The sequence below is a fragment of the Hyla sarda genome, chromosome 2 (assembly GCF_029499605.1).
Source record: "Hyla sarda isolate aHylSar1 chromosome 2, aHylSar1.hap1, whole genome shotgun sequence".
NCBI classification, from domain to species: Eukaryota; Metazoa; Chordata; class Amphibia; order Anura; family Hylidae; genus Hyla; species Hyla sarda.
In genome coordinates this window covers 494,793,881-494,865,969 of record NC_079190.1, presented here as the reverse complement: position 1 = coordinate 494,865,969, position 72,089 = coordinate 494,793,881, and positions in this window count along the sequence as shown.

The following is a 72,089-nucleotide window of genomic DNA, read 5'->3' as shown; positions in this document are numbered from 1 at the left end:
CCCAATTATTACATGCCGTTCCACCTACCAAATATTACATGCCTGTCCACCTACCAATTATTACATGCCGGTCAGCAGCTAATTATTACATACTGGTCCAGTCACCAATTATTACATACTGGTCCAGTCACCAATTATTACATACTGGTCCAGTCACCAATTATTACATGCCGGTCCAGTCACCAATTATTACATGCCAGTCAGCAACTAATTATCACATGCCGGTCCAGTCACCAATTATTACATGCCGGTCCAATCACCAATTATTACATACTGGTCCAGCCACCAATTATTACATGCCAGTCAGCAACTAATTATCACATGCCGGTCCAGTCACCAATTATTACATGCCGGTCCAGTCACCAATTATTACATACTGGTCCAGTCACCAATTATTACATACCGGTCCAGTCACCAATTATTACATACCGACCCAGTCACCAATTATTACATGCCGGTCCAATCACCAATTATTACATGCCGGTCCAGTCCCCAATTATTACATGCCGGTCCAGTCCCCAATTATTACATGCCGGTCCAGCCACCAATTATTACATGCCAGTCCAGTCACCAATTATTACATGCCAGTCAGCAACTAATTATCACATGCCGGTCCAGTCACCAATTATTACATGCCAGTCAGCAACTATTTATCACATGCCGGTCCAGTCACCAATTATTACATGCCGGTCAGCAGCTAATTATTACATGCTGGTCCAATCACCAATTATTACATGCCGGTCAGCAACTAATTATTACATGCCGGTCAGCAACCAATTATTACATGCCGCTCCAGCCACCAATTATTACATACTGGTCCAGTCCCCAATTATTACATGCCGGTCAGCAACTAATTATTACATGACGGTCAGCAACCAATTATTACATGCCGTTCCAACCACCAATTATTACATACTGGTCCAGTCCCCAATTATTACATGCCGGTCCAATCACCAATTATTACATGCCGTTCCAGCCACTAATTATTACATACTGGTCCAGTCCCCAATTATTACATGCCGGTCCAATCACCAATTATTACATGCCAGTCCAGTCACCAATTATTACATACTGGTCCAGTCCCCAATTATTACATGCCGGTCCAATCACCAATTATTACATGCCGGTCTAGTCACCAATTATTACATGCTGGTTCAGTCACCAATTATTACATACTGGTCCAGTAACCATTTATTACATGCCGGTCCAGTCACCAATTTTTATATGCTGGTCCAGTCCCCAATTATTACATGCCGTTCCACCTACCAATTATTAAATGCCGGTCCAGCCACCAATTATTACATGCCGGTCCAGTCAACAATTATTACATACTGGTCCAGTCACTAATTATTACATGCCGGTCCAGCCACCAATTATTACATGCCGGTCCAGTCACCAATTATTACATGCCGGTCCAATCACCAATTATTACATACTGGTCCAGTCACCAATTATTACATACTGGTCCAGCCACCAATTATTACATGCCAGTCAGCAACTAATTATCACATGCCGGTCCAGTCACCAATTATTACATGCCGGTCCAGTCCCCAATTATTACATGCCGGTCCAGCCACCAATTATTACATGCCAGTCCAGTCACCAATTATTACATGCCAGTCAGCAACTAATTATCACATGCCGGTCCAGTCACCAATTATTACATGCCGGTCAGCAGCTAATTATTACATGCCGGTCCAATCACCAATTATTACATGCCGGTCAGCAACTAATTATTACATGCCGGTCAGCAACCAATTATTACATACTGGTCCAGTCCCCAATTATTACATGCCTGTCAGCAACCAATTATTACATGCCGTTCCAACCAACAATTATTACATACTGGTCCAGTCCCCAATTATTACATGCCGGTCCAATCACCAATTATTACATGCCAGTCCAGTCACCAATTATTACATACTGGTCCAGTCCCCAATTATTACATGCCGGTCTAGTCACCAATTATTACATGCTGGTTCAGTCACCAATTATTACATACTGGTCCAGTCACCATTTATTACATGCCGGTCCAGTCACCAATTTTTATATGCTGGTCCAGTCCCCAATTATTACATGCCGTTCCACCTACCAATTATTAAATGCCGGTCCAGCCACCAATTATTACATGCCGGTCCAGTCAACAATTATTACATACTGGTCCAGTCACCAATTATTACATGCCGGTCCAGCCACCAATTATTACATGCCGGTCCAGTCACCAATTATTACATACTGGTCGCGTCACCAATTATTACATGCCAGTCAGCAGCTAATTATTACATACTGGTCCAATCATCAATGATTACATACTGGTCCAGCCACCAATTATTACATGCCAGTCAGCAACTAATTATCACATGCCGGTCCAGTCACCAATTATTGCATGCCGGTCCACCTACCAATTATTACATTCCAGTCCAGTCCCCAATAATTTAATGCCGGTTCAGCCCCCAATTATTACTGTCTCTATAAACACTGTCAGTAGATTTCCTCTATAAACAGTACCAGTAAAGTCAGTGGCTTATTCAATTATTCAACAAGGCCCAGGCCTAGGGCAGCAGTTTAAGTGGGGCATCCCTCTTTGCTCTCTCCAAAATTTGGGATGTATGACCACGGCCCGCCTTGGTGGGTGCACTACCTGTATGGGAAGGGTGAGGGGACTGGGGGTATGAGGGGTTTGCAGGCTGGGGAGCAGTGAAGCCGCCTTCTACTGGGCTGTGTATGTGGCTGCCAGGGCTACTTCATACACCTCATTGTCACTACTGACATGGAGGCTCCATCCTCACTGCCATACTGGGGGCCGTATATACACGTCAGTCATACATTTATTATACATAGGTATAATGTACATAATTTATCATGCATAGTTATACTGTGCATGACTGATGTACAGTATATGGGTGTATGGTGGATGTGTATATGACTGGTGGACAATACATGTGTGTATGTATGATTGATGTGTGTGTCATACAGGGATGTAAAGCACCCCAATAAACAGTATCAGTAGATTGTCCCTATAAACAATATCAGCAGTGTGTCCCTATAAACAGTACCAGTAAATTGTCCCTGTAAGCAGTACCAGTAGAGTGCCCCTATAAACAGTACCAGTAGAGTGCCCCTATAAACAGTACCTGTAGATTCCCCCTATAAACAGTCCCAGTAGAGTGCCCCTATAAACAGTACCTGTAGATTCCCCCTATAAACAGTCCCAGTAGAGTGTCCCTATAAACAGTCCCAGTAGAGTGTCCCTATATACAGTCCCAGTAGAGTGCCCCTATAAACAGTCCCAGTAGAGTGCCCCTATAAACAGTCCCAGTAGAGTGCCCCTATATAGAGTCCCAGTAGAGTGCCCTTTTATAGAGTCCCAGTAGAGTGCCCCTATATAGAGTCCCAGTAGAGTGCCCCTATATAGAGTCCCAGTGAAGTGCCCCTATATAGAGTCCCAGTAGAGTGCCCCTATATAGAGTCCCAGTAGAGTGCCCCTATATAGAGTCCCAATAGAGTGCCCCTATATAGAGTCCCAGTAGGGAGCCCCTATATAGAGTCCCAGTAGAGTTCCCCTATAAACAGTCCCAGTAGAGTGCCCCTATATAGAATCCCAGTAGGGTGCCCCTATATAGAGTCCCAGTAGAGTGCCCCTATAAACAGTCCCAGTAAAGTGCTCCTATATAGAGTCACAGTAGAGTGCCCCTATATAGAGTCCCAGTAGAGTACCCCTATATAGAGTCCCAGTAGAGTGCCCCTATATAGAGGCCCAGTAGAGTACCCCTTTATAGATTCCCAGTAGAGTGCCCCTATATAGAGTCCCAGTAGAGTGCCCCTATATAGAGTCCCAGTAAAGTGCCCCAATATAAAGCCTCAATAGAGTGCCCCTATATAGAGTCCCAGTAGAGTGCCCCTATGTAGAGTCCAAGTAGAGTGCCCCTATGTAGAATCCCAGTAGACTGCCCCAATATAAAGTCTCAGTAAAGTGCCCCTATATAGAGTCCCAGTAGAGTGCCCCTATATAGAGTCCCAGTAGAGTGCCCCTATATAGAGTCCCAGTAGAGTGCCCCTATGTAGAGTCCCAGTAGAGTGCCCCTATGTAGAGTCCCAGTAGAGTGCCTCTATGTAGAATCCCAGTAGACTGCCCCAATATAAAGTCTCAGTAGAGTGCCCCTATATAGAGTCCCAGTAGAGTGCTCCTATATAGAATCCCAGTAGAGTGCCCCTATATAGAGTCCCAGTAGAGTGCCCCTATATAGAGTCCCAGTAGCGTGCCCCTATATAGAGTCCCAGTAGCGTGCCCCTATATAGAGTCCCAGTAGAGTGCCCCTATGTAGAGTGCCCCTATATAGAGTCTCAGTAGAGTGCCCCTATATAGAGTCCCAGTAGAGTGCCCCTATATAGAGTCCCAGTATAGTGCCCCTATATAGAGTCCCAGTAGAGTGCCCCTATATAGAGTCCCAGTAGAGTGCCCCTATATAGTGTCTCAGTAGAGTGCCCCTATATAGAGTCCCAGTAGAGTGCCCCTATATAGAGTCCCAGTAGAGTGCCCCTATATAGTGTCTCAGTAGAGTGCCCCTATATAGAGTCCCAGTAGAGTGCCCCTGTGTCACGTGTATAAGGATGATAGTAACTGGATATTTTGTAGGTAGAGTAATAGTAGCCCCCATGTCTAAAATCACTCATCTCGCCGCCCCCCCCCCCCCCCCCCCCCCCACCTGTTTTCCATTTCCGTCATCCCAGGTCAGTGAAATCTGTTTTTGACATTTGTGTGATCTTTAGAAACATGAATGGGTCCTCCGGTAACTAGGCAACTGAGAACAGCGCATACATGTTATTAGAGCAATAACCCCCGCACCATTATAACCTAATCTAGTGCCTGGCTCAGCACCAGAGGAGGCCTGGGGGACATCATCATCATCATCATCATCTGGAGGACATCATCATCATCATCATCACCTGGAGGACATCATCATCATCACCTGGGGAACAACATCATCATCATCACCTGGAGGACATCATCATCATCATCATCCTCATCTGGGGAACAACATCAACATCATCACCTGGAGGACAACAACATCATCATCATCATCTGGGGAACAACATCAACATCATCACCTGGAGGACAACAACATCATCATCATCATCTGGGGAACAACATCAACATCATCACCTGGAGGACAACAACATCATCATCATCATCTGGGGAACAACATCAACATCATCACCTGGAGGATAACAACATCATCATCATCATCTGGAGGACATCATCATCATCATCATCACCTGGAGGACATCATCATCATCATCTGGGGAACAACATCAACATCATCACCTGGAGGACATCATCATCATCATCATCATCATCACCTGGAGGACATCATCATCATCATCATCATCACCTGGGGAACAACATCATCATCATCTGGGGAACAACATCATCATCATCACCTGGAGGACATCATCATCATCATCATCACCTGGAGGACAACATCATCATCATCATCATCACCTGGAGGACATCATCATCATCATCACCTGGGGAACAACATCATCATCATCTGGGGAACATCATCATCATCATCACCTGGAGGACATCATCATCATCAACAGGGGAAAACATCATCATCATCACCTGGAGGACAACATCATCATCATCACCTGGGGAACATCATCATCATCATCACCTGGAGGACAACATCATCATCATCACCTGGAGGACATCATCATCATCATCACCTGGAGGACAACAACATCATCATCATCTGGAGGACATCATCATCATCATCATCATCACCTGGAGGACAACATCATCATCATCACCTGGGGGACAACATCATCATCATCATCACCTGGGGAACATCATCATCACCTGGGGAACATCATCATCATCATTATCATCATCACCTGGGGAACATCATCATCATCATCATCACCTGGAGGACAACATCATCATCATCACCTGGAGGACATCATCATCATCACCTGGAGGACATCATCATCATCATCACCTGGGGAACATCATCATCATCATCACCTGGGGAACATAATCATCATCATCACCTGGGGGACAACATCATCATCATCACCTGGAGGGCAACATCCTCATCATCACCTGGAGGACAACAACATCATCATCATCATCATCACCTAAAGGACAACATCATCATCATCACCTGGGGAACAACATCATCATCATCACCTGGGGGACAACAACATCATCATCAACAGGGGAAAACATCATCATCATCACCTGGGGGACAACAACATCATCATCATCATCACCTGGGGAACAACATCATCATCATCACCTGGAGGACAACATCATCATCATCACCTGGAGGACATCATCATCATCATCATCATCATCATCACCTGGAGGACATCATCATCATCATCATCATCACCTGGGGAACAACATCATCATCATCATCTGGGGAACAACATCATCATCATCACCTGGAGGACATCATCATCATCATCATCACCTGGAGGACAACATCATCATCATCATCATCACCTGGAGGACATCATCATCATCATCACCTGGGGAACAACATCATCATCATCTGGGGAACATCATCATCATCATCACCTGGAGGACATCATCATCATCAACAGGGGAAAACATCATCATCATCACCTGGAGGACAACATCATCATCATCACCTGGGGAACATCATCATCATCATCACCTGGAGGACATCATCATCATCACCTGGAGGACAACATCATCATCATCACATGGGGAACATCATCATCACCTGGGGAACATCATCATCATCATCACCTGGAGGACAACATCATCATCATCACCTGGAGGACATCATCATCATCATCATCATCACCTGGAGGACAACATCATCATCATCACCTGGGGGACAACATCATCATCATCATCACCTGGGGAACATCATCATCACCTGGGGAACATCATCATCATCATTATCATCATCACCTGGGGAACATCATCATCATCATCACCTGGAGGACAACATCATCATCATCACCTGGAGGACATCATCATCATCACCTGGAGGACATCATCATCATCATCACCTGGGGAACATCATCATCATCATCACCTGGGGAACATAATCATCATCATCACCTGGGGGACAACATCATCATCATCACCTGGAGGGCAACATCCTCATCATCACCTGGAGGACAACAACATCATCATCATCATCATCACCTAAAGGACAACATCATCATCATCACCTGGGGAACAACATCATCATCATCACCTGGGGGACAACAACATCATCATCAACAGGGGAAAACATCATCATCATCACCTGGGGGACAACAACATCATCATCATCATCACCTGGGGAACAACATCATCATCATCACCTGGAGGACAACATCATCATCATCACCTGGAGGACAACATCATCATCATCACCTGGAGGACAACATCATCATCATCATCACCTGAAGGACAACATCATCATCATCACCTGGAGGACAACATCATCATCATCATCACCTGGAGGACATCATCATCATCATCATCACCTGGAGGACATCATCATCATCACCTGGAGGACAACATCATCATCATCACCTGGAGGACATCATCATCATCATCACCTGGAGGACATCATCATCATCACCTGGAGGACAACATCATCATCATCACCTGGAGGACATCATCATCATGATCATCATCTGGGGAACAACATCATCATCACCTGGGGACATCATCATCATCACCTGGAGGACATCATCATCATCATCATCACCTGGGGAACAACATCATCATCATCATCTGGGGAACAACATCATCATCATCACCTGGAGGACATCATCATCATCATCATCACCTGGAGGACAACATCATCATCATCATCATCACCTGGAGGACATCATCATCATCATCACCTGGGGAACAACATCATCATCATCTGGGGAACATCATCATCATCATCACCTGGAGGACATCATCATCATCAACAGGGGAAAACATCATCATCATCACCTGGAGGACATCATCATCATCACCTGGAGGACAACATCATCATCATCACCTGGGGAACATCATCATCACCTGGGGAACATCATCATCATCATCACCTGGAGGACAACATCATCATCATCACCTGGAGGACATCATCATCATCATCACCTGGAGGACAACATCATCATCATCACCTGGGGGACAACATCATCATCATCATCACCTGGGGAACATCATCATCACCTGGGGAACATCATCATCATCATTATCATCATCACCTGGGGAACATCATCATCATCATCATCACCTGGAGGACAACATCATCATCATCACCTGGAGGACATCATCATCATCACCTGGAGGACATCATCATCATCATCACCTGGGGAACATCATCATCATCATCACCTGGGGAACATAATCATCATCATCACCTGGGGGACAACATCATCATCATCACCTGGAGGGCAACATCCTCATCATCACCTGGAGGACAACAACATCATCATCATCATCATCACCTAAAGGACAACATCATCATCATCACCTGGGGAACAACATCATCATCATCACCTGGGGGACAACAACATCATCATCAACAGGGGAAAACATCATCATCATCACCTGGGGGACAACAACATCATCATCATCATCACCTGGGGAACAACATCATCATCATCACCTGGAGGACAACATCATCATCATCACCTGGAGGACAACATCATCATCATCATCACCTGGAGGACATCATCATCATCATCATCATCATCACCTGGAGGACATCATCATCATCACCTGGAGGACAACATCATCATCATCACCTGGAGGACATCATCATCATGATCATCATCTGGGGAACAACATCATCATCACCTGGAGGACAACATGGACATCATCATCATCACCTGGAGGACAACATGGACATCATCATCATCACCTGGAGGACAACAACATCATCATCATCATCATCATCTGGGGGACAACATAATCATCATCATCATCTGGGGAACAACAACATCATCATCATCAACAGGGGAAAACATCATCATCACCTGGAGGACAACATCATCATCATCATCATCATCTCCTGGGGGACAACATCATCATCATCATCATCATCATCATCATCATCTACTACTTATTAACCTATTCCCTATTCGCAGGGGTTGCGTCCTCTGGGGCCCCATCTCTATGCGTTCTCTATGGGAGCGCCGGAGATACAAGAGCTGTACCCCATAGTGCAGTGGTCTCCAACCTGCGGACATCCAGATGTTGCAAAACTACAACTCCCAGCATGCCCGGACAGCCAACGGCTGTCCGGGCATGCTGGGAGTTGTAGTTTTGCAACATCTGGAGGTCCGCAAGTTGAAGACCACCGCCATAGTGCATGGGGCACGTACCATTTAAGGCAACTAGACTCCATCTTTCTCTCCTCTCCTGACTGAAATCACTTGCATGTTTGGCCCAGTGTGCATGTGTATGGAGGATTTTGGACAAAGGGCGTAGTCCCCTTTAACCATGGTCATGGAATGTGATGATCGAAGGGTTAAAGGGGTACTCCACTGCCCCAGCGTTCTGAACATTTGTTCCAAACGCTGAGTTTGGGCTGCGAGGATTGTGACGTCACGCCACGCCCCCTCAATGCAAGTCTATAGGAGGGGGCGTGGCATCTGCCACTCCCCCTCCTATAGACTTGCATTGAGGGGACGTGGCGTGGCGTCACGAGGTGCATGTCCGTGACGCCACGACCCCCGCAGCCCACACCCAGCGTTCAAAACAAAATTTTCTGAACACTGTGGCATTGGAATACCCCTTTAAGCGGCCGGGATCTGAGCTTCCTTTGATCCCAGCAATACTATAGCTGTGTTAAAGGGGCACTCCGCTAGAATACTTTATTTTATTTTTTTTCAACTGGTGCCAGAAAGTTACACATATTTGTAAACCGCTTCTATTTAAAAATCTTAATCCTTCCAGTACTTATCAGCTGCTGTATGCTCCAGAGGAAGTTCTTTTCTCTCTGAATTTCCTTTCTATCTGACCACAGTGCTCTCTGCTGACACCTCTGTCCATGTCAGGAACTGTCCAGAGCAGGATAGGTTTGCTATGGGGATTTTCTCCTCAAATGGACAGCAGAGGTCAGCAGAGAGCACTGTGGTCAGACTGGATAGAAATAATAAAAAAAAAGAAAAGAACTTCCTGTGGAGCATACAGCAGCTGATAAGTACTGGAAGGATTAAGATTTTTTTTAATAGAAGTAATTTACAAATCTGTTTAACTTTCTGGCACCAGTTGATTTAAAAAAAAAAATTAAAATTGTGTTTCACTGGAGTACCCCTTTAAGAAAATAGGCTTGTTAGCCGCAGCTCGTTCAGCGCACGGTGAACCCTCTCTGTATTAGAAGTGTATTAGGCGGAGTGATGTTCTAATATGAGGTTACACACCCGCACTATTTCCCTTCGAGGCAGCGCAACCCCCAGCCTGCACCGCAGTACAGAACATGTGTGGGCAGAGCGGCACCGTCACTCGCTGGTAATTGCCAGTGAAATATGATTTTTCTTTATGATTCTTTTATTATTTTCTTCCAGACAATGTTCCGTCTGGTATTTCTAAGACAAATAAAGAGGAAGGAGGAGGAATACAGAGAGAAAATATACTGGGCATCCATTAGCGATCTGTACCGTATGAGGATATAAATATAAGAGCGCCCTCTGGTGGTTGCTCACATGTTTTCATAGAGTAGCGGGAAGGGAAGTGCACACCTTGACAAGAAAGGGGGCTTGAGCCCCTGCCCTTTTGACACTGGGCAGTGGGGCATCATTATGTGGGCATTTAAATAAATAATTATAAGTAGTGCCCTTTTTTAACCTTTTTTCTTTAAAATCAACTGGTGGCAGAAAGTTAAACATATTTGTAAATTACTTCTATTAAAAAAATCTTAATCCTTCCAGTACTTATTAGATGCTGAATACTACAGAGGAAATTCCTTTCTTTTTGGAACACTGATGACATCACGAACACAGTGCTCTCTGCTGACATCTCTGTCCATTTTAGCAACCATGCATGGTGGCTCAGTGGTTAGCTCTGCTGCCTTTCAGTGCTGGGGACTTGGGTTCAAATCCCACTCAGGACAACAATAAATAAAGTGTTATTGTTATTATAATAACGTCAGCAGAGAGAACTGTGGTCGTGATGTCATCAGAGAGCATTCCAAAAAGAAAAGAATTTCCTCTGTAGTATTCAGCAGCTAATAAGTACAGGAAGGATTAAGATTTTTTAATAGAAGTAATTTACAAATATGTTTAACTTTCCGCCACCAGTTGATTTAAAAGAAAAAAGGTTTTCACCGGAGTACCCCTTTAACTTCAGGCCCTGCCCCCCAAAATGTATGTACGCGTCCCTGGTAGCGGGAGCTGCCCACAGCTGGCACTACTGTGGGGAACTAATGTGTGTCCAGCTCTTATATGAGGTCACTGTGGGGCTGAGCCAACACTACTACTGTGTCCTGCCTAATACAGGCCTGAGGGTGCAAGACGCAGGGACTCTGGGGGGAACTTGTGAATCGTTTTAGGTTGCATTCACATCTCGTTTTTGTAACATGGTTCCCGTATCAGGTTTCAGTGGAAAAAAACGTGTGATAGCCTGGGGGATATAGGGTATGGGGAGTGTAGCTGTGCGGTAATTAAAGGGTGTTTGTTAACCCTTGCTATTCGTGACGCCAGGGTGAGGGCTCCTCAGTAATGCTTGTCCTACCGCCACCCTTCCCAAGAGCGATAGGGAGGTAGATAAGAAGAATAGATTGTCCACAACCGGAGAGTTTTCTGAAACAGGTTTAACTTTTACTGAAGGTTTTCTGCAAGCTTCAATAACATAACAGTCTCTAAGCATAACAACTGCTTTCCTTGGAGATTGAGAAAGGTTGGGACTCTAGCATTTAGAGTCTTTTAGGGGTTAGTTGCGGTCCAGTAGTCACGCTAGCATTAGCGGGGATTTAGATTTGAACTCACGGTTTTGGTTCAGCTGAGGCCGGCAGGTTTTTGAGGCCTAGCGTGTCGTTGAAAGTTGCGCAGAACCGTCCTGTTAGTCCGGCATCCACGAGAGCAGCAACCCAAGAGAGGGATAATTGGACGCAGCTCTCTAATATGGGCAGGGGCTGGACTAATGCTAATTGGTCCAAACGGATGTCAATCACCATTACAGAGATTTGTGGGTAACACGTGACCCAAGGACCTCCTAAGGTCCTGCAACATACCATAGAGGTTATCAGCATGGTCACATGACCGAAGGTCCTGCGACGCTGAACAAGGTAAGTACTATACATTACTATACAATATATATAATTATTAAATATATACATATATATTATTATTAAAGATAGACTTGAGGAGAGGCGACTAGGGGCTGTCCCACCTGAGGAACCCTACCTGAACATAGTTTCTCTGACTTTGGGGACCTCTACACTAGGTACGGTATGCAATACGGTACAGGGACACCACAACCGTATGGAACCATATTGCAAACCGTATGTATAGATATTTCATATGCCCACCGTAGGATCCGGTTGTGTACGTTTTGCATCATTTACGGTTTTATCCTTTTTTTTCCCATCTCCAAAACTGTAGTCTACTACGGTTTTATGTCCGGGTGAAAAACCTGATACAACCCATGTACGTTTAAAAAAAAAAAAAGGTGGTCTATGGGAACCGTACTGAACCGTATGTGCGTACAGTTCCATCCGGTTTGCACAATACGGTTTCGCAGTTTGCACATGCGCAGTGCACGCCGAAAGTTCTTCCCACAAATAGAACAAGAAGAACTTTATTTAATTAAGGACAAACAAAAAAACGAATCCGTTTTTTTTTTCTTCAAAAAAACGTATTAAACCATATGCAACCGGACATCCGTTTTCAAACCGTATACAGTTTAAAACCGGAGAGAGGTCTATACAGTTGTACACGATTGTATAGGGTTCGTTTCAGTTTTGAGACATACGTTTTTTTTATAAAAAAACTGATACGGGAACCGTATTGCAAAAACTAGATGTGTACCCTGTTTTGTTTTTTTTCCTGCTGTTTTTGATTTTTAGCACCAACGTTTGACTTTTCATTTAGAAGGTTTTTCAGAAGTAACATACCAAGTTGTGATCTCAGTTGATTTCTTGCAGTAGTCAGGAATTTATGATGTGCGACATTTCAGTTTGTCGCATGTTGTGACGCAACTGCGCTAACTAAGGCGCAACTCTACCCCGACTTGGCCTACTAAACTAGCCAGGTGGAATTCCACCTGAAATTAGAGCCCATAGACTTCTATGGGATTCCGCACTCTCATTCACACTTCTGAATTTCCGCTTGTGGGGGACTATATTGCACCTAATGTGGGGGAACTATACTGCCAACCTAATGTGGGGAACTATACTGCACCTAATGTGGGGGACTATACTGCACCTAATGTGGGGAACTGTACTGCACCTAATGTGGGGAACTGTACTGCACCTAATGTGGGGGACTATACTGCACCTAATGTTGGATAACTATACTGCACCTAATGTGGCGGACTATATTGCACCTAATGTGGAGGACTATATTGCACCTAATGTGGGGGAAACTATACTGCACCTAATGTGGGGGATCTATACTTCACCTAATGTGGGGGACTATACTGCACCTAATGTGGGGAACTATACTGCACCTAATGTGGGGGAACTATACTGCACCTAATGTGGGGGACTATATTGCACCTAATGTGGCGGACTATATTGCACCTAATGTGGGGGAAACTATACTGCACCTAATGTGGGGGAACTATACTTCACCTAATGTGGGGGACTATACTGCACCTAATGTGGGGAACTATACTGCCAACCTAATGTGGGGAACTATACTGAACCTAATGTGGGGGACTATACTGCTCCTAATGTGGGGGAACTATACTGCACCTAATGTGGGGGAACTATACTGCACCTAATGTGGGGGAACTATACTGCACCTAATGTGGGGGAACTATACTGCACCTAATGTGGGGGAACTGTACTGCATTTATTTTTTTTTATTTTTTTTTTTAGCCGAGGCAAGTGGTCTCCATCACCCATAGTGCAAGAAAAAGTGCAAACGTGTCACACTAAAAAAAAAGTACACAAAGGATGCAGTCTATCGCTAAGCCCTACTCCAACAGGAGAGAGGCCCCCAACAAACCTACCCTTCACCTCCAGGTCAGAAGGCACCTGCAAGGATCCAGGTTCGATGCCCCTTTTCGCCAAAGCTACTAAGGGGCCGAAAATGCTCCTGGCTTCAACCTAGGCGTTAACCAGGGTATCAGCCAAGGAGCCGTATCCTGATGGCATCTTGACCAAAGCCAAAATGCCCAGGGGTTGCAGAGAGGGGAGGAACCAAATGGCCACACACACCTCCCCTAGACCACCAGGAGGGACACCCATAAGGGCTACCGCATCCTGACAATCCTGTGTACAAAAACAGACACATAAAAGTAGCACAGTGACAAACAAAAAAATAATAAATAAGTGGACAAGTGCAGATATACTGCCCGGTCATCTGCCCGGATCTATAAAAATGTCCCTGATCCTAGCCAGAAGGCCGGGATACTAAGGGTGAGTGCCAAAGGTGAAGAGTAATGGTACGTTCACTCAGTGAGTTATAACACCCAGTGAGTTTCGTCACCTCAGGGTCACCACTCCCCGAGGCACAGAAGTACCTCGGCTCTATGCCCCTCTACCTCATGGCGAGACCCGGAGGAAACAGGTCACATCAGGACAGCCGTTGAGCTGGTTATGTGGCACCAGCTCCGGAACGCCCCGGTACACCTGCTCCTCCATGCAGCATCCATCCTACATCAATGGCAAAAACTAAACCACTGATAAGTACAGATACTACACTTGATCTTAGCCAAAAGGCCGAAGCAACACTATGGGGCTGGCATGTAATTTTTTCCAGGGCTGGTTTTCACACCCAGTCCGGCCCTGGTACCTACACTGACTTTGATAAACTTCCCCCTGTGACTTGTGGGGACTCTAGCGCAATCCATTATTGTACTCCCTGAAGCAAGGTCTTCTCAGTTTGTTGACTGTTTCACAGAATCCCGCCACAACACTGACCCTGCTGAGATGAATCTGCTGGTCATCCAGGTGGTTACTCCACTGACTTGTTATCTGTCTGCTTAACCGGACAAGGACATAGAGCGACATCTGGTTTTCTTTGTGTGCAATCAGGCCCTGGAAAACTTCTCCTGAATGCTCCCTTATGACTGTAGGAAACACCCTGGCAGTGTGGAATAGGCTAAGTAAAAAATATGTTTGATCTCTCTCAATTCCTCCTCCTTCTTCCTCTTCTTCTTCTTACACTACTCCACCTCAGGACAAATTTTTATAACCCCTGATTCGCATGTACCTGACATGTTCTTTGGCCCTTAAAGGAGTACTCCGCTGCCTCAGCGTTTGGAACATTTTGTACTGAACGCTTGGAGTGGGCGGCGGGGTCGTGACATCACACCATGCCCCCTCAATGCAACTCTATGGGAGGTGACGTGGCGGACACCATGCCCCCTCTCATAGGCTTGCATTGAGGGGGGCGTGGCCATGATGTCACGATCCTGCCACCCGCACGCAGCATTCTAAACGAATGTCGGGGGCTGCACAGAAATTTTTAATTTTTTTTAAATCAACTGGTGCCAGAAAGTTAAACAGATTTGTAAATGACTGCTATTAAAAAATCTTTTTCCTTCCATTACTTTTTAGCAGCTGTATGCTACAGAGGAAATTCTTTTCTTTTTTAATTTCTTTTTTGTCTTGTCCACAGTGCTCTCTGCTGACACCTGATGCTCGTATCAGGAACTGTCCAGAGCAGGAGAAAATAATCATAGAAAACCTATGCTGCTCTGGACAGTTCCTGACATGGACAGAGGTGTCAGCAGAGAGCCCTGTGGACAAGACAAAAAAGAAATTCAAAAAGCAAAGAATTTCCTCTGTAGCATACAGCTGCTAATAAGTACTGGAAGGATAAAGATTTTTTTAATAGAAGAAATTTACAAATCTGTTTAACTTTCTGGCACCAGTTCATTAAGAAAAAAAATTAAAAGTTTTCCACCGGAGTACCCCTTAAAGGAAAACAAAAAAATGGTGTGGGTTGTGTGAGACCCTAAAGTTGGGTTGGAATGGTTTGTTGGAGACTGTAGCCTTAGAAGAGTTAGTGAAAAGTGGATGATAATATAGTGAAGGTATGACTGTAGGGTGACACAATCTGTCAGGGGGCATTTGGATTTTGCCTACAACAATGTGACTGAATTATATTGGTACATTGTAATTTTAAAGGGGATATTCAGTAGTAGAAAACCAGAGCCAATTTATTAAAAAAAAAACAGCTCCCTGTCTGTCTCCAGGTTTGGTGTGGTATTACAACTTGGCTTTATTTATTTAAATGGAACTGAGCTACAGAACCCCACCCTGGAGACAGACAGGGAGAGGTTTTTGAAAGAAATGAGCTCTGTTTTTCTATTCCTGGATAACCTCTTTAACCCCTTCAGGACGGAGCCCATTTTGGCCTTAAGGACCAGAGCGTTTTTTGCACATCTGACCACTGTCACTTTAAACATTAATAACTCTGGAATGCTTTTAGTTATCATTCTGATTCCGAGTTTGTTTTTTCGTGACATATTCTACTTTAACATAGTGGTAAATTTTTGTCGATACTTGCATCCTTTCTTGGTGAAAAATCCGTAAATTTGATGAAAAATTTGAAAATTTAGCATTTTTCTAACTTTGAAGCTCTCTGCTTGTAAGGAAAATGGATATTACGAATACATTTTTTTTTGGTTCACATATACAATATGTCTACTTTATGTTTGCATCACAAAATTGACATGTTTTTACTTTTGGAAGACACCAGAGGGCTTCAACGGTCAGCAGCAATTTTCCAATTTTTCACAAAATTTTCAAACTCAGTATTTTTCAGGGACCAGTTCAGGTTTGAAGTGTATTTGAAGGGTCTTCATATTAGAAATACCCCATAAATGACCCCATTATAAAAACTACACCCCCCAAAGTATTCAAAATGACATTCAGTCAGCATTTTAACCCTTTAGGTGTTTCACACGAATAGCAGCAAAGTGAAGGAGAAAATTCACAATCTTCATTTTTTATACTCACATGTTCTTGTAGACCCAATTTTTGAATTTTTACAAGGGGTAAAAGGACAAAATTTTTACTTGTATTTGTAGCCCAATTTCTCTCGAGTAAGCACATACCTCATATGTCTATGTAAAGTGTTCGGCGGGCGCAGTAGAGGGCTCAGAAGGGAAGGAGCGACAAGGGGATTTTGGAGAGTACGTTTTTCTGAAATGGTTTTTGGGGGGCATGTTACCTTTAGGAAGCCCCTATGGTGCCAGAACAGCAAAAAAAAAACACATGGCATACCATTTTGGAAACTAGACCCCTCGGGGAATGTAACATGGGATAAAGTGAACCTTAATACCCCACAGGTGTTTCACGACTTTTGCAAATGTAAAAAAAAAAAAAAAAATTTTACCTAAAATGCTTGTTTTCCCAAAAAATTTTTATTTTTAAAAAGGGTAATAGCAGAAAATACCCCTAAAAATTTGAAGCCCAATTTCTCCCGATTCAGAAAACACCCCATATGGGGGTGAAAAGTGCTCTGCTGGCGCACTACAGGTCTCGGAAGAGAAGGAATCACATTTGGCTTTTTGAACGCAAATTTTTCTCTGGGGGCATGCCGCATTTAGGAAGCCCCTATGGTGCCAGGACAGCAAAAAAAAACCACATGGCATACCATTTTGGAAACTAGACCCCTCGGGGAACGTAACAAGGGGTTAAGTGAACCTTTATACCCCACAGGTGTTTCACGACTTTTGCATATGTAAAAAAAAAATTTTTTTTTTACCTAAAATGCTTGTTTTCCCAAAAATTTTACATTTTTAAAAAGGGTAAAAGCAGAAAATACCCCCCAAAATTTGTAACACAATTTCTCCCGAGTACGGCGAAACCCCATATGTGACCCTAAACTGTTGCCTTGAAATACGACAGGGCTCCAAAGTGAGAGCGCCATGCGCATTTGAGGCCTAAATTAGGGATTGCATAGGGGTGGACATAGGGGTATTCTACGCCAGTGATTCCCAAACAGGGTGCCTCCAGCTGTTGCTAAACTCCCAGCATGCCTGGACAGTCAACGGCTGTCCGACAATACTGGGAGTTGTTTTGCAACAGCGGGAGGCTCCGTTCTGGAAACAGTGGCGTACCAGACGTTTTTCATTTTTATTGGGGAGGGGAGGGGGGCTGTGTAGGGGTATGTGTATATGTAGTGTTTTTTACTTTTTATTTTATTTTTTGTGGTAGTGTAGTGTAGTGTTTTTAGGGTACAGTCGCACGGGCGGGGGGTTCACAGTAGTTTCTCGCTGGCAATTTGAGCTGCAGCAGAAAGTTTGCGGCAGCTCAAATTTGCAGCCAGATATTTACTGTAATCCTCCGCCCATGTGAGTGTACCCTGTACGTTCACATTGGGGGGGACATCCAGCTGTTGCATAACTACAACTCCCAGCATGCCCGTTGGCTGTCGGTGACTGCTGAGAGTTGCAGTTTTGCAACAACTGTAGGCACACTGGTTATGTATCACTGAGTTTGTGACCTAACTCAGTGTTTCACAACCAGTGTGCCTCCAGCTGTTGCAAAACTACAACTCCCAGCATGTACGGTGCATGGTGTACGGTGACTGCTGAGAGTTGTAGTTTGCAACAGCTGGAGGCACACCGGTCGTGAAACACTGAGTTAGGTAAAAAAAAACTCAGAGTTTCACAACCAGTGTGCCTTCAGCTGTTGCAAAACTACAACTCTCAGCAGTCACCGACAGCCAACGGGCATGCTGGGAGTTGTAGTTATGCAACCAGCAGATGCACCACTACAACTCCCAGCATGCACTTTAACTGTTTGTGCAAGCTGGGAGTTGTAGTTAGACAACAGCTGAAGGTACACTTTTCCATAGAAAGAATGTGCCTCCAGCTGTTGCAAAACCATAAGTCCCAGCATGCCCATAAGGGAATGCTGGGAGTTGTGGTGGTCTGCCTCCTGCTGTTGCATAACTACAGCTCCCAGCATGCCCTTTTTGCATGCTGGGAGCTGTTGCTAAGCAACAGCAGGAGGCTGTCACTCACCTCCAACGATCCAGACGCTGCAGGTCAGTCCCGCCGCCGCAGCTGCTCCTGGGGCCCCGATCCCAACAGGGGCGCCGGGGATCGGGGTCCCCAGCACCCGGGGTGCACGTCCCGCACCCGCTCACGTCCTCCAGAAGAGGGACGGAGCAGGTGCGGGAGTGACACCCGCAGCAGGCGCCCTGATTGGTCTGGCTGTTCGGGGCCGTCAGAGACGGCCCCGAACAGCCAGTAATTCCGGGTCACCGGGTCACTGGAGACCCGATTGACCCGGAATCGCCGCAGATCGCTGGACTGAATTGTCCAGCGATCTGCGGCGATCGCCGACATGGGGGGTCATAATGACCCCCCTGGGCGATATGCCGGGATGCCTGCTGAACGATTTCAGCAGGCATCCGGCTCTGGTCCCCAACCGGCTAGCGGTGGGGGCCGGAATTCCCACGGGCGTATGGATACGCCCTCGGTCCTTAAGGATGTCCTGAAGAGGTTAAGAAGTAAAAAAATAAATAAAATCATCAGCAAGATGCTGTTTCTTGTTTTTATGTGCATCTACCATGTTTCCCCAAAAATAAGACACTGTCTTATATTTATTTTTCCTCAAGTAGACACACTATGGCTTATTTTCAGGGGATGTCTTATTTTTATTAAAGGGGTTGTGCGCTGCCCTGACCTCCGGAGCTCCGCTCACAGCGTCCGGAAGTTCATTACTACGCATGCTGTGTGCTGGCTTCCGTGTTCTCGGCCGCCGGGCGTGACGTCACGCCCGGCGGCCGCGAACACGGAGGCCCGCACACAGCGTTCGGAGTAATGAACTTCCAAATGCTGTGAGCGGAGCTCCGAAAGTCAGGGCAGCGCACAACCCCTTTAAGTATGGTACAACAATCTTCTTCTGGAAACATTTATTCAATGATGAGAAGGGCTGCCGTCTTCTTTACCGTTCTGCACCGGTACGCTTAGCCACGCCTACTGCTATGTCTTATTTTCGGGGTATGGCTTATATTATGTTGTGGGGTGGGGTGTGATGAGGGCAGATGTTGTTACCCATGGGGCAGATGGCATTAACCCCTTGTATTCATGACGCCAGGACGTGGTTTAGCCTAAAAACACGCAAAGGTATATCACTGGATCCTGGGCTAGGTACGGGGGCAATAAAGACTCTGACGCCAAGTTACGGACAACGGTAGCTTTACTGAGGGTAGACAGATGGTAAAGTCTATACAGTTCAGCCAGGGCCCAAGGAGGTGACCAGTGATGCAGAGACCTTAAGGGCTTGCTGGGACTTGTAGTAGGACTGGACAATTAAATGCAGATCGCGCTGACATGACAGATGACAGGGACTGACTTGACTTGACTCATAAAGCTGTGACTTTATCTTACCTGACTTGATGGCGGCTGCAGGACTGGACTTTGAGGTCTCCAACACTCTGGACACACACACTAGACAAGACTGCACTGGACCTCAGCAGAAGAGAGAGAAGCTCCACCCAGGGCTTATATGGGGGAGACTAGCAGGGAGCCCATAGGTCACTCTTGGGATCACCTGCTGACACCTCTGTCCATGTCAGGAACTGTCCAGTGCAGGAGCAAATCCCTAGGGCAAACCTCTCCTGCTCTGGACAGTTCCTGACATGGACAGAGGTGTCAGCAGAGAGCACTGTGGTGAGGGAGAAAGTAAATTCAAAAAGAAAAGAACTTCCTCTGGCGCATACAGCAGCTGATAAGTAGTAACATTTTTAAACATAAGTAATTTACAAATTTGTATAACTTTCTGGCACCAGTTGATTTAAAAAAAATGCTTTCCACCAGAGTACCCCTTTAAATTTAAAAAGCATAAAAATACTGCTAGTGCTGTGCTTTTATTCAACCCGTTAGTAACCACAAGGAACCATCCGTTTACCCTTAGCCATACAGGTTGCCATAAAAACTACACAACATTCTCTGGAGCATACAGCAGCTCATAAGTACTGGAAGGATTAAGATTTTTAATAGAAGTCATTTACAAATCTGTTTAACTTTCTGACACAAGTTGATTTTTAAAAACTTGTTTAAACTAGTTTAATGACCCCTTGTGGGGGTCTTTGGAATTAGACCCCCCATTGATCTGCCAGTGATTGTGCACCCTACTGGTATGGTAGTATGTCTATTAATTGGAAATGGGGTTTTAAGGGTTGTTCGATGACCACTTTTAGGCCATAATAGTAACCTCTGGGACCCTCACATCTCTAAGAACAAGATTATCTCTAAGATTATGAGAGTAGCGGAGTGCTCACATTTAGTTGTCTCCGACCGGTCATTCATTTCTATGGTGAGTGGCTGAAGAGTGAGAATTTGGACGCAAACCTGCCCTGAGGATTACACTGTATGCGATTATGCATAAAGCCCTCAGCTCACTTTATAGAAACAATTTTATACCTATTTACTTTTTAACTTTTTAATTTTTTTATTTCTGTTTTTACTTTTTTTTTCAGTGTTTTTTTTGTCCTACTTTTTCTTAGTTTTATTTAATAATTTTTTTATGTTATATTTAAAAAATACAAATTTAGGGATTGGTTTGGCTGATTATGATGTTACATATTTTATATGTTATTCTGTTAAAGGCCCTTATAATAAGTATAGGTTAAGAGGAACTCCAGGGGATCATTTCTTTATTTTTATAATTTAATATTTTTTTTTTACATTAGTTTAAATTTCTCCTGTTGTAGCAACACACACACACACATATATATATATATATATATATATATATATATATATATATACATACATACATAGTTATATAAATATATTATATATTTATTTATTTATACATACATATTTTTATTTATTTACATATATATATTTATATATATACAGTATATATATATATATATATATATATAAATATATATATATATATATACAGTGGTCCCACAACATATGATATTAATTGGTTCCAGGAGAACCATCATATGTTGAAACCATCATATGTCGAGTACATATGTCTATGTAAAAATGGTAATTGGTTCTGGGGCCTTGGAACCATTGTATGTTGAATACATATCTCTATGGGAAACTGCTAATTGGTTCTGGGATGACCATTGTATGTGGAGTGTATGGGGAGTGTTTAACAAACCAGGGTGCCTCCAGCTGTTGCACAACTACAACTCCCAGCATGCATGTACAGCCATTGACTGTCTGGGCATGCTGGGAGTTATAGTTTTGCAACAGCTGGAGGCACACTGATAGGGAAACATTGATGTATGGGGTGTATAGTGTGTATATGTATTGTATGTGATGTGTGACATCGCATACAGTACTGTACAGTTCTTTAAATACCTTCAGGGGGGACAGAATGTCCTCCATTATGATCCTGCCGACTACAGCTCTATAGGAAAGGAAGGGGAGGGCAGCCAGCAGCTCATTGGATGCCTGCAGCAAGATGCTGCAGGCTATTGGCTATGGCTGCTCTGGGGGGGGCGGGGCTTACACAGAGCTCACAGTGGAATCCTCCGTGAGTTAGCAGGACAGCATGTGAGTAACAGGAGGCAGAACGGGGCACACGGGGCACATTAAACAACTATCTGTCAGTTGCTGAAGTTGTCAGCGCTGTCAGATAGCTGTTTGTACGATGGCCCCGACACACAGCAGCATCATATGTCGAGGCTGCCTTCAACATACGATGGGCTCTGAGAGGCCATCATATGTTGAAATGATCATATGTCGGGGCCATCATAAGTCGGGTGATCATTGTATATATATAACAGCTACAAATTATCCTTAATATCTAACATTACATATAATAATTTCAGTATCAGTATATAGGCAAAGCGCTTATTTCCACAATCCACAAGACAAAGACTTTAATCTTTAAACCCCATATAATTCCCTTGTCTGGATCTTTTAATCTCTCGTAAATTAAAGTTTGGAATGACGGAAGACATATTGTACCGCGATAAGCTATAACATATGGCTGCTAAGATGGTCGCGTTAGATCCTTCCATGTGGTATGATGAACCTTCTTTCGCTGTCCCTGACGATGTCATTATTCTAATATCAAATCTTATTTAGTCTGGTGTTTCTCAACCAGGGTACCTCCAGCTGTTGCAAAACTACAACTCCTAGCATGCCCGGACAGCCAAAGGCTGTCCGGGCATGCTGGGAATTGTAGTTTTGCAACAGCTGGAGGCACACTGGTTGGGAAACACTAATCTAGTCTGACGTCACAATGTATATAAACTCTGTATTACAGAAGAAACCGATTACTTGGACCTATGTCTGTTTCCACTTCTCTTCCCTTGTTATGTATGAAATGGAACATGTCCCATTTCCACAGACCTATACTTTCCGCACACAGGAACGGTTTTGCCTCTTGTAACATCACAAGTCACAAGATGGCAGAACAGTTGCCCTTCTTAGGTCCTAACAAGAGATGAGCGAATCGATCCCATAGAATTCAAGTTCGGTAAGAACTCTGCTAAAAGCTTTTTTCGTCTAGAACTTGAACTTTGGAGCCTAGGATCAAATGGTCCATAATGCCTTTCACACAGCTTTCCCAGCCAATCAGGAGGCAGTATAGGGGTGATATCTAAGCCACTATAAAAGCCTTTGCACATAGCTTCAGCAGCCTCTTTAGGGAGAGCAGGTGTTAGGTGAAGATTTCTGTGAGGGACAGTGAGCAGTAAACAACAAGATAGGAGAAGGAGCCACATACATGGCTCAAATAAATAAAGGAAACACTTAAACAACACAATGTAACTCCAAGTCATTCACACTTCTGTGAAATCACACTGTCCACTCAGGAAGAACACTGATTGACAATCAATTTCACATGCTGTTGTTCAAATGGAACAGACAAAAGGTGGAAATTACAGGCAATTAGCAAGACACCCCCAATAAAGGAGTGGTTCTGCAGGTGGTGACCACAGACCACTTCTCAGTTCCTATGCTTCCTGGCTGATGTTTTAGTCACTTTTGAATGCTGGCGGGGCTTTCACTCTAGTGGTAGATTGAGACTGAGTCTACAACCCACACAAGTGGCTCAGGTAGTGCAGCTCATCCAGAATGGCACATCAATGCGAGCTGTGGCAAGAAGGTTTGCTGTGTCTGTCAGCATAGTGTCCAGAGCACGGGTTGATACATTTGATTTCCAGTGATAATTTATGCTTGATTTTGTTGTCAGCGCATTCAACTATGTAAAGACGAAAGTATTTCATACGATTAGTTCCTTCATTCAGATCTAGGATGTGTTATCTTAGTGTTCCCTTTATTTTTTGGAGCAGTGTATATAATAACTGTAGTAAAGCAGCAGAGAGTGTTCTGTATCTGTCCTGTCAGTGCAAAACCTGTTTTAATAGGAGGTTAAGTATGACAGGTTTACACTTATTGTGAGAAAGTTGTGCTTCAAGGGTCTTGTGTCATGAATGTGCACTTTCTAGGATGCCAGTCCTGTTGGTACGCTGCAAAAAGGGAATCATTTTTTACAACTTGTAAAAAGCCAAAATGTCTTCGCTTTCCAGGAACAAAACCTGGTGCTACTCATAAAAACTGATTATTTTTGGAAATTAAAGGGTACTCCAGTGGAAAAAAAATTTTTTTTTAAATCAACTGGTGCCAGAAAGTTAAACAGATTTGTAAATGACTTCTATTTAAAAGTCTTAATCCTTCCTGTGCTGTATGTTCCAGAGGAAGTTCTTTTCTTTTTGAATTTCCTTTCTTTCTGACCACAGCGCTCTCTGCTGACACCTCTGTCCATGTCAGGAACTGTCCAGAGCAGGAGAAAATCCCCATAGCAAACCTCTCCTGCTCTGGACAGTTCCTGACGTGGACAGAGGTGTCAGCAGAGAGCGCTGTGGTCAGGCAGAAAGGAAATTCAAAAAGAAAAGAACTTCCTCTGGAGCATACAGCAGCTGATAAGTACTGGAAGGATTAAGATTTTTAAATAGAAGTCATTTACAAATCTGTATAACTTTCTGGCATCAGTTGATTAAAAAAAATGTGTTCTCCACCGAAGTACCCCTTTAAATTTAGAAAGCATAAAAATACCGCTAGTGCAGTGCTTTTATTCAACCTCCAGGAACCATCCGTTTACCCATAGCCATACAGGTTGCCATAACTTTAAAATGAACTTTGCCTTATAAACAGCTAAGAAATCCATAGATACAATCCTGGGTTACAGTGTTATACAGGGCTCTTGGATAATGTTATACACTTGTCTTTGGGCTATTGGTGAAGGTTTGGACAGAGCTAGTTTGGTCACAAATAAGAATTTTTTTGCCAGAATCCACAGAACAAAATTTTTGAAACATTTGCTCATCTCTAGTCCTAACTGTAGCTCCCAGTACTCAGATTCTCCCAGGACTTACAATAGGACTGTACTATGACAAGCAGTTGTAAGAAGAAACATACAGTGCAAAGCATCTATCAATACTGGCACATAACATATAACAAATATATAAGCTCACCCATAGTTGAAAGGAACCTGATATAATGGAATGAATGATAATACAAACAAATAATGCTAATGCCAGTCAGAAACGAAGATTGGCTATCCCTAATCTTTCCCTATATCTATTCTTAAACACTAAACTTAACACTTGATGCCGCTAAGCCTCACTGTCCCTTCAAATATCCCTGTATTGACTACGGTCTACACACTTTCCTTGGAAGTACAAACAGAAGGGAAAAAAATTAGACAGAACAGAAAACTAAATCATAGGAACTAAACAAGAAGATAAACTGAGTTTCACAACCGCAACTTCAAAATACAGGTACAAAAAAGAATCAACATCTAAATGAACATACTAGAACAAAGCAATAGAAATAATATAATAAGCACCATGCTGCAAAAGCCAGCAGGAATCTAGGAACTAAGGCTGGGGTTCACATATGCACCGGAGGGAAACTAATGCTAGAACTGATCCCATTCATTTAAATAGGACAATTCACACTCATCTAGCTTCTCCATTTTGACGCCGGATGGTTGGTCACGCTTGCTGCGTTCCCCTGTCTGACCTCCAGAAACAATGGATGCCAGATGCTACACAACTGATGACAACTGATCCATGTTGTCATCAGTTGCGGCATCACCTTCCTATCACCTTCCTTCCTTCTGCACCTCCTACTACCTTCCTTTCCTTTTGCACCTCCTATCACCTTCCTTCCTTCTGCACCTCCTATCACTTTCCTTCCTTCTGAACCTCCTATCACCCACCTTCCTTCTGAACCTCCTGTCACCCTCCTTCCTACTGCACCTCCTACCACCTTCCTTCCTTCTGCACCTCCTACCACCTTCCTTCCTTCTGCACCTCCTATCACCTTCCTTCTGAACCTTCTAACACCTTCATTCCTTCTGCACCTCCTATCAACCTCCTTCCTACTGCACCTCCTATCACCCTCCTTCCTACTGCACCTCCTACCACCTTCCTTCCTACTGCACCTCCTATCACCTTCCTTCCTTCTGCACCTCCTATCACCCTCCTTCCTTCTGCACCTCCTATCACCTTCCTTCCTTCTGCACCTCCTATCACCTTCCTTCCTTCTGCACTTCCTATCACCCTCCTTCCTTCTGCACCTCCTATCACCTTCCTTTCTTCTGCACTTCCTATCACCCTCCTTTCTTCTGCACCTCCTATCTCCTTTCTTCCTGCTGCACCTCCTATCACCTTCCTTCCTTCTGCACCTCCTACCACCTTCCACTGCACCTCCACTGCTGCCACCCTCTCTCCTCAAGTCCTTCTTTTAGCTAACTGTGGACCAAACCAATGCACAGTCACTACCTACAATAATGGATCGATTCGGATTGATTTTGTATACATGAAAAATCTTTACTAAAAATTTACAGTAAAAAAACTAATAATAATAATGGATCGATCCAATGAACTGCCCCAGCTGTCTTAGCTAACTGTAGACTGAACCAATGCACAGTTACTACCTACAATAATGGATCGATCCAATGAACTGCCCCAGCTGTCTCTCAGCTAACTGTGGACCAAACCAATGCACAGTCACTAACTCCAATAATGGACCGATCCAATAGACTTTCCCAGCTGTCTCTTAGCTAACTGTGGACCAAACCAATGCACAGTCACTAACTCCAATAATGGACCGATCCAATGGACTTTCCCAGCTGTCTCTTAGCTAACTGTGGACCAAACCAATGCACAATAACTACCTGCAATAATGGATCCATTCGGATTGATTTTGTATACATGAAAAATCTTTACAAAAAATTTACAGTTAAAAATAAAATAAAAATAATGGATCGATCCAATGAACTGCCCCAGCTGTCTCTCAGCTAACTGTGGGCCAAACCAATGCACAGTCACTGATAACTCCAATAATGGATCCATTCACTACAGCAGCAAATAAGTTTATATCAGGAACAATGAAATCATCCCCTTCTGCTTGAACGATGTCAGCCAATTTTTCTCGCCGGGAACACCAGAGCAGCGCTCCCAGTCAGCAGGTCCGACCGGGGCGCTGCACACAGAAGAACGCCGCGAGCGCTCCGGGGAGGAACAGGGACCCGGAGCGCTCGGCGTTACAATTGTTTCAAGCATGTTATGCTCCTTTAAACTTACCTGGGGCAAGTAACAGGTGTGGGCAATATAAAAATCACACCTGAAAGCAGATAAAAAGGAGAGAAGTTCACTTAGTTTTTGCATTGTGTGTCTGTGTGTGACACACTAAGCATGGACAACAGAAAGAGGTGAAGAGAACTGTCTGAGGACTTGAGAACCAAAATTATGGAAAAATATCAAAAATCTCAAGGTTAAAAGTCCATCTCCAGAGAACTAGATTTGCCTTTGTCCACAGTGCGCAACATTATCAAGAAGTTTGCAACCCATGGCCCTGTAGCTATTCTCCCTGGGAGTGGACGGAAGAGAAAAATTAGTGAAAGGTGTCAATGCAGGATAGTCCGAATGGTGGATAAGCAGCTCCAAACAAGTTCCTGTAACATCTGCGCTCCGGCCAGACACGCTGGGTGTGAGTGCTCTCTTGTCATGTCCCCGCTGCTGACGGGGCTGGGATTCGCATTAAAGGAGACGCCCGCATGCAAATCCCAGCCCGTCACTCACCTCCCTAGTCTTCCTGTTCTCGCAGCCCCGGCGCACATGCCCCTGCCTCCCAGGGGGCGTGCGAGCGCCGGAGCTCTTACATTTAAAGGGCCAGTACTCATTTAATTTAGTGTCTACACCTGCACCCTGTCTTTAAGTATCAGCTCCTCCCTTTGTTTCCTGCATGATCTTTGTTGCCTTTGTGCCCTAGAGAAAGATACTGTGTTTCTGTGTTCCTGATATCTGTGTACCAGATCCTTGTTCCGTTACCTGACCCTGCACCTGTGTCACCTGCCCTGACCTACTGCTACCTTGACCTTGTCTTGCCAGTTTCCTTTTGTGCCAACCTGTGTGGACGAGTCGTGCCGGGGGTAGCGACCTGGGTGCCGCCTGCCGCAGCAAGACCATCCCGCTTTGAGGCAAAACCAGTGGCAGTGGGGAAAACCAGTGGCACCTTAGACTCCGCTCCCTGGTACGGCTCACCTCATCATCCACACAGGTCCAGAGGATCCACCACCTGCCGTTCCAAAGATATTCAAGCTGTCCTGCAGGCTCGGGGAGCATCAGTGTCAGTGTCAGTGCAAACTATCTGTCAACATTTAAATGAAATGAAACGCTATGGAGGAGACCCAGGAGGACCCCACTGCTTACACAGAGACATAAAAAGCAAGACTACATTTTGCCAAAATGAACTTGAGTAACCAAAATCCTTCTGGAAAAACGTCTTGTGCACATCATTCTACTGTTTACCGAAAATGGAATGAGGCCTACAAAGAAAAGAACACAGTACCTACAGTGATATATGGTGGAGGTCAATGATGTTTTGGGGTTGTTTTGCTGCCTCTGGCACTGGGGGCCTTGAATGTGTACAAGATATCATGAAATCTGAGGATCACCAATGGATTTTGGGTTGCACTGTACAGCCCAGTGTCAGAAAGCTGGGTTTGTGGCCGAGATCTTGGGTCTTCCAGCAGGACAATGACCCCAAACATACGTCAAAAAGCCCCAGAAAGGTAGGACAACAAAGCGCTGGAGAGTTCTGAAGTGGCAGCAATGAGTCCAGATCTAAATCCCATTGATCCCCTGTGGAGAGATCTTAAAATTGCTGTTGGGAAAAGGCGCCTTCCAATAAGAGACCTAGAGCAGTTTGTAAAGGAAGAGTGGTCCAACATTCCGGCTGAGAGGTGTAAGAAGCTTATTGATGGTTATTTTTGATGGTTGATGGTTATACAGTTATTTTTCCAAAGTGTGTGCAACCAAATATTAAGTTAAGGGTGCCAATAATTTTGTCCAGACCATTTTTGGAGTTTGGTGACATTATGTCCAATTTGCTTTTTTTCCCTCCTTTTTTGGTTTAGTTCCAATACACACAAAGGGAATAAACATGTGTATAGCAAAACATGTGTTACTGCAATCCTTTCCTGTGAGAAATACTTCATTTTCTTGAAAAATTTCAGGGGTGCCAACATTTACGGCCATGACTGTATGAGGGCGTTTTCATGTTACTGCACAATACACACACAGAGTAAATATCTCACTTCATTCAGTAAACAAAAATGAGTAAGAAACTGGAAAAAAATGCTCTGTAGTATTTTTTTGTGTGTAGAAAAGCACTTGCGCATGTGTGACTTTACTATACATGCTGGGACTTTTTGATTTTTGCTTATTCCAAAGCACATTTCAGAAATCTACGTAGTCATTTTTATTTATTTTTTTTACTTTGCATTGGTCATGTATTTATCAAAAGCGATAGTCACTATTTATGAAGGAAAAAAAAAAGTTGCATCTCCATTTAAAAGTCGCCTATGTATTCCAGGTCCAACCTGGCTTATAGAAAGTGCATACGTCCGCAGAAAAGGACAGTAACACCCACTGTAACAACTGTTTTTGTTCTGCATCATGAAACAAAGATACTACATTAATGGTAATTATAGAAAAAAATAATTATATAACTAATAACTCTATTCATTTTAAGGTTGAACAAACACACTGCACACCTTGTTAATTTCAGAACACGTACATGCTGGCGTACCCACTGTATATTAAAATTAATGTTGTGTTAAAATAGAATAATTGTGTAAGAATTTTTACAGACTACATAAATAACCCATTTGCAGCACTAAGATTTTTTTTATTTTTTTTTAAAAACCATCCATAGTAATACAGCTTCATGCACATTTTGGGGTGGGTAACGTACCGAGCCCTTTTTTTTGTGGCTTCACTATTGTTTATGTGCCTGTTGTTCCTTCCTGACGTAAACTCCAGCCTCAGCGCAGCGACGCAAGACTCCGCCCACTAACGTCACAAAATGTGGGCTCAAAATTAAACAAAAAAGCCTCCAGAATACGGATATTCATGGTGCGGCATAGAATGTTTTTGATATTTTTTCATTTCTGAGGAGGGTGGATGGTTTGTTGCGGGATAGTTGGAGTTCAGCTATTTAGTGCCAGTCCGGGTATCACCCGATGCGATACGCGTCGCCCCCCCCCCCCCCCCTCCCCCCACCCCCGTACGTTTGAAAAAGAATGATAAATCTCCTTCTATAAGTAAGAAAAATCTAGGTGATACAATCACTTTAATGGGTTAACCCTATTGATCACCCACTGTGAAATGTTTTGGGATATAACGTTGTGTGTTTTATGGTCGGTTTTAGAGATGAGCGAACTTACAGTAAATTCGATTCGTCACGAACTTCTCGGCTCGGCAGTTGATGACTTATCCTGCATAAATGAGTTCAGCTTTCAGGTGCTCCCGTGGGCTGGAAAAGGTGGATACAGTCCTAGGAAAGAGTCTCCTAGGAATGTATCCACCTTTTCCAGCCCACCGGAGCACCGGAAAGCTGAACTAATTTATGCAGGGAAAGTCATCAACTGCCGAGCCGAGAAGTTCGTGACGAATCGAATTTACTGTAAGTTCGCTCATCTCTAGTCGGTTTTCATTCCAAGGTATGAATTAGATTTAGGAATACAAGTTCTCTGTTGCACTGATTGGCAGGCCATGCTGAGACTTGTAGTTCTACATCCTCAGGTCACCTCTTTTCTCTATGACAGGGGAGACGCTTTTCTTCCGCACAATGAGGCCGTCACCTCGTGTGATATCTCCATCTTTTCGTGATGCTGCCTGATTTGTTTTACATTTAGCGCACAGCTGCCTCGACAGATGTCTGACTACATATTAAACATTCATCCTGTGTCTCCACCATCTGGTAATTGCTAGAAAGACGCTGCGGATGGGCGATGGGCGCCGTTTATTGTCATTCCTCGCACCGTGTTAAGTGGGAGACGTCACTGAGCGTTGTATGATGATGCCAAAATGAGGACGGAATTACTCACATCCAGCTGACAAAACCGTTCTGTAAGTAACGCAGAAGACCATTGCCATCTTGTTCCTACGGCTCCATGGTGCATGTTCTATCCGCTTGGCCATTTCCACCATATTTAAAGGGAAATACATCATCAATGTAAATGTTTGTGTCTGAAGTCATGTTAGTTCCCTGGAAGCAGGGCAGGCGCAAGGATTTTTGCCACCCTAGGCAAAAGCTCATTGTCACGCCCCACCTTACTACTGGGGTGACACACTGTAACAAACCTCCTCCTTATGTAATCTCCTTACTACTGGAGTGACACACTGTAACAAACCTCCTCCTCATGTAATCACCTTACTACTGGGGTGACACACTGTAACAAACCTCCTCCTCATGTAATCACGTTACTACTGGGGTGACACACTGTAACAAACCTCCTCCTCATGTAATCTCCTTACTACTGGGGTGACACACTGCAACAAACCTCCTCCTCATGTAATCTCCTTACTACTGGGGTGACACACTGTAACAAACCTCCTCCTCATGTAATCTCCTTACTACTGGGATGACACACTGTAACAAACCTCCTCCTCATGTAATCTCCTTACTACTGGGGTGACACACTGTAACAAACCTCCTCCTCATGTAATCTCCTTACTACTGGGGTGACACACTGTAACAAACCTCCTCCTCATGTATTCTCCTTACTACTGGGGTGACACACTGTAACAAATCTCCTCCTCATGTAATCTCCTTACTACTGGGGTGAAACACTGTAACAAACCTCCTCCTCATGTAATCTCCTTACTACTGGGGTTACACACTGTAACAAATCTCCTCCTCATGTAATCTCCTTACTACTGGGGTGGCACACTGTAACAAACCTCCTCCTCATATAATCTCATTACTACTGGGGTGTCACACTGTAACAAACCCCCTCCTCATGTAATCTCTTTACTATTGGGGTGACACACTGTAACAAACCTCCTCCTCATGTAATCTCCTTAATACTGGGGTGACACACTGTAACAAACCTCCTCCTCATGTAATCTCCTTACTACTGGGGTGACACACTGTAACAAACCTCCTCCTCGTGTAATCTCATTACTACTGGGGTGACACACTGTAACAAACCTCCTCCTCATGTATTCTCCTTACTACTGGGGTGACACACTGTAACAAATCTCCTCCTCATGTAATCTCCTTACTACTGGGGTGAAACACTGTAACAAACCTCCTCCTCATGTAATCTCCTTACTACTGGGGTTACACACTGTAACAAATCTCCTCCTCATGTAATCTCCTTACTACTGGGGTGGCACACTGTAACAAACCTCCTCCTCATATAATCTCATTACTACTGGGGTGTCACACTGTAACAAACCGCCTCCTCATGTAATCTCTTTACTATTGGGGTGACACACTGTAACAAACCTCCTCCTCATGTAATCTCCTTACTACTGGGGTGACACACTGTAACAAACCTCCTCCTCATGTAATCTCCTTACTACTGGGGTGACACACTGTAACAAACCTCCTCCTCATGTAATTTCATTACTACTGGGGTGACACACTGTAACAAACCTTCTCCTCATGTAATCTCCTTACTACTGGGGTGACACACTGTAACAAACATCCTCCTCATGTAATTTCATTACTACTGGGGTGACACACTGTAACAAACCTCCTCCTCATGTAATCACCTTACTACTGGGGTGACACACTGTAACAAAGCCCCTCCTCATGTAATCACCTTACTACTGGGGTGACACACTGTAACAAACCTCCTCCTCATGTAATCTTCTTACTACTGGGGTGACACACTGTAACAAACCTCCTCTCATGTAATCTCCTTACTACTGTGGTGACACACTGTAACAAACCTCCTCCCCATGTAATCTCCTTACTACTGGGGTGACACACTGTAACAAACCTCCTCATGTAATCACCTTACTACTGGGGTGACACACTGTAACATAGCCCTCTCCTCATGTAATCTCACTGCTGGGGTGACACACTGTAACAAACCCCTTCCTCATGTAATCTCCTTACTACTGGGGTGACACACTGTAAAAAACCTCCTCCTCATGTAATCTCATTACTACTGGGGTGACATACTGTAACAAACCTCCTCCTCATGTAATCTCCTTACTACTGGGGTGACACACTGTAACAAACCTCCTCCTTATGTAATCTCCTTACTACTGGGGTCACAAACTGTAACATAGCCCTCTCCTCATGTAATCTCACTACTGGGGTGACACACTGTAACAAATCTCCTCCTCATGTAATCACCTTACTACTGGGGTGACACACTGTAACAAACCTCCTCCCCATGTAATCTCTTTATTACTGGGGTGACACACTGCAACAAACCTCCTCATGTAATCACCTTACTACTGAGGTGACACACTGTAACAAACCTCCACCCCATGTAATCTCCTTATTACTGGGATGACACACTGTAACAAACCTCCTCCTCGTGTAATCTCATTACTACTGGGGTGACACACTGTAACAAACCTCCTCCTCATGTAATCTCCTTACTACTGGGGTGACACACTGTAACAAACCTCCTCCTCATGTAATCTCCTTACTACTGGGGTGACACACTGTAACAAACCTCCTCCTCATGTATTCTCCTTACTACTGGGGTGACACACTGTAACAAATCTCCTCCTCATGTAATCTCCTTACTACTGGGGTGAAACACTGTAACAAACCTCCTCCTCATGTAATCTCCTTACTACTGGGGTTACACACTGTAACAAATCTCCTCCTCATGTAATCTCCTTACTACTGGGGTGGCACACTGTAACAAACCTCCTCCTCATATAATCTCATTACTACTGGGGTGTCACACTGTAACAAACCGCCTCCTCATGTAATCTCTTTACTATTGGGGTGACACACTGTAACAAACCTCCTCCTCATGTAATCTCCTTACTACTGGGGTGACACACTGTAACAAACCTCCTCCTCATGTAATCTCCTTACTACTGGGGTGACACACTGTAACAAACCTCCTCCTCATGTAATTAACTTTCTACTGGGGTGACACATTGTAACAAATATACTCCCAATGTAATCTCCTTATTACTGGGATGACACACTGTAACAAACCTCCTCCTCATGTAATCTCCTTATTCCTTGTGTGACCAACTGTAACAAACCCCCTTCTCATGTTATCAACTTACAACTGAGGTGACACACTGTAACAAGCCTCCTCCTCATGTAATCTCCTTACTACTGGGGCGGAGTTGATTTGGGGTGGCAAGCTGCTGCCTGAGCGAGTGCTTTGGATGCTGGTTATTTAACTTTCCTGCAGCGAACAGAGTGGTGACCCCCATCAAGAAAGCGCTCTAATCTGCCTTCTATTTTGCCTATAGGCAGAGCCAGCCCTGCCTGAAAACAGCCAAATTGTCTGTATAAACCAGTGTTTCCCAACCAGGGTGCCTCCAGCTGTTGCACAACTACAACTCCCAGCAGGCACCCTGGTTGGGAAACACTGTTCTAGACAGTGCAGCAGGGTGTGGGCACCTTATAGCATCTGAAATGAATGTCATTGGCTGTCAGTGTAAATGTTAATTGACAGAGTAATGTCATAGAGTATTACAGTGGTGATAGGGTCACAGAGGAGATCGGGGCGTAACCACGGAGATGTATCTGTGTGTAATGTTACTATCCTGCCTCATCCAGGCCTGCATAAGAGCTGTCCTTACATACTCTACCTTATGATAATGACATGACTCTGCTCATCCTGTACCAGGCCATACAGTAAAGCTGATATTGATTGACTTGATTATGTGGAGAATAGTTAAAAAAAAATGATATATATATATATATATATATATATATATCATTTTATAGTTTACTTTGCATTTAAAAAGGACCTGTCACCAAATCAACTTTTCTAAACTAACTCAGGCTATGTTCTTTAACTACTCCTAACACCCCTCCCACCCTTAAAAAAAAATTCTGAGCTTTAAAAAGCTCTGTGCAGCTTTTAGTCTGTGCAGCTGTCAGTGAGGCTCTTTGCAGCTGTCAGTCAAGTGCAGAGAAACACTTCCTGAGCTTGGTCTCCTGAGATTTTGACCAGTGTTCTGGCCAAGAAGGGAGACCCCTGGTGGCCAGAAGTATACAGCTGAAAAACTAAGTTGGATGTGTAAATTAATGTGTAAATTAATTTTTTTTTTTCACTAAAATGCATTTTTCCCCAAATTTTTAATTTTGACAAGGGATAATAGGAGAAAATGTCCCCCAAAATTTGTAACCCCATCTCTTCTAAGTATGGAAATACCCAACGTGTGGACGTCAAGTGCTCTGCGTGCGTACTACAATGTTCAAAAGTGAAGGAGTCACATTTGGCTTTTGGAAAGCAAATTTAGCTGAAATGGTTTTTGGGGAAACTCACTGTAAACCCACCCGTGTGATTGTACCCCGTACATTCACATGGGGTGGGGGGTGGGGTGGACGGGCGGCAAACCTGAAGCTGTGACAAAACTACAACTCCCAGCATGCACTGACAGACCGTGCATGCTGGGAGTTGTAGTTTTGCAACAGCTGGAGGCACACTGGTTGGGAAACCTTCAGTTAGGTTCTGTTACCTGACTCAGTATTTTCCAACCAGTGTTCCTCCAGCTGTTGCAAAACTACAACTCCCAGCATGTACTGATCACCAAAGGGCATGCTGGGAGATGTAGTTATGCAACAGCTGGACGTACGCAACTACAACTCCCAGCATGGAGAGACAGCCGTTTGCTGTTCGTGCATGCTGGGAGAATTAGTTTTGCAAGATTTAGAGGACCATGATTTAGAAACCACCGCACAGTGATCTCCAAACTGTAGCCCTCCAGCTGTTGCAAAACTACAAATTCCAGCATGCCCAAACAGCTGTCTGGGCATGCTGGGAGTTGTAGTTTTGCATCATCTGGAGGGCTACAGTTTAGAGACCACTGTATAGTGGTCTCCAAACTGTAGCCCTCCAAATTCTGCTAGACAACAACTAATCGGCTCACGTAGTCGCAGGATCGCCGCACCAGGGAGAGGATCGCCGTCCACCACCGCTGATCGCCACCGGTAAGTGACCTACACCGCCGTTGCCGGTCACAGGACAGTTCCCCCGTTCTGCCTGGACTACTGTGGGTGGGCAGAACGGGGAACTGAACTTTAACCCCCCCCCGCCCCAGATCTACTATTGGTCGATCGCTTCTGACCTACCAATTACAAGGATAGGAGGGGTGGCACCCCTGCCACCTTACTCCTATCCCTTCAGGGGGATCTTCGGTGTCTTGGACAGCCCCGATCCCCCTTATTTTCTGGGTCACCGGAGACGCGTATAACCCGGAATCGCTGTTTCTTTCCTTTCTGCTTACACAGCACCTTGCAAAGCCAGAACATCAGTGACACCTTCTTCCTCCTTATGCAGTTCAGCCACTGTTATCATCAGCCCCCACCCCCACAGTGACGGCCTGTTCAGTGTACATTCTCCAGCACTATGTCATGGCATAGCAGAGAGGACTGTGTGCGGTGATTGGCCAGAGGAGTAAGAAAGGAAGTGCCTGTGTGTGTGTGCACTACTGGCAAACAGCCCAGCTCTGGTCCTGCCCCCTGAAATAGAGAAAATAAGAGTAAGCTGTGCACAATGGGGGGCAGAAGCGAGAGCCCAAAAATCACCTTGTCACCACCCTAGGGTTAAAGGGATACTCTACTGGAAAACACACATATATATATATATATATATATATATATATATATATATATATATATATATATATATATATCAACTGGTGCCAGAAAGTTAAACAGATTTGTAAATTACTTCTATTTAAAAATCTTAATCCTCCCAGTACTTATCAGCTGCTGTATGCTCCAGAGGAAGTTCTTTTCTTTTTGAATTTCCTTTCTGTCTGACCACAGTGCTCTCTGCTGACACCTCTGTCCATGTCGTTTATAAAAATGATTTGAACAGAATGGTATGCTGTATGATTTGTGGTGGGATAGCTTATACCCCCTGTGTAGCTCACAACCCTACAGCCGGCCCTGAAGAAGCCCTGAACACGTGTGAACATTTGTTCTTCCAATGCAAAGTCTTTGCCGTGATTTGGCAAAAAAAAATGACAGAAAAAGAAACCGGGGGACGTTTTCCTCCTGACTTTGTGTTGAAGTTTTATCACTGTGTTATTTTGTTGATATATTTTTGCCTCTTTGTTTCTGCGCATTCGACGTCTTCCACGTGTCACAGATAACAAGGCAGCTGAAGGCATGTCGGCTGGGGAGAAGGGGAAAGGTATCATTTCAGAGCTTTGTTTCTTCTTCTTCAGCGGAATTCTAAAATCCATTGTGTCACATTTACATGATAAGAACTTCGCAAATGAATGTTATTTCCTGCCGTACAACGTTCTCATTGAAGATCCCCTCCTGTCTGAAGCTTATTACTTGTTGGTTCGCCGCTCGCACCTCCTTTCTTCTTCATGCTGTTTCCAAAAACTGTTCTTCACTTAGCAAAAACTGTGCAAGGTCCATTTCTAAATGTTATAAATCCAATATCTTACCCTTCTCTTCAATCAGACTATTAAGGGGGCCGACACACTATTAACCCCTTAAGGACTCAGGGTTTTTTCTGTTTTTGCACTTTCGTTTTTTCCTCCTTACCTTTTAAAAATCATAACCCTTTCAATTTTCCACCTAAAAATCCATATGATGGCTTATTTTTTGCGTCACCAATTCTACTTTGCAGTGACATTAGTCATTTTCCCCAAAAATGCACGGCGAAACGGAAAATAAAATCATTGTGCGACAAAAACGAAGAAAAAACGCCATTTTGTAATTTTTGGGGGCTTCCGTTTCTACGCAGTGCATATTTCGGTAAAATTTACCCCTTATCATTATTCTATAGGTCCATACGATTAGAATGACCCCCTACTTATATAGGTTTGATTTTGTCGCACTTCTGGAAAAAATCATAACTACATGCAGGAAAATGTATACGTTTAAAAATGTCATCTTCTGACCCCTATAACTTTTTTATTTTTCCATGTACAGGGCGGTATGCAGACTCATTTTTTGCGCCGTGATCTGAAGTTTTTATCGGTATGATTTTTGTTTTGATCGGACTTTTTGATCACTTTTTATTCCTTTTTTAATGGTATAAAAAGTGACCAAAAATTTTTTTGCGCGTACGCCATTGACCGTACGGTTTAATTAATGATATATTTTTATAGTTCGGACATTTACGCATGCGGCGATACCACATATGTTTTTTTATTTTTTTTTACACTGTTTTATTTTTTTTATGGGAAAAGGGGGGTGATTCAAACTTTTATTAGGGAAGGGGTTAAATGACATTTATTAACACTTTTTTTTTTTACTTTTTTTTTTGCAGTGTTATAGGTCCCATAGGGACCTATAACACTGCACACACTGATCTCTTATACTGATCATTATTATCCCATAGGGACCTATAACACTGCACACACTGATCTCTTATACTGATCATTGTTATCCCATAGGGACCTATAACACTGCACACACTGATCTCCTATGCTGATCACTGTTATCCCATAGGGACCTATAACACTGCACACACTGATCTCTCATGCTGATCACTGGCGTGTATTAACACGCCTGTGATCAGCGTTATCGGCGCTTGACTGCTCCTGCCTGGATCTCAGGCACGGAGCAGTTATTCGCCGATCGGACACCGAGGAGGCAGGTAAGGGCCCACCCGGTGTCCTGTCAGCTGTTCGGGGCGCCGCAATTTCACCGCGGCGGTCCCGAACAGCCCGACTGAGCAGCCGGGTCACTTTCACTTTAGAAGCGGCGGTCAGCTTTGACCGCCGCTTCTAAAGGGTTAATACCGCACATCGCCGCGATCGGCAATGTGTGGTATTAGCCGCGGGTCCCGGCCGTTGATGAGCGCCGGGACCGACGCCATATGATGTGGGATCGCGGCGCGATCCCGCTTCATATCGCGGGAGCCGGCGCAGGAAGTAAATATACGTCCTGCGTCGTTAAGGGGTTAATGGGGTACTCCGCCCCTAGACATCTTATCCCCTATCCAAAGGATAGGGGATAATACAGTCATGGCCGTAAATGTTGGCACCCCTGAAATTTTTCTAGAAAATGAAGTATTTCTCACAGGAAAGGATTGCAGTAACACAGGTTTTGTTATACACATGTTTATTCCCTTTGTGTGTATTGGAACTAAACCAAAAAAGGGAGGAAAAAAGCAAAAAACAAATTGGACACAATGTCACCAAACTCCAAAAATGGTCTGGACAAAATTATTGGCACCCTTTCAAAATTGTGGATCAATAAGATTGTTTCAAGCATGTGAGTCTCCTTTAAACTCACCTGGGGCAAATAAAAATCATACCTGAAAGCAGATAAAAAGGAGAGAAGTTCACTTAGTCTTTGCATTGTGTGTCTGTGTGTGCCACACTAAGCATGGACAACAGAAAGAGGAGAAGAGAACTGTCTGAGGACTTGAGAACAAAAATTGTGGAAAAATATCAACAATCTCAAGGTTACAAGTCCATCTGCAGAGATCTAGATTTGCCTTTGTCCACAGTACGCAACATTATCAAGAAGTTTTCAACCCATAGCCCTGTAGCTAATCTCCCTGGGTGTGGACGGAAGAGAAAATTGATGAAAGGTGTCAAGGCAGGATAGTCCGGATGGTGGATAAGCAGCCCCAAACAAGTTCCAAAGATATTCAAGCTGTCCTGCGGCTCAGGGAGCATCAGTGTCAGCGCTAACTATCCGTCGACATTTAAATGAAATTAAACGCTATGGCAGGAGACCCAGGAGGACCCCACTGCTGACAGAGACATAAAAAAGCAAGACTACATTTTGCCAAAATGAACTTGAGTAACCAAAATCCTTCTGGGAAAACGTCTTGTGGACAGATGAGACCAAGATAGAGATTTTTGGTAAAGCACATCATTCTACTGTTTACTGAAAACTTAATGAGGCCTATGAAGAAAAGATCACAGTACCTACAGTGAAATATGGTGGAGGTCAATGATGTTTTGGGTTGTTTTGCTGCCTCTGGCACTGGGGGCCTTGAATGTGTACAAGGCATCATGAAATCTGAGGATTACCAACAGATTTTGGGTCGCACTGTACAGCCCAGTGTCAGAAAGCTGGGTTTGCATCCGAGATCTTGGGTCTTCCAGCAGGACAATGACCCCAAACATATGTCAAAAAGCCCCAGAAATGGATGGCAACAAAGCGCTGGAGAGTTCAGAAGTGGCAGCAATGAGTCCAGAACTAAATCCCATTGAACACCTGTGGAGAGATCTTAAAATGACTATTGGGAAAAGGCGCCTTCCAATAAGAGAGACCTGGAGCAGTTTGTAAAGGAAGAGTGGTCCAACAATCCGGCTGAGAGGTGTAAGAAGCTTATTGATGGTTATAGGAAGACACTGATTTCAGTTATTTTTTCCAAAGGGTGTGCAACCAAATATTAAGTTAAGGGTGCCAATAATTTTGTCCAGCCCATTTTTGGAGTTTGGTGACATTATGTCCAATTTGCTTTTTTCCTCCCTTTTTTGGTTTAGTTCCAATACACACAAAGGGAATAAACATGTGTATAGCAAAACATGTGTTACTGCAATCCTTTTCTGTGAGAAATGCTTCATTTTCTAGAAAAATTTCAGGGGTGCCAACATTTACGGCCATGACTGTATGTCTGATCGCGAGGGTCCCGCTGCTGGGGCCCCCTGGTGCTGGGGCCCCCTGCGATTTCCCTGCTGCACCCGGCATTCGTTTATAGCGTCAGGTGCAGCGCCGGAGGCTTGTTACGTCACGACCACGCCCCCTCGTGACATCACTGCCATGTCTCCTCAATGCAAGTCTATGGGAGGGGGCGTGGCCGCGATGTCACGAGCCTCCGGCGCCGCATCGCCACATCGAAGTTCGCTCCATGCACTGTATGACTGGGGTGCCACAGCCAAAATTGCAGGGATCCTCAGCAGCGGGACCCCCACGATCAGACATCTTATCCCCTATTCTTTGGATAGCGGATAAGAGATCTATGGATGGAGTACCCCTTTAAGGGAGCCCACACACTATGACTGAGGCCCACATACTATGAAGGAGGCCCACACACTATGAATAAATGCTGGCGCACAACATGTCCCACTACTTACTGAACGCTCAGTGCTCCCTTTATCCTGCATGCTCCTGACTTCTTCCTCTGAGCGGTCGCAGGCCACAACAGGTTTGCGCCTGCCCCGTACGGACAGAGCACGCGCACGGGCTGTCACTTTAAGGATCTGTGTGCGTCCGATTCCTGTCCTCCTCCAATCCCTGCCAGGTACCACCTATATGAAAGCATGCCTCCCTTTCTGAGGCACCTGAGCAATATTGTGTATCTTCACAGAGATGTCTGTTTGTTCTTCTGTGGTCCTGTGTTCCTGACAAAGCTTGTCACCTAACTCTGCCTTATTAGTGCATGACCCGGATTGTCGACCATGCCTTTGTCTGCTGATCAAGCCTGCTCCACCTGGCTGCATCTGAGCTCCTCAGCTATGCTGTTCTAACAGCTCCAGCTCAGCTATACACCAAGTCACTGCCACAAGCATTGGCCACCCAGGACAGAAGGGCCCCAGCATTGCTCATTCATACTATGCAGGGCACTATAGAGGCATTACATAGAAAAACAGGGAAAGAAAACGACTCTCAAAGATGCTCACTGGATGTAACTGCACTGTAATCTGTTATACGTTCTGCAGAGCCTTTGCAGAGCCGAGGGTCACCACTATATGGTCACTGTAGGGGGTATATCAGTATGGTGGTATTATCCCGTCACTATGTGGTGGTAATGGTAGTGGTTATGGTATGGTACAATTATTTTGTCTCATCATTTGTATAGTGGTGATATTGGTGATTCTGGTCTGTGTATAGTGGTTCTTGTTTGATAACAGTATGATGGTGTGGGGAGCTAACAGAGGTGTTGTATGCTGGCTAGTGTAATGGTAAGAAATAGACAGTTCATGACCCCAGGGAAGCGTTAACCACCACGCTTCAAGGATTCAGCAGTTCTCCCGGTCAAAGCGCTTGGCAAAAAAGACACCAGATGTAGGGTTACTGAAAACTGCCTTTTACTGAGGAGACAATAGATGTTGTAATCCTTTACAGTACATATCAGAGCAGGGGAAATGCAGAGTAACCATATGGAGCCCTTTTGCCTTGCTGGGACTTATGGTACTTTTCACTTGACTGAATTTTGGTCACTGTAGACTTTGACTTTTAGGCCTTAGACTTGTTACTTGAGACCACCCACACTGACCTGAGACTAACTGTAGTGCTTTCCTGGTATTAGCTTACCACAAGGATTGGACTGTAAACTTTGGGACCAAGTGTTGCCTGAGGCTTTCTATCTCCTGCTATCCTAGACTTCCAGACTGGACCTGTGCGGCGGGGCACTTGTAGATGCATGTTACAGATTCTGTTACTTCGCACACCACTTTTGAATTGAATTGAAGGTAACTTTATTTGCAATCCCAAAATTTTTAAATGACGTTTCGGTCCACACTGGACCTTCATCAGACCAGATTGCTGCGGAGGTTTAAGTAATGAAGTCGGCATATAGCCGTGTAGAAGAGTATAGGGTATTGCAACCTGTAGTCGCTGGAAGACATACAGTCATGGCCGTAAATGTTGGCACACCTGAAATTTTTCAAGAAAATGAAGTATTTCTCACAGAAAAGGATTGCAGTAACACATGTTTTCCTATACACATGTTTATTCCCTTTGTGTGTATTGGAACTAAACCAAAAAAGGGAGGAAAAAAGCAAATTGGACATAATGTCACCAAACTCCAAAAATGGGCTGGACAAAATTATTGGCACCCTTAACTTAATATTTGGTTGCACACCCTTTGGAAAAAAATTACTGAAATCAGTCGCTTCCTATAACCATCAATAAGCTTCTTACACCTCTCAGCCGGAATGTTGGACCACTCTTCCTTTGCAAACTGCTCCAGGTCTCTCTTATTGGAAGGCGCCTTTTCCCAACAGCAATTTTAAGATCTCTCCACAGACCTTGATTCAATTCAAAAGTGGTGTGCAAAGTTTTATCTACATATTATTAAGGATTGGGATTCCTACTCCTGCACCCACAAATATTGAGAGTAACGTATCTCTATACAAAGACGTTGTTACTTCTCCACAGGACTCCTTCAGGCTACCACAGACTTCTCACTCCTCTCCACACTGTACCTCAGCTCTTACTAATTCCTCCAACTAACTACCGCGTTTCTCCGAAAATAAGACCGGGTCTTATATTAATTTTAGTCCCAAAAAACACACTAGGGCTTATTTTAAGGGTAGTGCTTATTTATTTATGGGGGGCTGCAGGAGTGTGGAGGATGAGGGGCTGTAGCAGTGTGGAGGATGCCGCACATCCCCCCCCCCATCTTCCACACTGCTACAGCCCCCCATCCTCCACAATCCTATAGCCCCCCATCCTCCACACTGCTACAGCCCCCCATCCTCCACAATCCTATAGCCCCCCCATCCTCCACACTCCTACAGCCCCCCATCCTCCACACTCCTGCAGCCCCCTATCCTCCACACTCCTGCAGCCCCCCCCCCATCCTCCACACTGCTACAGCCCCCCATCCTCCCCTTTCCCCGTCGTCCTCCACACTCCTACAGTGCCCCCACCCCTCTTCCATAATAAACTACCTTCTGGGGGCATTATTGGTGGCCGCCCTGCTAGGGCTTACTTTTGGGGTAGGGTTTATTTTCGGGGAAACACGGTAGCTCCTCCCCCGTACATTACTTAAGGCTTTGGTTAGGGAGCCTCCCATTAGGCATCATGGTCACATGGCTTACTCAGCATCATCCCTCCTTAAAGACATGTTTAACATTTATTAAAGGCAACATAACAAATACATTAGAAATCAACATTGAGTAAACTAGAGTGCACTATAATGCGGCTCCTTGAGAAGTGGGGCACAGCACAGGCACCCAAGGCAATGTTCACCTGACAGGGCCAGTTACTGTACTGGGACACCACAATGGTTTTATTTAGTAACTGTGGTGGTAATATATTGAGAAAAAGTGAGAAAATCCTACATGCATCTTTGATGAGTGGCGATGCACACACTGTACACATCACCATTCTCTAACAGTCACAGCCTGGAAAGGGGGGGGGGTTGGGAAGAGGGGGATGCGCAATACTCTGCCTTGCCTCGGATGCTACCAAACCCACCCTACGCCGCAACTGTGAGTGAGCTGCATCAAAAAGTACCTTCAGCTGTGGAGAGTCTTCTAAAGTGATTGTCCCTGAGTTTGGACAATCATCCTCTATGGTCTTCTGGTCACACTGTTGGCACAGCTCTGACTATGCCACCCTGTAAAAAAAAAAAAAAGAGGTAGGCTGGAGTTACCTGGGCTCTTGCCCATCTAGGGAATGCCTCCTGGGCACTTGAACCTCATTAGCATTGAGAGGACTATTGACATAAAAAGTATGCCTGTAATCCTGACGACTAGCCCTATGTAGCCATGTGCTTTTTTTTATACCCCCTGTTTTCCTGCTGTCAGGTCGGCTTTAAAGGGGCACTCCACTGCCCCAGAATTCTGAACATTTTGTATACAAAGGATGTGGGATAAGATGTCTGATCGCGGGGGTCGCACAGCTGGGACCCCCACAATCTATGTGCAGCATCCAACGTTTGTTTAGAACACTGGGTGTGGGCGGGGTCGTGGCATCACAGCCACGCCTCTCATGACATCACACCACGCCCCCTCAATGCAAGTCTATGGGACTTGCATTGAAGGGAAGTGGTGTGACGTCACGAGGGGCGTGGCTGTGACTTCACGATTCCCCCCCCCCCGCCCCCCCCACCGCCCACACCCAGTGTTCTAAACAAACGTTGGACGCTGCACAGAGATTGTGGGGGTCCCAGCTGTGCGACCCCCGCGATCAGACATCTTATCCCACATCCTTTGGATAGGGGAGAAGATGTCTAGGGGCGGAGTACCCCTTTAAGAACTGAGGGTGCATAAGCAATCTGTTGTATCTTTTGATACCTTGTCTCTTTTTGATAATGTTTTTGCTTATCTTGTAATGTCTTATGCATATCTTTTGGTATCATCTTATATCTTTTGAACGTAAAGAGGCACTGTCATCAGGACAAACTTTTTATACTGTCCTGAGTGATGCATAGCATTACCTTTTGTATTATATACTTATTTAACCCCTTAAGGACCGGGGTTTTTTCCGTTTTTGCATTTTCGTTTTTTGCTCCTTGCCTTTAAAAAATCATAACTCTTTCAATTTTGCACCTAAAAATCCATATGATTGCTTATTTTTTGCGCCACCAATTCTACTTTGTAATGACGTCAGTCATTTTGCCCAAAAATCTACGGTGAAATGGAAAAAAAATCATTGTGCTACAAAATTGAAAAATAAACGCAGTTTTGTAATTTTTGGGGGCTTCCGTTTCTACGTAGTAAATTTTTCGGTAAAAATGACACCTTTACTTTATTCTGTAGGTCCATAAAATGATACCCTACTTATATAGGTTTGATTTTGTCGGACTTCTGGAAAAAATCATAACTACATGCAGGAAAATTAATACGTTTAAAATTGTCATCTTCTGACCCCTATAACTTTTTTATTTTTCCGTGTATGGGGCGGTATGAGGGCTCATTTTTTGCGTAAGTTTTTAACAGTACCATTTTTGCATTGATAGGACTTATTGATCGCTTTTTATTCATTTTTAAATTATATAAAAAGTTACCAAAAATGCACTATTTTGGAATTTGGAATTTTTTTGCGCGCACGCCATTGACCGAGCGGTTTAATTAATGATATATTTTTATAATTCGGACATTTCCGCACGCGGTGATACCACATATGTTTATTTTTATTTTTATTTACACTGTGTTTTTTTTTTATTGGAAAAGGGGGGTGATTCAAACTTTTAATAGCGGAGGAGTTAAATGATCTTTATTCACTTTTTTTTTTCACTTTTTTTTTTGCAGTGTTATAGGTCCCATAGGGCAACTTTCGCTTTCGGTTTTAGCCGCGGCGCTGCGCGCTATTAGAGGCGGGTCCCGGCTTCACTATGACGCCGGGCCCGCCGTGATATGATGTGGGGTTACCATGTTACCCTGCGTTATATCAGGAGAGCAGGACCAAGGACGTACCGGTACGTCCTTGGTCCTTAAGGGGTTAAAAGCAGTCCTTTTTACTAAAAAAAAATTCCTAAAAATGGCTGCTACTAGAGGTCCTTGTTACGCCGAGCGCTCCGGGTCCCTGCTCCTCCCCGGAGCGCTCATGGCGTTCTCCTCTCTGCAGCGCCCCGGTCAGACCCTGACCGGGAGCGCTGCACTGACACTGCCGGCAGGGATGCGATCCGCGTAGCGGGACGCGCCCGCTCGCGGGTCGCATCCCAATCTGCTTACCTGTCCCGGTCCCCGGCTGTCACGTCCTGGCGCGCGCGGCTCCGCTCTCTAGGGCGCGCGCGCGCCAGCTCTCTAAGATTTAAAGGGCCAGTGCACCGCTAATTGGTGCCTGGCTCAATCAGTGTAATTAGCTCACCTGCTCCAGGCCTATATTACCTCACTTCCCCTTCCCTGCATTGCCGGATCTTGTTGCCTTGTGCCTAGTGAAAGCGTTTCTGTGTTTGCCTTACCAGTGTTACCAGACCTTCTGCCGTTACCCTTGACTATGAACCTTGCCGCCTGCCTTGACCTTCTGCTACGTCTGACCTCGCCTCTGTCTAGTCCTTCTGTCCTACGCCTTCTCAGCAGTCAGAGAGGTTGAGCCGTTACCGGTGGACACGACCTGGTTGCTACCGCCGCAGCAAGACCATCCCGCTTTGCGGCGGGCTCTGGTGAATACCAGTAGCAACCAGGGGCGGATCCAGAGTCGAGTCTCGGGAGGGGCACTATTAGAGTATTTTGTGTTGGCGGACAGAAAATAAGATTACAGAACTTACAATATTGTTAAATGTATCATACAGTTCTAACCTTGTTTAAGACTCTTAGGCCATGTTCATATGTCAGAATAATTATCAAATATACCAATTGCCACAGAATGGGAAAGTGCTAAAGAAATTTTTACCATTTAAAACTACAGCTCCCAGTATGACCTAAGCAGTGGTAAGGTTATTCTGGGAGTTGTTGTTTCACCCATCATAACTGCAGAACTTACAAGTAACTCCAGCTCTGATGGGACATAGTGAGGAGAATACACAATGATATCAGTGATTACAGGTGACCTCTTCTCTATAGTGAGGAGAATACACAATGATATCAGTGACTACAGGTGACGTCTTCTCTATAGTGAAGAGAATACACAGTGATATCAGTGATTACAGGTGACGTCTTCTCTATAGTGAGGAGAATACACAATGATATCAGTGACTACAGGTGACGTCTTCTCTATAGTGAGGAGAATACACAATGATATCAGTGACTACAGGTGACGTCTTCTCTATAGTGAGGGGAATACACAATGATATCAGTGACTACAGGTGACGTCTTCTCTATAGTGAGGAGAATACACAATGATATCAGTGATTACAGATGACCTCTTCTCTATAGTGAGGAGAATACACAATGATATCAGTGACTACAGGTGACGTCTTCTCTATAGTGAGGAGAATACACAGTGATATCAGTGACTACAGGTGACGTCTTATCATTGTGTATTCTCCTCACTATAGAGAAGACGTCACCTGTAATCACTGATATCATTATGTATTCTCACTATAGAGAAGACGTCACCTGTAGTCACTGATATCATTGTGTATTCTCCTCACTATAGAGAAGACGTCACCTGTAGTCACTGATATCATTGTGTATTCTCACTATAGAGAAGACGTCACCTGTAATCACTGATATCATTGTGTATTCTCCTCACTATAGAGAAGACGTCACCTGTAATCACTGATATCATTGTGTATTCTCCTCACTATAGAGAAGACGTCACCTGTAATCACTGATATCATTGTGTATTCTCACTATAGAGAAGACGTCACCTGTAATCACTGATATCATTGTGTATTCTCCTCACTATAGAGATCAGTGATTACAAGTGACGTCTTCTCTATAGTGAGGAGAATACACAATGATATCAGTGATTACAGGTGACGTCTTCTCTATAGTCTTTCCTTATCTAATTCAGCTGGTACATACCGCCAGGATTTGTTCCAGCTAAATCTTCTCTCTGCAGAACTTGATGCCCAGACGTCTCCTCACTATGTCAGCACATTCTGATCCTCTATATGAAAACAATAATTATTATAATACTGCCAAACACTGTATTCTTTGAATATAATACTGGCACACACACTCTGAATATAATTCTGACACACTGTACCCCCTGAATATACAACACACTGTACCCTCTGAATATAATACCGCCATACACTGTACCCTCTGAATGTAATACTATCACACACTGCACCCTCTGAATATAATACTATCACACACTGTGCCCTCTAAATATACTACCACACACTGCACTCTCTGAATATAATACTACCACACACTGCACCCTCTGAATATAATACTACCACACACTGTGCCCTCTAAATTTAATACTACCAAACACTTCACCCTCTGAATATAATACTATCACACACTGCACCCTCTAAATATAATACTATCACACACTGCACCCTCTAAATATAATACTATCACACACTGCACCCTCTAAATATAATACTATCACACACTGCACCCTCTAAATATAATACTATCACACACTGTACCCACTGAATATAATACTAACACATACTGTGCCCTCTAAATCTAATACTACCACACACTGCACTCTCTGAATATAACTTGCTGTGCAGTGCACCCTCTGAGTAAAATACCGTAATGTATTGTGGCCCCTAAAAAATGTACCACCCCAGAAATTCCTCATAATCTACAATATACTTCTGAAAGGCAAAACACTCTGTGCCTTCACATATAGTAATAATGCCCCATCTTGTGCCCCTACATATAATAATTATGACCCGTCCTGTTCCCCCCACATAATAATGCCCTATGTGCTGTGCCCCTCACATATAATGCTCCTGTCATGTGCCCCACACATTTAATGCCCCCTGTGCTGTGCCCTTCACATATAATGCCCCCATTCTTTGCCCCTCACATATAATGCCTCCATCATGTGCCCCTCATATATAAACCCCCCATCATGCGTCTCGCACATATAATGCCCCCATCATGCGTCCCGCACATATAATGCCCCCTGTGCTGTGCCCCTCACATATAATGCCCCCATCATGCGCCCCTCACATATAATGCCCCCTGTGCTGTGCCCTTCACATATAAAGCCCCATGTCCTGTCCCCTCAGGGGGCATAATATGTGAGGGGCACAGCACAGGGGGCATTATATGTGTGGGACACAGCACAGGGGGCAATATATGTGAGGGGAACAGCACAGGGGGCAATATATGTGAGGGGCACAGCACAGGGGGCATTATAAGTGTGGGGCACAGAACAGGGGGCATTATATGATATAATGCCCCCCTGTCCTGTGCCCCACACATATAATGCCCCCTGTGCTGTGCCCCACACATATAATTTATATGTGTGGCACAGCACAGGGGGCATTATATGTGAGGGGCACAGGACAGGGGGGCATTATATCATATATTAAAATATTCCCTTTTCTCTGACCCCCCCCTCCTAACAATGGCCCATATCCTGTTTCCCTAATCCCTGAGCATACCTTTACTTCCAGTATGCTGGCCGCGGGGACGGGTCCTCCAGGCGCTGGCCTTTAGTGGATCTCGTCCCCGCAGCTCACACGCTGTGTACGCACAGCGTGTGTGTAAGGTTAGTGAATGGTGGAGCCGGAGTTTACAGCTTCGGCTCCACCATGCTAAGGAGCGGCCACTGGTAGCAACTTAGAACCGGTCCACGCCTATCCCTCTCTGACACAGAGGATCCACCTCCAGCCTGCCGAATCCTAACAGTCCTCTTATTTGCTCCTCGCTGTCCTGTCTGGATTTGTCAGCACACTAGGTACCAGCCAATACCCAGTATAGGAGATCGCAGCTGTACTGGCCCCTGTCATGCAATTAAGCTGCTTGTGAGCGACCGCAGGGAGCCAGTGTGGCTGGGATCTCTATATTGGGTATCAGTGTTCATTACGTGCCCCATTCATTCTCTCGAGCATTTCCGGAGATCCCATAGGAATGGATGGGGAGAATAACTGCAGCACAGGCTTCTCTCAGAGAGCCGGGACCCATACAGGAAATCACTTGGGGTCCCAGCGGTCGGACCCCCCGCCATCAGACACTTTCCCCCTATTCTGCAGTATTTGCAATTTGCATTTGAATCAGTGTTGGACAAGGCTGGCTCCGGGCCCACCCTGGTCATTCCTCCCCCCAATGTACATAAATGTGTATTTTTTCATAATAGATGTGAGTTTTTTGGGGTACAGTAGGGAACATAAGTAATTTAATCACGCTTTTTGTATATATATTTTTTTATCATGCTTTTATTACATTTTTTCTTTAATCACGTCTTTTATTTATCACGCTTTATTTATTTATTTTAATCATGCTTTTATTTTATTTTTTATCACGACTATTTTTTCTTCTTTTTCTTAAATCCCACCTATAAAACTATATAACACTTGGAGAAGAAAATGTTTATTTATTTATTTATTTATTTATTTTATTTTATTTTTTTTCACACCCTTACAAAAATAGCTTAACCCTTTGCACTAGAATTTTAATGAGTATAAGCCTTTGAAAGCGTCCTGTAATCTAGACTGAGGCTACGTTTACACAGACAGGTTACGAACGTTTCCCTTTGTGGGGATGAGTTACTGAGGGTTTTCCAAGGCAGATTTTAAGCATTGAGGTCAATGTGATCGGCTGCAGAAAATCCGCATCGGCTCAAACCCGCAGCGGGAAACGCACTTTTTTCTTTGAAGTCTTCTGCCTGGGCCCATTTATTGTTGGAGAGTCCCTGCTGCGAGCGGACATACATGCTCATACTCCCGTACAGCCTTTGGCTGGGAGCTGTAGTTTTACAACAGCTGGAGGCACCCTGGTTTGGAATCACTGACACAGAAGCTAAATGTGATGTGAACACGGCCTAAAACCCTGGGCGGGAGGGGGCATGTTAAGTTTCTAAGAAGATTCTATGCAGTTATTAAAAATGTCAGAAAAACCAAACAGTGGAAATATTTATCACTACATAGGATGGAATATTGGACGGATGATATCAATCGATGATATAGACCGCGAGAGTGGAAACACTTGGATTATACCATATCTGTCAACAAGCAGGAAGATCAATTCATCTCATTTACTGCCGGCACCCCGGAGAGGCTGTGGTGCAGGCAATGCAGTTTGATTGGCACTTTTATAATGTCACCATGGTGTTAAAGGGGTATTAGAAAATAGCTTCTTGAAATAAAACCAGCACCTTAAGATATATAATTTACTAATATAGTGTTATCACAACTTATACTGGCTTCAGCAAGTTTTTGCAGAATTCCTCCCCGGCAGAAAGTTGTGTAGTCTTCTCATTATCAGAGTGGTGTTGTCTCTTGTCACTTACCAGCTCCTCCCTCTTTCCTGACAGAAAATTTTGCAGTCCTTTCATTGTCATTGTGGTTCTGTCTCAGTAGCTCAACAGCTCCTTACTCTCTCTCTCTCTCTCTCTCTCTCTCTCTCTCTCTCTCTCTCTCCTGACAGGAAGTTGTGTAGCCCTCTCATTGTCAGTGTGGTGGTATCTCAGCAGCTCAACAGCTACTTTCTCTTGACAAGAAGTTGTGTAGTCCTGTCATTGTCAATGAAGTGTTGTCTCAGCAATTCCTGGCTCCTCTCTTTCTCTCCTGACAGGAAGTCTCCCTGATATCTATCTTTATTGGGACATTTGGGAAAGAATAAGGTATAGTTACAGCATGTTGCCTTGTACAAACAATTCTACAGGCAGATGGTGGTGGGGTGTGTGGTGCAGGGCAGATGTTGTTCCCTAGGGGCAGATGGCATTAATCCCTTGTATTCGTGAAGCCAGGGTGTGGTTTAGCCTATAACTACCCGAAGGTATACCGCTGGATCCTGGGCTAGGTACGGGGGAAATAAAGACTGCTACGCCAAGTTACGGACATCGGTAGCTTTACTGAGGGTAGACAGATGGTAAAGTCTATACAGTTCAGCCAGGGCCCAAGGAGGTGACCAGTGACTTCAGAGACCTTAAGGGCTTGCTGGGACTTTTAGTAGGACTGGACAATTGAATGCAGACCATGACCATGACTTGACAGATGACAGGGACTGACTTGACTCATTAAGCGGTGACTTTATCTTACTTGACTTGATGGCGGCTGCAGGACAGGACTTTGAGGTCTCCAACACTCTGGACACACACACTAGGCGACTGCACTGGACCTCAGCAAAGACTTGTAAGGAAAGAGAGCGAAGCTCCACCTAGGGCTTATATGGGGGAGACTAGCAGGGAGCCCATTGGTCACTCTTGGGATCACCTGGTCACTGGTACCTCCTGGGTAACAATCACATGACATATCACATGGTATAACTCTTAAAGCAACATTACATTTTATAACACTGTACATGGTAAAACATATTTACAATGGGGAAACAAGTGCAGGGGCCTTGGGGACACTGAAGGAGGCTGCCTGACAGGACAGCAGGAGCACGGGGTAACACCTCACGCACTGGGCCACCACAAATGTAGCAACTTTTGCAAACTTGCTGTGTATTGTTACGCCGAGCGCTCCGGGTCCCCGCTCCTCCCCGAAGCGCTCGCAGCGTTCTTTAATTCGCAGCGCTCCGGTCAGACCTGCTGACCGGGTGCGCTGCGATATTGCTCCCAGCCGGGATCCGATTTGCGATGCGCATTTGCTCGCGATGCGCATCTCGGTCCCCGTACCTGACCCGTTCCCCGTCTGTGTTGTCCCTGTGCGCGTGGCCCCGCTCCTTAGGGCGCGCGCGCGCCGGGTCTCTGCAATTTAAAGGGCCAGTGCACCAATGATGGTGCCTGGCCCAATCACCTTGATTAGTTTCCACCTGTGCACTCCCTACTTATACCTCACTTCCCCTGCACTCCCTTGCCGGATCTTGTTGCCATTGTGCCAGTGAAAGCGTTCCCTTGTGTGTTCCTAGCCTGTGTTCCTGACCTCCTGCCGTTGCCCCTGACTACGATCCTTGCTGCCTGCCCTGACCTTCTGCTACGTCCGACCTTGCTCTTGCCTTATCCCTTGTACCATGCCTATCTCAGCAGTCAGAGAGGTTGAGCCGTTGCCGGTGGATACGACCTGGTTGCTACCGCCGCTGCAAGACCATCCCGCTTTGCGGCGGGCTCTGGTGAAAACCAGTAGCAACTTAGAACCGGTCCACCGACACGGTCCACGCCAATCCCTCTCTGACACAGAGGATCCACCTCCTGCCTGCCGAATCGTGACAGTAGATCCGGCCATGGATTCCGCTGAGGTGCCGCTGTCAAGTCTTGCCGACATTTCCACGGTGATCGCCCAGCAATCCCTACTGATCACCCAACGAAATCACCAGCTGTCATACTTGACCACCATGCTACAGCAACTTCAGTCACAGACACAGCAGCTGCAACAGCAACAACCATCTCCTCCGCCGGCTCCTGCAACTCCTCCGCAGCGACCGGCCGCTCCTAACCCCCGCTTGTCCCTGCCGGACAAATTTGATGGGGACTCTAGACTCTGCCGTGGTCTCCTGCCTGGGAAGGCCCTGCCATGTGCCACACCGCTCGGAGCACCTCTCTCACAGTATCCTTTGCAATCCTCCCCTGTGCCTCCCACCGAGGAGGCTATGCAAGTGGATCGGTCCCGCCTGACCCCTGAAGAGAGGACTCGCCGCAGAAAGAAAGAAGATTTACTTCTATACTGCACTGTGCGTTACCGCACAGAACCCCTGCTCTTGAGCATGGAACTGCATCTTGAAAAAATTGAACTTTTTGTTTTGCCCAAATGCTCCTCTGAAGTCCTCCTCGGTCTGCCATGGCTCCAACGCCACTCCTCTACCCTTGTCTGGACCACCGGGGAGATCAAGAGCTGGGGTGCTTCTTGCCACAGAAAATGCCTCACGTCTGCTCCCAGTCCCGTCAGTCAAACCTCTGTGTCTCCCCCTTTACCTGGTCTCCCCAAGGCCTATCTGGACTATGCTGTGTCTCCTCCTCACAGCCCCCGTCCTGTTAACACTCTGCCCCGTGCCAAGCTTGACCCTCTTCCCTCCCTCCCCACTCCCACGCCTTCTTGTGTGCCCGCTGTTGATGTGGTTTCCCGGGGCTTCGCCACCGTCTGGAAAAAGACTCTAAAATCCCTCATACTAGCCTCATCCCGGGTGAAGAAGCTTGCCGAAGAAAAAAGAAGAACTCCTCCTGTTTTTGTGTGGCTCTCCACCAAGTATATCCGCTTCCGTGTCCCCAGTTTTAGTCTGGGACCACGTTATCTTGGACCCTTTGTAGTTAAGTGCTCAGAGGAGAGATCTTGGGAACCTGAGGACAACATCCTGGACAAAAGTCTTATCCTCAGGTTCTCAGGCTCCAAGAAGAGGGGGAGACCCAAGGGGGGGGGGGGGTACTGTTACGCCGAGCGCTCCGGGTCCCCGCTCCTCCCCGAAGCGCTCGCAGCGTTCTTTAATTCGCAGCGCTCCGGTCAGACCTGCTGACCGGGTGCGCCGCGATAATGCTCCCAGCCGGGATGCGATTCGCGATGCGGGACGCGCCCGCTCGCGATGCGCATCTCGGTCCTCGTACCTGACCCGTTCCCCGTCTGTGTTGTCCCTGTGCGCGTGGCCCCGCTCCTTAGGGCGCGCGCGCGCCGGGTCTCTGCAATTTAAAGGGCCAGTGCACCAATGATGGTGCCTGGCCCAATCACCTTGATTAGTTTCCACCTGTGCACTCCCTACTTATACCTCACTTCCCCTGCACTCCCTTGCCGGATCTTGTTGCCATTGTGCCAGTGAAAGCGTTCCCTTGTGTGTTCCTAGCCTGTGTTCCAGACCTCCTGCCGTTGCCCCTGACTACGATCCTTGCTGCCTGCCCTGACCTTCTGCTACGTCCGACCTTGCTCTTGTCTAATCCCTTGTACTGCGCCTATCTCAGCAGTCAGAGAGGTTGAGCCGTTGCCGGTGGATACGACCTGGTTGCTACCGCCGCTGCAAGACCATCCCGCTTTGCGGCGGGCTCTGGTGAAAACCAGTAGCAACTTAGAACCGGTCCACCGACACGGTCCACGCCAATCCCTCTCTGGCACAGAGGATCCACCTCCTGCCTGCCGAATCGTGACATGTATAGCAATATTCTGCGGCAGCTCTGGGTGGGGAACTGGCAGAAGTACTGTGGGAGTGCTCTGTTATTCTGCAGAATTCACCAGAACTTTTCAGAAAATAAGTGGGGTTATTAAAGGGGTACTCCCTCCCTAGACATCTTATTCTCTATCCAAAGGATAAGGGATAAGATGTCTGATCACGGGGGTCCTGCCGCTGGGGACCCCTGCAATCTCCCTCCTGCACTCGGCATTCGTTTAGAGCATCGGGTGCACTGTCGGAGGCTCGTGACATCACAAGCCTCTGCCCCGCATCGCCAGTCATCTGGCACGGAGCGAAGTTCACTCTGTGCACCGGATGTCTGGGGAGCCGCTGCCGGGATCACGGGGGTCCCCAGCGGCGGAACCCCTGTGTGTAGGGGTGGGGCATGAGGAGGGATTTGGGTGGGATAGGGGGGGTGACAGAGATATGGCCAGGGGCGGAGTCTCGCAGGGGGCCCTTGCTTTATTTGGTCCAGGGGCCCTATGTGTTTCTCAGTCTGCCCCTTATATACCATCATCCAGAACATCATCACTAGTAAGCACCCCAGCTGACATAGACTTTATACCACCAGAGCAGTCCCTTACCCATGAAAACTGTGTGGTGACTCTAGGGGACACTTGGGGTTCATCACCACTGTAGCCACCTGTTAACATTTGCAGCCTAAACCGTGACTTCCCTGCTCTGGGATAAGTAGGACTACAAGTACAAATAAACCTTGTCCTCCAACCGTGTCCTCTACCAGCCCCTTCACATTGTCAGTCCCCTTGAGAACTAAGATGACGGCATTATGTGTATAATGTTGGCTTTGATGGACTCACTTAGGAACCATTCAATTTCCCCAAACCAAAATTGGGCCCGGGAGTGATGACCATGGTTGAAGTAACTCACAGCTCCTCAGTCCTTGGGGCTCAACTGCTCCAGACGTCATGTGTCCCACTGTGTCATGGTTGTCACCTGGAAATTGCCGGGCAGTGAGAATATGCAGGCCTTTAGGGTCTTGTCTACTCACTCAATTCATTTTGGGGTCTAAAAGTTTTCTTTGGAGCCTGGCATTTTGAAAGTGTGTCCCTGTTTACCCACTATTATTTTTATACTGTATATTTTTCTCTGGTCTGAGGTCTGAATTTCATCGCGGCCGTCCCGAACAGCCCCACTGAGTTAACCGGCAAAGTTTATCTTCACTTTAGACACGGCGATCAACTTTAATCGCCACGTCTGTAGGGTTAATACCGGGCATCATCGCGATCGGTGATGTCCAGTATTAGCCGCGGGTCCCGGCCGTTGATGGCCGCCGGGACCGACGCGATATGACATGGGGTCAGCACGTGACCCCACGTTCTATCGCGGGATCCCACTCCTGACGAATGCATACGTCTGTAGCGAGAAGGGGTTAAAGGCGTACTCCGCCCCTAGACATCTTATCCCCTATCCAAAGGATAAAAGGATAGGGGATAAGATGTCTGATCACGGGGGTCCCACCGCTGGGGACCCCCGTGATCTTGGCTGCGGCACCCCAGACATCTGACTCATGGAGCGAACTTCACTCTGTGCTGGATGACTGGCGATGTGGGGCGCAGACTTGTAATGTCATGGCCACGCCCCCTCAATTCATGTCTATGGGAGGGGGGTGTCAGCAGACACGCCCCCTCCCATAGACATGAATTGAGTGGCGTAGCATGACATCATGAGGGGCGTGGCCGTGATGTCATAACCAATGCTGCAGGAACCCAGGAGAACACTGGGGAGGCCCAGCAGCAGGACCACTACTGCAGGACCCCGGGAGATTGGATAGGGGATAAGATGTCTAGCAGTGGAGTACCCCTTTAAGGGAGCGACTATCTTAGATATAGAGGAAGCGAATAAAAATCCTCGTTTTTTTTTCCCTAGTCCCTTTTATGCAGCAGCAGCAAATCTTCTTTCTGTAGCAGTACCAATACCCAGGTAGTTCCCAATGATTAATGATAGAATGGGGTCTAGAGCTGCGCCGCACAGAATATTTTACATACATGAATCTCTAATAAGGGCGAAGAGCCGCACATCAATGTATCAGAAGTGCTGTAAATCCTGGCAACAAGAACATCTCTTTGTTCTGTACATTTAAAGGAAAAGACAGAAAAAAAATCTGACGCACTGAAGCAAACATATTTGTTATGCAACTAAAAAAAAGTCACGCAAACACCAAAACTACAATGTTCCCCATGTCTGATGTTACCTTACCTGGCTGCCAAATATAGGAGTATAAAACGAACCTTAAAGGGACCAGGTGCCTAATTTTGCGGTTATTGCAACCTAGTGCCAACACCTTCCTCAGGTTGCCTAGTAGACTTCCATCCAAGGCCAGTTCTGCCTATAGGCAAAATAGGCAGCCGCCTAGAGAGCCATCCTGATGGTGGCGCCGCTCTGTGTGCTGCAAGAAAGTTAGTAGCCAGTCAGCATCCGAAGCACCCACTCACCCGAAGAACTCGCCCAGCCAGCACCACCGTGTCACCCCAGTAGTAAGGTGATTTCATAAGGAGTAGGTTTGTTACAGTGTGTCACCCCAGTAGTAAGATTACATGAGGAGGAGGTTTGTTACAGTGTGTCACCCCAGTAGTAAGGTGATTTCATAAGGAGTAGGTTTGTTACAGTGTGTCACCCCAGTAGTAAGATTACATGAGGAGGAGGTTTGTTACAGTGTGTCACCCAAGTAGTAAGGTGATTTTATAAGGAGTAGGTTTGTTACAGTGTGTCACCCCAGTAGTAAGGAGATTACATGAGGAGGAGGTTTGTTACAGTGTGTCACCCCAGTAGTAAGGTGATTACATGAGGAGGAGGTTTGTTACAGTGTGTCACCCCAGTAGTAAGGAGATTACTTGAGGAGGAGGTTTGTTACAGTGTGTCACCCCAGTAGTAAGATTACATGAGTAGGAGGTTTGTTACAGTGTGACACCCCAGTAGTCAGGAGATTACATGAGGAGGAGGTTTGTTACAGTGTGTCACCCCAGTAGTCAGGGCCGAACTGGGTGTGAAAACCAGCCCTGGAAAAAATGACATACCAGCCCCATAGTGTTGCGTCATTATACCAGCACGTCGTCATTTTCTTGTTCATAAAAGGTAAAATCATGCATTTTAAAGCATATTAGTTTCCCCACATTAGGTGCAGTACAGTTCCCACCACATTAGGTGCAGTATAGTTCCCCCCACATTAGGTGCAGTACAGCCCCCCACATTAGGTGCAGTACCGTTCCCCCCACATTAGGTGCAGTACAGTTCCCCCCACATTAGGTGCAGTACAGTTCCCCCCACATTAGGTGCAGTACAGTTCCCCCCACATTAGGTGCAGTACAGTTCCCCCCACATTAGGTGCAATACATTTCCCCCCACATTAGGTGCAGTACAGTTCCCCCCACATTAGGTGCAGTACAGTTCCCCCCACATTAGGTTCAGTACAGTTCCCCCCACATTAGGTGCAGTACAGTTCCCCCCACATTAGGTGCAGTACAGTTCCCCCCACATTAGGTGCAGTACAGTTCCCCCCACATTAGGTGCAGTACAGTTCCCCCCACATTAGGTGCAGTACAGTTCCCCCCACATTAGGTGCAATACAGTTCCCCCGACATTAGGTGCAGTACAGTTCCCCCCACATTAGGTGCAGTACAGTTCCCCCCACATTAGGTTCAGTACAGTTCCCCCCACATTAGGTGCAGTACAGTTCCCCCACATTAGGTGCAGTACAGTTCCCCCACATTAGGTGCAGTATAGTTCCCCCACATTAGGTGCAGTAAAGTTCCCCCACATTAGGTGCAGAATAGTTCCCCCACATTAGGTGCAGTATAGTTCTCCCACATTAGGTGCAGTATAGTTCCCCCACATTTGGTGCAGTATAGTTCCCCCACATTAGGTCCAGTATAGTTCTCCACATTAGGTGCAGTATAGTTCCCCCACATTAGGTGCAGTATAGTTCCCCACATTAGTGAGGACAAGCAGGGATCTGTACACTGAGGACAAGCAGGGCTCTGCACACTGAGGACAAGCAGGGCTCTGCAAACTGAGGACAAGCGGGGCTCTGCACACTGAGGACAAGCGGGGCTCTGCACACTGAGGACAAGCGGGGCTCTGTACACTGAGGACAAGCGGGGCTCTGTGCACTGAGGACATGCAGGGCTCTGTACACTGAGGACAAGCGGGGCTCTGTACTTGAGGACAAGCGGGGCTCTGTACACTGAGGACAAGCGGGGCTCTGTACACTGAGGGCATGCAGGGCTCTGTACACCGAGGACATGCAGGGCTCTGTACCTGAGGACAAGCGGGGCTCTGTACCTGAGGACAAGCGGGGCTCTGTACCTGAGGACAAGCGGGGCTCTGCACACTGAGGACAAGCGGGGCTCTGTACACTGAGGACAAGCTGGGCTCTGTGCACTGAGGACATGCGGGGCTCTGTACACTGAGGACAAGCGGGGCTCTGTACTTGAGGACAAGCGGGGCTCTATACACTGAGGACAAGTGGGGCTCTGTACACTGAGGACATGCGGGGCTCTGTACACCAAGGACATGCAGGGCTCTGTACCTGAGGACAAGCGGGGCTCTGTACCTGAGGACAAGCGGGGCTCTGTACCTGAGGACAAGCGGGGCTCTGCACACTGAGGACAAGCGGGGCTCTGTACACTGAGGACAAGCTGGGCTCTGGGCACTGAGGACAAGCAGGGCTCTGCACACTGAAGACAAGCAGGGCTCTGTACACTGAGGACATGCGGGGCTCTGTACACTGAGGACAAGCGGGGCTCTGTACACCGAGGACAAGCGGGGCTCTGTACACCGAGGACATGCGGGGCTCTGTACACCGAGGACATGCAGGGCTCTGTACCTGAGGACAAGCGGGGCTCTGTACCTGAGGATAAGCGAGGCTCTGTACCTGAGGACAAGCGGGGCTCTGTACACTGAGGACAAGCGGGCTCTGTACACTGAGGACAAGCGGGGCTCTGTACACTGAGGACAAGCGGGGCTCTGTACACTGAGGACAAGCGGGGCTTTGTAGACTGAGGACAAGCGGGGCTCTGTACACTGAGGACAAGCAGTTCTCTGTACACTGAGGACAAGCAGGGCTCTGTACACTGAGGACAAGCGGGGCTCTGTACACTGAGGACAAGCGGGGCTCTGTGCACTGAGGACATGCAGGGCTCTGTACACTGAGGACAAGCGGGGCTCTGTACTTGAGGACAAGCGGGGCTCTGTACACTGAGGACAAGCGGGGCTCTGTACACTGAGGGCATGCAGGGCTCTGTACACCGAGGACATGCAGGGCTCTGTACCTGAGGACAAGCGGGGCTCTGTACCTGAGGACAAGCGGGGCTCTGTACCTGAGGACAAGCGGGGCTCTGCACACTGAGGACAAGCGGGGCTCTGTACACTGAGGACAAGCTGGGCTCTGTGCACTGAGGACATGCGGGGCTCTGTACACTGAGGACAAGCGGGGCTCTGTACTTGAGGACAAGCGGGGCTCTATACACTGAGGACAAGTGGGGCTCTGTACACTGAGGACATGCGGGGCTCTGTACACCAAGGACATGCAGGGCTCTGTACCTGAGGACAAGCGGGGCTCTGTACCTGAGGACAAGCGGGGCTCTGTACCTGAGGACAAGCGGGGCTCTGCACACTGAGGACAAGCGGGGCTCTGTACACTGAGGACAAGCTGGGCTCTGGGCACTGAGGACAAGCAGGGCTCTGCACACTGAAGACAAGCAGGGCTCTGTACACTGAGGACATGCGGGGCTCTGTACACTGAGGACAAGCGGGGCTCTGTACACCGAGGACAAGCGGGGCTCTGTACACCGAGGACATGCGGGGCTCTGTACACCGAGGACATGCAGGGCTCTGTACCTGAGGACAAGCGGGGCTCTGTACCTGAGGATAAGCGAGGCTCTGTACCTGAGGACAAGCGGGGCTCTGTACACTGAGGACAAGCGGGCTCTGTACACTGAGGACAAGCGGGGCTCTGTACACTGAGGACAAGCGGGGCTCTGTACACTGAGGACAAGCGGGGCTTTGTAGACTGAGGACAAGCGGGGCTCTGTACACTGAGGACAAGCAGTTCTCTGTACACTGAGGACAAGCAGGGCTCTGTACACTGAGGACAAGCGGGGCTCTGTACACTGAGGTCAAGCGGGGCTCTGTACACTGAGGACAAGCGGGGCTCTGTACACTGAGGACAAGCGGGGCTTTGTAGACTGAGGACAAGCGGGGCTCTGTACACCGAGGACAAGCAGGGCTCTGTACACCGAGGACAAGCAGGGCTCTGTACTTGAGGACATGCAGGGCTCTGTACACCGAGGACAAGCAGGGCTCTGTACACTGAGGACAAGCGGGGCTCTGTACACCGAGGACAAGCAGGGCTCTGTACACCGAGGACAAGCAGGGCTCTGTACTTGAGGACATGCAGGGCTCTGTACACCGAGGACAAGCAGGGCTCTGTACACCGAGGACAAGCAGGGCTCTGTACACCGAGGACAAGCAGGGCTCTGTACACCGAGGACAAGCAGGGCTCTGTACACCGAGGACAAGCAGGGCTCTGTACTTGAGGACATGCAGGGCTCTGTACACTGAGGACAAGCGGGGCTCTGTACACTGAGGACAAGCGGGGCTCTGTACACTGAGGACAAGCGGGGCTCTGTACACTGAGGACAAGCAGGGCTCTGTACACTGAGGACAAGCGGGGCTCTGTACACTGAGGACAAGGGGGCTCTGTACACTGAGGACAGGCAGGGCTCTGTACACTGAGGACAAGCAGGGCTCTGTACACTGAGGACAAGCGAGGTTCTGTACCTGAGGACAAGTGAGGTTCTGTACCTGAGGACAAGTGGGGCTTTGTATGAGAGAGAGAGCAGCCAGGGCGGCGGGTGCACTGATCGGTGGCACAGTGAACTCCGACGTTGCGCTGCTGCGTTTAGACGTGAGGTCACGTCACCCCCACGGTGGCGTGACCTCACGTCTAAGCGCAGCAACGCGCCACGCCGGAGTTCAAAGCGCCTCTCCCAGGCAGCCGACCACCCAGGGCCGTAAGTAAGAAGCAGGGCCGAACTGGGACAGTGCAGGGCCAGCCCTCTGTATCGTCTGCGCCAGGCGGCCTATGCGGGCCACCTGTGCAGCCCGCTGGACCTATTTTCATGTAGGGGCCTGGAGCCCCTACGCAGAGGCGGCTCTAGACTTTTTAAGGCCTTAGGCAAAAATAAATCTGAGGCCCCCAAAGCACAATAAAAAAAAGAAGAAAAAAATAAAAAAGTTTAAAAAAAATTTTAAAAATGAAAAAAAAAAATTCCGCGGGGCTCCCCTACCGAGGTTGACAAGCAAAAATAAAGGATAAAATGGTAAAAAGAAAAAAAAAATGCAATGCACTATATCTATTTATCAGTGGGTATGTAGTTTGAAGTGATGCTTTATACAGCAACTCACCAATGACGTCTTCTCTAATTTGCTTTGTTGCCTTCTCTTCTCCATTTGGTCCGGGCCATCATCACGATTTCTTCCACACACAATTCTTCACCGTTAAACCTGCAAAACAAACCAATTAGGCTCCGCACAAACCTATTAGGCTCCGCACAAGAGTGTACACGGGTGACAGAGGGGTGTAGAGGAGTGTATGTGGGTGACAGAGGGGTGTAGAAGAGTGTACATGGGTAACAGAGGGGTGTACAGAGGGGTTTAGAGGAGTGTACATGGGTGACAGAGGGGTGTAGAAGAGTGTACATGGGTAACAGAGGGGTGTAGAGGAGTGTACATGGGTAAAAGAGGGGTGTAGAGGAGTGTACATGGGTGACAGAGGGGTGTAGAGGAGTGTACATGGGTGACAGAGGGGTGTAGAGGAGTGTACATAGGTGACAGAGGGGTGTAGAGGAGTGTACATGGGTGACAGAGGGGTGTAGAGCAGTGTACATGGGTGACAGAGGGGTGTAGAGGAGTGTACATGGGTGACAGAGGGGTGTAGAGGAGTGTGCATGGGTGACAGAGGGGTGTAGAGCAGTGTACATGGGTGACAGAGGGGTGTAGAGGAGTGTACATGGTTGAAAGGGGAGTGTAGAGGAGTGTACAGAGGGGTGTAGAGGAGTTTACATGGGTGACAGAGGGGTGTAGAGGAGTGTACATGGGTGACAGAGGGGTGTAGAGGAGTGTACATGGGTGACAGAGGGGTGTAGAGGAGTGTACATGGGTGACAGAGGGGTGTAGAGGAGTGTACATGGGTGACAGAGGGGTGTAGAGGAGTGTACATGGGTAACAGAGGGGTGTAGAGGAGTGTACATGGGTGACAGAGGGATGTAGAGGAGTGTACATGGATGAAAGAGGGGTGTACATGGGTGACAGAGGGGTGTAGAGAAGTGCATATGGGTGACAAAGGGGTGTAGAGGAGTGTACAGAGGGGTGTAGAGGAGTGTACAGAGGGGTGTAGAGGAGTGTACATAGGTGACTGAGGGGTGTAGAGGAGTGTACATGGGTGACAGAGGGGTGTAGAGGAGTGTACATGGGTGGCAGAGGGGTGTAGAGGAGTGTACATGGGTGACAGAGGGGTGTAGAGGAGTGTACATGGGTGACAGAGGGGTGTAGAGGAGTGTACATGGGTAACAGAGGGGTGTAGAGGGGTGTACATGGGTGGCAGAGGGGTGTAGAGGAGTGTACATGGGTGACAGAGGGGTATAGAGGAGTGTACATGGGTGACAGAGGGGTGTAGAGGAGTGTACATGGGTGACAGAGGTGTGTAGATGAGTGTACATGGGTGACAGAGGGGTGTAGAGGAGTGTACATGGGTGACAGAGGGGTGTAGAGGAGTGTACATGGGTGACAGAGGGGTGTACATGGGTGACAGAGGGGTGTAGATGAGTGTACATGGGTGACAGAGGGGTGTAGAGGAGTGTACATGGGTGACAGAGGGGTGTAGATGAGTGTACATGGGTGACAGAGGGGTGTAGAGGAGTGTACATGGGTGACAGAGGGGTGTAGAGGAGTGTACATGGGTGACAGAGGGGTGTAGAGGAGTGTACATGGGTGACAGAGGGGTGTAGATGAGTGTACATGGGTGACAGAGGGGTGTAGAGGAGTGTACATGGGTGACAGAGGGGTGTAGAGGAGTGTACATGGGTGACAGAGGGGTGTAGAGGAGTGTACATGGGTGACAGAGGGGTGTACATGGGTGACAGAGGGGTGTAGATGAGTGTACATGGGTGACAGAGGGGTGTAGAGGAGTGTACATGGGTGACAGAGGGGTGTAGATGAGTGTACATGGGTGACAGAGGGGTGTAGAGGAGTGTACATGGGTGACAGAGGGGTGTACAGAGGGGTGTAGAGGAGTGTACATGGGTGACAGAGGGGTGTAGAGGAGTGTACATGGGTGACAGAGGGGTGTACAGAGGGGTGTAGAGGAGTGTACATGGGTGACAGAGGGGTATAGAGGAGTGTACATGGGTGACAGAGGGGTGTAGAGGAGTGTACATGGGTGACAGAGGGGTGTAGATGAGTGTACATGGGTGACAGAGGGGTGTAGAGGAGTGTACATGGGTGACAGAGGGGTGTAGAGGAGTGTACATGGGTGACAGAGGGGTGTACATGGGTGACAGAGGGGTGTAGATGAGTGTACATGGGTGACAGAGGGGTGTAGAGGAGTGTACATGGGTGACAGAGGGGTGTACATGGGTGACAGAGGGGTGTAGATGAGTGTACATGGGTGACAGAGGGGTGTAGAGGAGTGTACATGGGTGACAGAGGGGTGTAGATGAGTGTACATGGGTGACAGAGGGGTGTAGAGGAGTGTACATGGGTGACAGAGGGGTGTAGAGGAGTGTACATGGGTGACAGAGGGGTGTAGAGGAGTGTACATGGGTGACAGAGGGGTGTAGATGAGTGTACATGGGTGACAGAGGGGTGTAGAGGAGTGTACATGGGTGACAGAGGGGTGTAGAGGAGTGTACATGGGTGACAGAGGGGTGTAGAGGAGTGTACATGGGTGACAGAGGGGTGTACATGGGTGACAGAGGGGTGTAGATGAGTGTACATGGGTGACAGAGGGGTGTAGAGGAGTGTACATGGGTGACAGAGGGGTGTAGATGAGTGTACATGGGTGACAGAGGGGTGTAGAGGAGTGTACATGGGTGACAGAGGGGTGTACAGAGGGGTGTAGAGGAGTGTACATGGGTGACAGAGGGGTGTAGAGGAGTGTACATGGGTGACAGAGGGGTGTACAGAGGGGTGTAGAGGAGTGTACATGGGTGACAGAGGGGTATAGAGGAGTGTACATGGGTGACAGAGGGGTGTAGAGGAGTGTACATGGGTGACAGAGGGGTGTAGATGAGTGTACATGGGTGACAGAGGGGTGTAGAGGAGTGTACATGGGTGACAGAGGGGTGTAGAGGAGTGTACATGGGTGACAGAGGGGTGTACATGGGTGACAGAGGGGTGTAGATGAGTGTACATGGGTGACAGAGGGGTGTAGAGGAGTGTACATGGGTGACAGAGGGGTGTAGATGAGTGTACATGGGTGACAGAGGGGTGTAGAGGAGTGTACATGGGTGACAGAGGGGTGTACAGAGGGGTGTAGAGGAGTGTACATGGGTGACAGAGGGGTGTAGAGGAGTGTACATGGGTGACAGAGGGGTGTACAGAGGGGTGTAGAGGAGTGTACATGGGTTACAGAGGGGTGTAGAGGAGTGTACATGGGTGACAGAGGAGTGTACATGGGTGACAGAGGGGTGTAGATGAGTGTACATGGGTGACAGAGGGGTGTAGAGGAGTGTGCATGGGTGACAGAGGGGTGTAGAGGAGTGTACATGGGTTACAGAGGGGTGTAGAGGAGTGTACATGGGTGACAGAGGGGTGTAGAGGAGTGTACATGGGTAACAGAGGGGTGTAGAGGGGTGTACATGGGTGACAGAGGGGTGTAGGAGTGTACATGGATGACAGAGGGGTGTAGAGGAGTGTACGTGGGTGACAGAGGGGTGTAGAGGAGTGTACATGGGTGACAGAGGGGTGTAGAGGAGTGTACATGGGTGACAGAGGGGTGTATAGGAGTGTATATGGGTGACAGAGGGGTGTAGAGGAGTGTATATGGGTGACAGATGGGTGTAGAGGAGTGTACATAGGTGACTGAGGGGGGTAGAGGAGTATACATGGGTGACAGAGGGGTGTAGAGGAGTGTACAGAAAGGTGTAGAGGAGTGTACATGGGTGGCAGAGGGGGTGTAGAAGAGTGTACAAGGGTAACGGGGGCATAGGGGGTGACAGAGGGGTGGACAGGAGTGACAGAGGGGTGAATAGGGGGTGGACATGGGTGACAAGGATGTGGTCAGGGGGGTGGACAATGGAGGGTGTACAGGGGTGACAGGGATGGACGGGGTGGGACGCGCGCAGGCCGGGGCGGGACTTTTGAAAAAAAAAAAATCTCACCAAAATCAATGCTCTAACTACATGATTTAGGCGGCCGCGAGGCCCCCTTTAGCGCGAGGCCTTAGGCGGCCGCCTGTATCGCCTAATTAGAGAGCCGCCCCAAAGCGAATTTGAATTGCGAATAATCGCGAGCAACACTAGTAGCAACCCCAACAGATGTGTTCAAAGTAAGTTCAGTGTGCAATATAGGAAACTACTGCTCCATGCTAGGCATCAGAATGCTTAAAATGATAACATAATCCAACTTCAAGTGGAGAAACATGCAGGGATGAGAAAGACTGTAATGCCCAGGAAATGCAAGTAAAAATTTGAAATGAAAATGTTACTTTGTTAACCAAATTTTTTTTGTAGAATCTATTCTTTTTATTTCTTTTAATTTTTTTTTTCCATTTTATTAGCTAAAAAAATTAGGAAGACAGATGGGGGTTGACCCCTTGAGGACGCAGCAATTTTTCATTTTTGTATTTTCCTTTTTTCCTCCTTGTCTTCTCATAGCCATAAGTCCAAATTTTCCACCTACAGACCCAAATAAGGGCTTGTTTTCTGCAGCACCAATGAAAATTCTCGTATTACAACGAAAACTAAAGCGAAGCCCCATAAAATCATATGAGGGTCAACATGGAAAAAAAAACAACAATTTAGCAACTTTAGTAACGCGACTATTACATACAATTTTTCAATTGTCAGCTGATCAGAACCCCACAATCACACTGCGGAGGTCGTAAATAGGTCCTCAACTTTCATAGAGGGATTTAAAGGGGTACTCTGCTGCTCAGCATTTGGAACAAACTCTTCCGAACAATGGAGCCGGCGCTGGGAGCGCGAGACATCATAGCCCCACCCCCTCATGACATCACGCTTCGCCCCCTCAATGCAAGTCTATGGGAGGGGGCGTGACAGCCGTCACGCCCCCTCCCATAGACTTGCATTGAGGGGGTGGGGCATGACGTCATGAGGGGGCGAGGCTATGAGGTCACAAGCTCCTGGCGCCGACTCCAGCGTTTGGAACTGTTTGTTCCAAACACTGAGCAGCGGAGTACCCCTTTAAAGGGTTTATGCTAGGCATCAGCGTCAGCCCCGACTGCTTGTAAGCTTGCTTCATATACTAGCATCCATGAGTCATTAAAGGGGTACTCCGCCCCTAGACATCTTATGCCTATCCAAAGGATAGGGGATAAAATGTCTGATCGCGGGCATCCCGCCGCTGGGGACCCCCGCAATCTCCCTGCATTCGTTTGGAGCGTCGGGTGCAGAGCCGGAGGCGCTGTGGCAGGACCGTGACATCACAGCCACGCCCACTCAGTGCAAGCCTATGGTAGGCTGTCATGGCCGTGACGTAACGAGCAGGGCGGGACTGTGACGTCACGAGTCTCCGCCCCACATCGCCAGTTATCCAGCACGTAGCGAACTTGCCGGATGTCTGGGGTGCCACAGCAGAGATTGCGGGGGGGGGGGGGGGGGGGTAAGATGTCAAGGGGGGGGGGAGTACCCCTTTAAGGGTTAAAGGATAACTCGAACGGTTTGTGGTGTCGATTTTTTCGTGCTGCCATCATTTTGCCTGTCTACCCGTTTCCTATAGGAATAGTTATTGCCTCTAGCTGGTGCGTATAATGTACTTGTAAATTCTCCGCTTCGGATATGCGTTCCACATGCTGCATCACTGCAGGACTGGCTCGGGGCCAAGGGAAGTAAAAAAAGATTCCAATTAGCATATCGGTTTTATTTCATTCTGTGAAATGATTCTATACCGTATGCTTTAACCCCTTCCCGACATTTGACGTATATACATGTCAAATGTTGTGTCAGGAAATATGAAGCGGCTTATGGAGCTGAGCCCATTCCATCCACATGAGGCTGATCGCCGCCATCAGAGTTCAGGATTGGAAGGTCCCTCTGACTGACCTGGCTGTTTTACCCCTTAGATGCCAATAGTAACAACAGCATCTAGGCGGTTGTATATGCTGGTCTTGTCTGGCCTCCTCTCCCCTGAGATTTGACTGCGCCGTGAGAATGAGCCCTAACATTACTACAGTACCCTGATCAGTGCCTCTTAAAGAAAGTTAGTCAGATTTGTAAATTACTTCTATTAAAAAAAAATCTTAATCCTTCCAGTACTTATCAGCTGCTGTATACTACAAAGGAAGTTCTTTTCTTTTTGAATGTATTTTCTGTCTGACCACAGTGCTCTCTACTGACACCTTCTGTCTGTCTCATGATATGTCCAGAGTAGGAGCAAATCCTCATAACAAACCTCTCCTGCTCTGGACAATTCCTGACACAGACAGAGGTGTCAGCAGAGAGTATTGCTGTCAGACTGGAAAGAACTACACAACTTCCTCTGGAGCATGCAGCAGCTGATAAGTACTGGAAGTATTAAGATTTTTAAATGGAAGAAATTTGCAGATCTGTATAACTTTCTGCCACCAGTTGATTTAAATAAAATTGTTTACCACTGGAGTACCCCTTTAAACGCATTTTATTTGTCCAAATAAAGTCGTAATGACTATTGTGTCTAAAGGTGCCCATGATTTTTAAGGGCCCGATCACTCTTTTTGTGTCACTGCCTGTGGTAGCCCTGGCATCTTCTGTCATTAACCATAACCTGATGAGGAGGGGCATTGCTGTAATGAGTGTGGAGGTAACAGGGCGCATCTGAGCCTGGCTGTCTAAGGGGGCCCGAACGATCCCCTGCCAGATAGAAGACACATGGTAGGAGGGGTTTTATTATAGATTTTGGATTGGGGCCCAAAAGCATCAAGTCACACCTCTACATCTACGAGATGTCTTTCTTTCATAGGCAAACACTTGCCACCAATGTTCACAGGACTGACCCGAGATCAGAACCTTAAAAGGGACACATTTTTGATAACTTACATGAAAGGGTAAGTCCTGGGAATTTTGGGGTTGTTCTCAAACAAAATAGGCGAGGGCATAACATTTCCAGCAAATTAGGATTCAGATGTTGGTAAGAAAGAGTAGTCAACAACTAGAAACTTGCAAATGGTGACACAGGGCCATTTATAGTACTTGCTGTCACCCCACTTAGTATTGTGCAGCAGTAATGGGATCTCTGACTCTGGGGCACTTTCCCAATTGTCACAACACTGACATCTCTGTCCCCGGGGCACACCCAGGCACCCAGGGTAACATGTGTGGTAAGCTTGGGGGGTGTAGGGTGAAAAGGGTGTAGCTGTGCAGTGATGAAAGGGTGTAGCATTAACCCTTATCTGTCGTGACGCCAGGGTGCGGGCTCCTCTTCATATATATATCCTACCGCAACCCGTCCCAGGAACGATAGGGAGGAATAAAGGATTGTCCACAACCAGGATTGTAGCAAACTGGAAATAACTTTACTGCAGATGTTATGCAGGAGGAAATCAGCAAACAGTCTATACAGAGGATGAGTCGGATTAAACTGACGGTTTAGTATGCGGCTGAAATTATCAGGCTTCAGGCCTAATTTGCTTGTAGATTGGCACAGAGCTGTTACTGCTTTCGGAGCGCAGGAACAAGAGAGCGATCATTGGGTAACAGAGCCCTTATATCTGAAGGGGCAGGCTCCAAGCTTATTGGTTCACCAAACCTGTCAGTCCTAACACAAAGGATTGTGGTACATCACATGACTAAATCACATGACCGGAAATGTCACATTTACTATAGATCACATGACCTAAGGTCCTGTAAGTAACCGTTATATTATAAAACATATTAAATATATACAATAAATCACATTTGGATGAGGTGACTAAGGGTTATCCCACTGAGAGAATCCTAACAGCACGAAGGAACTCTGACTATGGGGACTTACGACACAAGGTACAGGACCATGTCCAGTACCGGGACACCACACATGTCTGGTAGATGATAAATGGGGTGCCTGTGGTGTTCAATGTGCAATGATGCAGCCAGGTAGAATAGATCTTTACTTGACAGAAGAAATGCTTTACAGGCTTTGGTGAATACAGTCTCTAGTTCACAATAAAGCGATGGTACATGTGAGGAGGCACACTTTGCTAGCCGTAGTACAGGCAGGTGTGTGTGGGGGATAGGGAATCCACTTCTCTAGCCTTTGGTAGGGGAACTGTCCTGAAAATTCTTTACTAAGGGAACCTCATCGCAAATTGAGCTACAATATCCTATAGCAGGATGCAGGTCTGAATGGAGAAATGATGTGGAAGCAACAATTGTTGGTCCCGGCAGGAGGCCCTTGTAGGCATCAGGAGGATCAAAGAGGCTATTGTATAGCTTATCCTTTCTGACTTAATTATCACTACCTCTTGGGGGCAGCATAATATATCACTCTTTCTCAGATACAGTAGAGTAGCTTGTATCCTCTTGGTAAAAACTGGTAGTAACTTTACATTGAGTCATTGAGTTAACCCCATGCAATCCCCGGTTAGAGTTTGTTGTGAAGCGGGTCCTCTGGTACAGAGGCTGCAGAGTGAAGCTGGTCCCTTGTGGTACAGGGGTAACAAGATAAAGCTGGTTCTCTGTGGTATGGATGCCGCTGGTTGAAGAGATTTCAGTATAGTAGTAAATGAAAAATAACAACATATATTGAACATATTGCAATATACATAAAGACTCACAGTACTCACAATACTATGTCACATTTTGATGATACTGCAACCATACAACAACCATTAACTGTGGGAAGCTGGATCTGCACTGGGACACTGCACACATCTGTATGGGAATAAAGCCTAAAACAAGAATATTAGGTAACAAGTGTAAATGCTGATTTTGAGTATTATTGGTGGCTCTAACCATTGAACTACTTAGAAAATACCCCAAAAGAGGCCCAAAGCCAAACTGGTTGAGTGGCACAGCAGGTCCACACCTGCTACAAACATGTTTACCAGGATATGATAGTTTCAGCTTAAACAACAGTGGCTGTATTTTTTAATTTTTTTTCATTTTTTTTTTTTA